The sequence below is a fragment of the Lygodium microphyllum genome, chromosome 19 (assembly GCF_053477565.2).
Source record: "Lygodium microphyllum isolate KBCC chromosome 19, Lygodium_microphyllum_v1.1.10, whole genome shotgun sequence".
In the NCBI taxonomy this organism is placed as follows: Eukaryota; Viridiplantae; Streptophyta; class Polypodiopsida; order Schizaeales; family Lygodiaceae; genus Lygodium; species Lygodium microphyllum.
In genome coordinates this window covers 80471052-80543140 of record NC_141153.1, presented here as the reverse complement: position 1 = coordinate 80543140, position 72089 = coordinate 80471052, and the positions used below count along the sequence as shown (strand labels likewise).

Sequence of the window (72089 nt, the reverse complement as noted above, 5' to 3'; positions counted from 1 at the left end):
TCACTGAAGCATCCAATTCAACTTCAACATTGCTCAAATTTTTCTTTTCCACTCCCTACAATGGCTAAAATCTTGCCAATAGCATTTGATAATCAACCTGAAGTTGAACATGTTTACCCATAAAAGACTGTATCTCCTCCAAGCATTGAGTCCTAAGTTCACTAGTCCATTTTTCAAAAAGTGTAGTAGACATTTTATTTTTATCCAATATTTGCTGCGTATCTACAATTTTAACCCCAATATCCAATTCTAATGCATCATACTCTAGCTGCTTTTGCTGCAGCTTCTGAATCAAGTCCTCAATTGCCTTCTGCCTAGCAGCCAATTGATCCAGAAATTCAGCAACCCGTGAGCATTCCGCTTATCATAATCCTGGAAGTATGCCATGAGTTTTTGCATAACTCCAATAGCAACAGAAAGAGTGTCAAACTAATCGTCATACATTCGAAAACCGGTTGAACCCAAAGGTATTTCTGCTAGACCTTCAACCACATGATGATCATTAAAGTCAAACACATGCCCTTTTCCATTTGCATGCCAAAGTCCAAGTCTTCTCTCAGTCCACCCTATTTTGTGCTAGATGTCACGTCAACATCATAGGATTTAGACCATTCACACATGTAACTACCAATAACTGATTGCTTTGTCCCATTTTGAATGATAACATGAACATTTGAATAACAGGGTTGTACTAACCTTCTAAGCCTAAACCCATTCACTGCAAGGTATAAAACCTTTCCTTGCAAGTCCTGCACCAAAAAAGTACCCTGACCCATATCCTTGAAAATGATAAAGGGACATGCATACATGAGTTTCAACTTACCGGGAAACTTGCCAAGGTGAGAGTTATATACTAAAACCCAGTCTCCCTCCTGAAAAATTTTCTTCTTGACATGTCAATAAACCCATGCATGTCTCCTCTATTGTGTGACACCCGTAATATAAGCTACTAATATCCAGTCCTCTTCCAATTTCAAAAGTTGTTCTAGTCTATGCTACACTAATTCTTCAGGATCCATCTTGTACATAACAACAACTCTTAGACTTGGAACTACAAATTCCATAGGAACCACCGCTTCCAAACCATAAACCATCCTAAAAGGTGTAAGCCCTATTGCAACTTTAAATGATGTCCTAAAGGCCCATAATGCTGAATCAAGTTTAATATCTGAATCCTCCCTATTATCCTTGATAATTTTCTTCAAGATGCGGAGTAAAATCTTGTTGGAACTTTCAGCTTGACCATTAGCTTAAGGGTGATACACGGAGTAGATTTCTTGTGCAGAATCATATGTCTGATAGTCAGTTCTCTAATCACTTGATTCAAGAAATGTTTTCCCCAATCACTAATTAGCTCAATAGGACAACCAAATCTAGTCATAATGTTAGAGTATAAAAACTTGGCCACACTTGCTACTTTATTATCCTTTAATGCCTAAGCTTCTACCCACTTTGTAGCATAGTCAGTGCAAACCAAAATGTATCTATTACCTATCCGTTTAGCTACTGGTTTGATGGACCCGACAAAGTCAATTCCCCATTTCTGAAATGGTTCAAGTGGTAATACATGATGATCTTGCATCCTATCCTATCAAGTGGCTGATCGTCCTTCAGACACTGCAAACACTCTTTGGCATATTGATGAGCATCTTTCAACACAATAGGCCACCAAAGACCTACATGCAAAATTTTCCTGCATGTAATCTCTCCTAAAAAATGACCTCCAGATAATTTGGAATGAGCTTCATGCAATACTGCTAGTTGCTCAAACTTAGGAACACATCTTCTCAATACATTATCAACTCCCCTTCTATAGAGTGTGTTCAAAAGGACCTGAAATAATCTACTCTTTAATGTCAACCTTCTTCTCTAATCTGTTGAAAGGTGTGCATGCATAATTCTTGACTTCAGGAAATGCAGCATCTGGTCATAATATGAATCAGGGTCAAGCACCTGAACCTCAAAAAGTTCAGCATCAGGTAATTGATCATGAATTCCTACTTCAGGCTCATCAATTTGCAATCTACTTAGATAATCAGCAATGGCATGCTCTTTTCCAGGGGTATGAATAACCTTAAAATCAAACTCTTGCAGCAATAGCATCCATATAGCCAATCTACCTGCTTATTAATCAAAAACAGCAATGCTTGATGATGCACATGGAAAACAACATGATTTCCCAATAAATAATGTCTGAATTTTTGCACCGAGAAGACCATTCCAAGTGCTTCCCTTTCATTACTGAATAGTTCTTCTCCGCAACACTCAATCTCTTGCTTGCATAATAAATTGGTCTATACTACTGGTCACTTTATCCTGCATAAGAAGAGCTCCCACAACCAAATTAGATGCATCAATAAAAATATGGAAATGTAATCCCATATTGGAGGTTGTAAAATTGGGGCCACCACCAACATCTTTTTCAAAACACTAAAAGCTCTTTCCTGATCTTCCCTCAAAAAATTTTGCATCCCTTTCTTTGTGAGAGTTGTAAGAGGAGAACATATATATGACAGGTACCTTAAGTATCTGCGATGCCACTTAACCTGCCCCACAAACCTCATGATTTCTTGCACATTACTTGGAGCCTTAGCCTTTTGCACAACTGCAATCTTCCTGGGACCTATACTCATACCCTCTTCAAACAACATATGACCCAACAACACACCTCTTTTGGCTGCAAACATTGACTTGAAAGGATTTAATGACATACCAAACATTTTGCATCTCTAAAAGCATAGTCTAAGGTGTTTTAAGTGTTCCTCTTTGCTGCCAAAAACACAAAAATCATCAATGAATACTCTCCTAAAAGTTGTTAAATATGGTTCAAATGTTTTGTGAGCAGCTCCTTGAAATTCAGGCGGTCCATTTTTCAGCCCAAAGTTCATAACTGTGCTGACATAGCTCCCCACTCTGTAATGAAAGCTATCTTATCCATATCTTCTGGATGCATCCTAATCTAATTATATCCTGAAAAACCATCCAGGAAACTATACATCTCATGACCTGCTACATCATCCAGTAGAGAATTGGTAAAAGGAATGGGAAAGGGATTAGTAATGGTAGCTGCATTTAATTTCCTGTAATCCACACAAACTTTGATCTTCCCATTCTTCTTTGGAACTACAAAAATAGGAGATAACTAAGTAACCTCATTAATTGGTTTGATAAACCCAACTCTCAAAAGCTTGTCAATTTCTTCCTTGACTTGTTTGGCATAATTAGGATTCATTCTATACCTCTTTTGAACAACAGTCTTAGCATCCTTTTTCAAGTTTATCATGTGCTGACACACAACTTGATCAAATCCCTTCATGTCTGTATAATCCCAAGCAAAAATATCTTGAAACTCTGCACAACTAAATTAGATCCTGCTTGAAATTATCTTCCACAAAAATACTGACCTTGATGGCTTTAAGCTCGTGGGTTTAAGCTCGTATTCTACATTCAGGTTAACCTTCTAAACCTCATCTTCAACCACTCTTGCTGATCTTCTCATTGTATGCTCATATCTTAATTCGGCCTGAACAATAGCTTTCTACCCTTCCTCATCCAATGTACCAAAACTGTCCATGAAACTGTCCATACCAGATTGTTATTTATAAGGTATTTCTTGTTGCAAAACTTCAGTATGAGTAGTACCTTAGTCCTGAATTAATTTATTCCTTGCATGCCCTAACCTGTCCTAAAATTCAGGATGCTCCTGACCTTTAGGAAAAGCTTATGATTGCTGTGCAAGCTAATTTTGACATGCAGTTTCCACAGGTCGTTGCTCTAGAAATGCATCTCCAGCCATATTGGGTTGCTCTTGATACCCTTGTATAATACCATCAACATCTATCTCAAAAACTGGAACTACCGAAGGGTTTTCTTGAAGATATAATTCCTCCTCATCATCTTCTACTTCATCTTTAGGTTAATAGTTTAGGCCATGACAAGTCTAGATGAACTCTTCAAAATAACCTTATTCACTGTAGATAACCTCATTTCCTTGAGTCCTCTTGAAATACACACATAATCATTTCCCCAATCCTACTTGAGTTTAGCCAATCTAAACCACGGCCTCCCCAAAAGCATTGTATAAGAATCCCCAATTTTTGACATTCTCAAGACCACAAAACTGACCCTAAACTTCAAGCTAGCTACTCGAATTTGTTGATTTCTAAGAATACCCAAAGACTGTAACCTCCTTTGGTCTACCATCCAAACCTGAAATGGGGATGTCAATAACTCTTCTTGCTTATTTGCCAAATATGTATGTTCAAGAAGTATATTAACTCCTAAACCTCCATCCAATAGAACATCATCATGCTTACTACCTGCATACTCAACCTGAATGGTATGTACTTGATAATCCACCACTTCATGTTGGGTTGGTATCACTGCTTGACAGTCAAGAACTATTTGATCCTGAACTGCTGTACTTTCAAGGACTTCTTGTTGCTTCTGCCTGAACTTCGGAAGTAACTTCTCCTTAAATCCCGGTATTAGATCCAAGATTTTCTCCAAAGTTAAATGCAGAGAACACTTTGCTAAATCTTGGAATAGCTCTTCTGAGCCTCCTTGCTGTAATTTTTGAGCAACAATACTATCATGAAACTGCTCCTGATCTTTAGGAGACTGGTTCTATTGTTCAGGAGCATACTTTCGAAATTCAAAAAACTGCTCCTACAATTCAGGTCTCTGTAGACCTAAATTCCCTACATCATCAAGTTGATTAGCTTCACATTTTTAAGCAAGTTTTTGCACCTTTCTCACCTACTTTGTTGCCTTTTTCCTTATCTTCTCATGTTCTTGCCAATCAAGCTTCATACCACCTTGACTTCTAGTTACTGCTAAGACCATTGGTTTCTCTTGATATACCTCTATTTCAATGCAATTAGAACAATCACAATGAACATGCATACTTATAGCATTAATGTTATCTAATACCTCCTTTGCCTCTTCTTGAACCTTCTCTTGCTGAATTTTCTTACAGCTAGTAGTTCCTATACCATCAGGAGATTGCATTTTCTCATCTTGATCATGTAACTCTATAAGGACTACTACAAATGGGGCAGGTGGATGCTGTTGATGAGACGCTTTTGCAGGTCTTCCGTCATTGCGGGACCTTGCTACTGGCATTCCTCTCTCAATCCTATACCTGCCCAAAGTTCACAGTTTGGTTCAACAAAGTGTCCTTGACCTTCACAATAGTGGCATGCTCCTGTTTGGGTAATTTGTTGCTATGCCTGAAATTTTTCCCAAGGCTATCTAGCTTGCATTCTTCTAGGTCCTCTGAAGGGTCTCTATGACATGGTGCCAAGAATAATCTGATTTACTACAGTTGGTTGAATAGGTATTGGCCTAGCCTTACTTACATCTGCTATGCCATCCTAACATTAGGATTATACCAGCAAGTCCTAGTCTCGTGGCCCTTTCTCTGGCATATCTCACCATGCTTTTCCTTCTTCTTACTTTCAGAAATACCCAAATCTTTTAGCTTCTGTTTTATCATTTTATCTAACTTGATGTCCTCTAGCTTCCTCTTATCTTTATCCTTTGCTTTCTTCTTTTTAGTATGGGTTGATCCTGATTTCTTCTTTTTCTTCTTATGCCTCCTCCTGTTAGAGTTATCCTCATCAAAGTCGCTTGAATCATCATTTGAATCTGAGCTATAATCACTATCTTCATCATCATTATCTGTGTCTAAATCTGACCCTGAATCTGCATCAGGATCTGAGTCCAAAGAGTCCTCATCTTTACTGCTCTTAGATCTAGAGGTACTAAGTCTTTTTTCCACTCTCATAGCTGCCCTTATCAATGTGTCCAATGTATCATTTTGACCCATCTCTACATTGGCAATAGGATTCCGAATCTTACCTCTCAGGCCCTTCATTTGGTTGAAGCCACTAGTTGTCCACTGGGCCACATGACAATAAGGGTCTTCTTTTTTCTTTCCTGAAAACTTAGAGGCTTTAACTTTTGGGTTAACAATCTAATTTGGATTCATTATGTTCGACTTATGAGGCCTCCGCAATGGCAGTAGAGGATTAAATTTTAAAGACTTCTTAAATTGAAGAGTTGTACCTCTCAGTAAAAATGATCTCCCAAACACTATATGTTGCAGTCTTTCAGGTGCTTGCTTAAGAGGAGTTTCTTGATCTTTAAGTGGTAATGATAGTTCTTCATCTTCCAAAAGATTAGGTGAACCTTCAGGAGTCAGAGGGGTTGGAAAAGATTCTTCAGAACTAGCAGGAGAATTATAAATGGTTGTTGCACCCCCAAAGGGACCCACATCATGATCACCCTGACTATCAGGTACAGCCTGTTCTTCATCCAGCCTGCCTAATGCTACAACAACCTCTGCATCATCAAGAAAAACTTACTGTTGTTGCTACGTTACCAATGCCTCCCTTAATTCCCGTGATGTGCTCCTAGTAAGAATGGGGTTTGAATGATAAGGGTAATTGCTTAACATAAATGCTGCCCATAAAGGATGCTTGGTACATGATCAATGCCATCAACATTCCTGTCGCATAAATCTCTCAAGAATTGGTTCCAGATCTGCTCCTAAATCGAGAAATCATTTTTCTAAAACTGGCAAGGATCGCCAAAGTGTTCTAGCCTCTTTGAATCCCATAACAATTCAAACATGGTGTTCTACCTGAGAAAAAACACCACCATATTGCAGAGAACTTCTTGAATAGATTTACAACTATCAGCATTACATAACGTTCAAGAAATACATTTAAACACAAAGCGCACATCATACTCAGCAACATAGAATTGTTGATCATCAAATACTACAATGTTTCTTATCACCATAGCCATCATTGATTGGACAACTTGAAAGAGAATAACACTAACATTCAAAAGACAATAAAAAATAATAGGATCAAACATCAGCCGCCATTTATGGGCGCTGTACTCAGTCGTATTCTATCCATGATCAAAAAGCAATTGCTCGAATACAACTACCTGACGTTTCTTACCTGCACTCACTAGGGAAGTGCGTGACAATGTGGTGCGTATACTTGAGAATGTAGGGTGCTAATATTTACGAAGTGCCCTTTGAGGACAACACTTGTGGCTCTTCTTCAAGCTCGTTTGTCCTAAGCACCCCTACCAAGTGCCTAAACCAGGCGGAAAATTAGCCTAGGAGAGGTGCCGATGGGTGTCATGCATGCGCTTGCTAGGGTGTGTACTCTAGGGTGTCATGTGCTCTTTGTTATGCGCTAAAGTGTAGTCCTGAAGTGTATGTGCTTTATTGATGACCGCGCCTTATCAACTATTGTGCCTTGTTCGTGCTTGTGATCATGCCTCATGTGCTCGACCTGGTCGTGGGTAGACTACATGCATGTGCTCGATCGATGGGTGTGAGCTATTGTGGCTCTATTGTGTTGTGTGTGGGGACTGATTGTGTGCTCTATTGTGTTAAGGGTGATTGGTACTCGTGAGGACTGCCGTGTGCTTGCGATTAACAAGCTAGCCGTGTGCCTGAGCAAAAAACTCACCGCGTGCCGTGTGCTCGACGGATGGAGTGTGCCGATGATGGTCGTGTAGGCAACTATGGTCTCGGCGCCCTCAGGCTGACTGGCGTTTTAGCCATGACAGTGGTCCCGTGGACGTGTGGACAAGTGGTTTTACGCCTGTGCGGTGACTGCCTACAGGGTGATATAGTAACGCCATTTATAGCAAGTAGGGTACGGGAGCGGCCCCCAAAAGAAGATGAGAAATAGGTAGCATCCCGGCACACACGGAATATCTTTTGGGAGAAATAGGTAGCATCCAAGCGCACGTAAAATAAAAGAAATCTCCTTTCACACGAGTATGCCCTCCTTACAATACTCTCCCTCCATGGACTAGTTACACACCAAACAAGGGACGCCCATTTTGTAAGCTTTAACCAATCAAAACACTTATTAAGGGTTCGGCGTCCACAGTCCTTTACACACTGGACAGGACTTGTTTATCTGCTAAATAGGTGAACTCCCCACCCAATTTTGGACGAGGAGTCTTCCTTGCGCACTTTGTAAAGTGGTAGACAAGGATGCATTTTTTGCATTTGCAATCAATCAAAAGATTTATAAGTTTATTCTTTTTTATTTTTTTACAAGCGTGTCCATTTGGCGTGTAAAGGTATGACGCCCATGTCCATGCCCAGTTTCAAAAAGTGCATGCCCATGCTCTGGGTGAGGTTGGCCGTCCATTACTTGGTGTGTAACCAGCCTTAGTATGTCCCCTACTTTTGTCCATAAAGCAGAGCTATAAAAAGTGCTCCTCTTTTCATCCTCCAACTACTCTCCTCTAGCGGACTAGTGCTCTTTTTTACATCCCTCTAGTACACGAACATCATCAAGATCCTCCCACTTATCCAACCATAACCTGTACAAAAATCACAAGATCCAATCTTTATTGTAGCTAATCATAACTTTGCACATACAAATTTGAATTCTAATGTTCAACTTCTAATGCATCAACAATTGAGCTACCCAATCCCCCTTCCTTCCCCCTATATATCTCATCCATCCACATCATTCCCTACTTTTGTTCTGCAAGTACATGCTGCTTCTATTCTGCAAACAAGCACTTATACTATATACCAACTTGGTACTTTTCTTTCTTCCATGATGTGCTTACAAACAAACCTACAAACTTGCTAATGCAACTCAACTTCCTTTCTTGCATGTGTATCATAGGCAAGGTACTTGTGTGTTTATCTACTTCTTCCCTACTATTGCAAATTAATTGTATGCTACTAGCCAAAGGCTTCCTATGTGTTGTGGGCAAGCAACTTGTGTGTTTGCCTACTTCTTCCTTACTACTACAAATAAATTGTATGCAACTATCCAAAGATTTGTCATCCTTCATGTGTTGATGCTACTTGCAAAGCTTGCTTTCAATAAATATTGCCTTGTCATGTCTATTATATGTGAGTGTAAGGTATGTGTTACTACTAGACATCTATTTGTCTCCCATATTTTGTGCTCGAATCTATTGTTGAACAAGCAAGCGAGTAGAATTTGTCAATGTGGAGGAATCTATGTAGCATCTCCTACCTTTTTTCTTGTTAAGAAGCAATTGAAACCAACAATTCAACCCCCCAAAACACACTCAAAACACATCAATTCCCAAATTGCATGTTGCCCTTCCATCACCCAAAACTAGGCCACCCAAGTTGCTAGAAGCTGAAAGCGTTGAAGTTCCCAAACATCTGCCCCTTGAACAACAATCAAATAAGAAAGTTTGATGCTATTATTATGCATTTTTACTTGATTGAGGTGTTCGGCACATGATCCTGACTTGAGAAATTTTCTTTGCAACATTGATTTAGCTTCTAATGTTGTGTTGTTGCATGGTTATTACAATTTGCAGCCACTCTCCTTTGACTACTTTTCACAAAGAGCTTTAGGCAATTCAACACTTTCCAACTGTGTTTGTTAACACTTCTTACCAATTGTGTTTGTTAACACATTCCACACTGCCCACAACAAGAGCACAAACTTATAAAGGCAGTCAAGGAAGGTTGTAAGCATGCCTCAAAATCGGTGAACTATTCCTTCTTCCAAAACTACTCATTTGCACTAAAGAAGTGTATGTCATACTAAAGCCACTAAATATGCTCATATTCAATCTCAATCTAGTAAATGACATTCTTGGTCTCAACCTGCCCAATCAAGTGAGGGGCCTACTTTGTCTCTATCCAACCCTTTGCCTCTTCCATCAAAACAAACTACCAAGAAGGGACATGAACCAAAATGGACCAAATAATATTTGATGAAGGAAATTGTAGCTCATAAAGAAGATATGCCAATAATTAGAGAATTAGTAGGCACTTTGGAATGAGCTAAATATCATTGGCAAACTAGATTGATGGTAGAACAAAGAAAATGATAAAGGGCCCACCTACCAAATGCTACATGTTGAAGAAGAGAAGGGCCTTATTAATTAGGCATTTAGCTTGCAAACTATATGTCATGGGTTATCTATAAATTTCTTAAAGTTCAAGTCAATAGAGATAGTTCAATCCTGCACCAACCCTTTCACTAATGGGATCCCAGGAAAACTTATTAGCATGGATTTCATCGCCAATGCCAAGAGCTCATAATTCATGTGTGAGAGAGTTTTGATGGGTCTTGAGCTATTAGTGTACATCCAAAAGTGGTGAAAACCTTCCTTGATAACTTGGCCATATTGTATAATCAGCATAACTAGCCTCCTTAATATATTTGGAATGTAGATGAGACTAGAGTGCAAGGAAGCAAGGATAGAGGTATGCACGTCTTGGCTAGGAAAGGGTCCAAGAATGTATATGGCATGATGCTTGATAGTACGGAGTGATTGACTATCCTATGTTGTGTAAATGCTATTGGATATGCTTTGCTAGGATACTACATCTTCAAAGGCAAGAAAGCCATGCAAAATTATGTATTGGGGTGTGAAGAAGGGGATGTAATGTCTATACAAAACAAAGCATGGATGATAAGGCAGTTGTTTTGAGGTGTGCTTGGAGCATTTCCAATAATCTATCCCAACCTCGCTCCCTCCTTCATCTAGCATTTGCTCATTGTGGATGGAGATGGCAACCATACAAGGCTTGAAGTTGTGCAGAAGGCAAAAGATGTTGGCATAGATATTATCACTCTTCCAACTCACACCTCTCACAAGCTTCAACCTTTAGATATTTCAGTTTTCAAACCCTTCAAATCCTATTTTGCAAAAGAGAGAAAGTTTTGGAAACTATGAACATACTCCACTTAGGCATCAAAGGGAGAGCTTGCTAGTGTTGCCTCAAGGGCATTAGCAATTGCATGCACCGATTCCAACATAAATGTGGGATTTTGTGCTACTAGAATATGGCCTTTAGATCATTACATATTATAGTATGAGAAAATGTCATGCACCAACATGGACATGCATAAAGTGGTTGTAGATTTGGAGATATAAAATGTGAGGGAGAATACAACAATCCAAGATCCTCTTGATTGTAATTAAATGTCAGGCATGCCTACACTTAAGGATTTGGAGTGAGGTGCTATTTAGCTACTTTCAAGCATGATTGCAACTAACCATGAACCAAAAAATTTTCCTCCATTGAAATCAAATGCAATGCAAAATCCTAACACAACTATAATATCCAATTTACTTAAGTTTTTACGAGTGCCAGGGGAGGATGTCGCTACCAATTCGGTCAATGGGCATGCTTTTATAGACTATCTCATGCAATTATACTCATATCCAACCAATATATCAAATCTATGAAGGCCAAAAATGCCAAAAAGTTAGAATTGGAGAGGCAAAAGAAGGAAAGACAAATTGAGTGGAAACAAAACAAGCAAGCAAAGATGGCTACTACTAAAGCTAGGAGGCAACAAGAAAATAAAAGGCAAGCAAGGGAAGAAAGGAAGTGATGGGCAAGGAGCAACAAGGTATAGAATGCCTACCAATCTATTTTGTAAAATGGTTAGTCTACTCCCTAGATAGCATGGGTTTGCAAATTGGTTTTTGCTTTATTGTAGTTTTATGGGTAGCAGTGCTAAATAGTGTTTATGAGTAGTTTCTTTGAGTACAGATGACTTGTTCAAGTACTTTATTACCTACTATTTGTGGATACTTATTTTGTCTTTTGTTCCCCACCTCATGCCTCAGTTTTGGGGCTTTTTTTTTATAATTATAGCATCCCATACTCTTGTACTTTGTAATCATTTATAGAAATAATGTTAGGTACTTTCAATGCATCAAATGGTAGTGCTATTTCTAACATTGAAAAGCTAGATGGCAACAACTTCGAAAATTGAAAGATGCAAATATGGTAGGCATTGGTGCAGAAGAAGTAGATTAGGCCATTGAAAATCAAGAGGATCAAGCAAAAATTTTGGGATATAGATGATTGGGATGGACTTGATGAGTTATACAAGTCGACTATCATACTCTCTTTGTCTAACTAAGAATATCTTGGTATTATTTCGACTTATGGTGATGCATATGATTTATGGAAGAAGATATGCGATCTTTATGATAAAAAAAAGTCCTACATCTTAGTTGTATTGGTTGAAGAAGCTTATGGACCTTCGGACAAAGGAGGGTATCCCTATGTCTACTCATTTGAATGAGCTCCATTCTATTTTTAGCTAGATTATCTCGCAAGACATCACATTTGAGGATACCATAAAGTATTTGTTCTTGCTTCTTGTCAGATTACTAGAGACTTGGGATACATTTTGTACTACTACGAGTGCTAATCCTCTTGAAGATGATTTTAAATGGGGTAATGTAGAGAGTTCTTTACTTGCAGAAGAAGCAAATAGGAAGAATATTGATGCAACATGCACTTACAATGAGAGGCAGAAATGGTGGACATGGGAACAATAGCTGTGGTAGTGATTCACAGCCGAACAGGGGCAAGCCTCAAATCTCAAGGGCAATCCCATAGTAAGTCATGTAATCATAACTCCTCTTTGACATGTCATTATTGTGAAAAGTAGGGTCACATTAGGGCACAGTGCCATAAAATTTGCAATGATAAGCACAATGAGAAAGGTAAGGGAAAAATGCATGAAAATGCAAAGTCCATTAAGATTGGGCATAAGCTAGTGTGAAGATAGATGAGATAAATGACTTAGAGTATAGGTTCAATAATTAGATTCTTACTACTTCATCAATTGATACTACTTTGTTGACCGATGCTCCATCTTCTTACTCTTAGTGTTGGCTTCTTTATTCAGAGGCTTCATTCCATATTACACAGCATCATCATTGGTTTCATAGCTATCATATTGTTATAAGTTCTGCTAGATTGGAAGATGAAAATGTATTGGATGTCATTGGTATACGTAATGTTAAGTACTGGTGCTCCTTTTGTGCTTCATGATGTACGTCATGTCCTAGCCTTGACTAAAAGTCTTATTTCAATTGGACAATTTGATGATGACAAGTACCATGTATTCTTTTGGTGATTCCTCATGGAAGATTACCTATGGCGGTCTTGTTTTTGCTAGATATACCCATCTTCCACATGTCCACGTGTCTTTGAAAGGAATGAAAGTACTTACCTAATTGTAGTATCTTCTACCTCTTGATTATTCTTCTTTTGATTTATGTGATCATTTCTTGTATGGTAGGCAGACTCATAACTTGTATAAGAAGTTTGATTCTGTACTTGTGGGTAAGTCTTTAGCGCTTATGCATTCAGATGTTTGTGGCCCCATGCCTGGTCAATCCTTGGGTGGCAAAAGTACTTTGTTACATTCATAGATAATTATTTGCATAAGGTTTGGACCTATTCTATTAATCAAAAATTGGATGTTTTGCATATGTTTTAGTGCTTTCTTGCCATGGTTGAGAACTAGTTTGGGTATAGGCTGAAATGCGTATGATTTGACAATGGGGGTGAATATATCTCTAAGGCTTTTGAATAGCTTTTGATAAGAGGGGTGTTAAGTGTCAATTGACCACCCCATATATCCACCTTGGAATGGCATTGTAGAGCACATGAACATGACTATTTAGGAAATAGCCTGTAGTATGCTCAGTCAGGAAAAATTACCACAATATTTTTGGACTGAGGCAATTTACTATTGCTATGCATCTCATTAATAAATCTCCATGCGTTGCTCTTGGTGGTGGCAAAGTTTTAGAGGAGGTATGGTTTGGTAAACACCCCTCATATGCACACTTGTGAGTCTTTGAATACGAGTCTTTCTACCATATTTGAAAAGACAATTGCAATAAGCTAGATCTGAAGTCCATCACATGCATCTTTCTTGGATATAGTAATGTAGTGAGATGGGATATCATCTTTGGGATTTGCAAGCTCAAAAGGTTATCCACGGCCATAATGTTATATTTCATGAGGAAAAGATGCATATACAACTAGATCATATGATTGAGGTACATAGGATGATCTTTCAAAAGGAGCCTCTTGTTATAGTACAACTGGTCCCAATGAGACAGCCTGTTGGAGCTGTTGATGATGTAGTGGCCTAGGATCTTTCTGTTGTGTAGGATGAGAGGACAAGTTGTACATGCCCCACATCCAATTTTGAGATGCTCCACTAGAGCTTCACATCCTCCTAGTTACTATGAACCCTCTATGGATTATGCCATAGTGACAAACTCTACCAAACCATTTTACCTATGAGGAGGCTATGTGCAAAGGTGATTCTCATTCATGGGAGAGGGCTATGCAATCTAAGTTTGATTCGCTGTAGAAAAAATATACATGGGACTTAGTTTCCGTTCCTGATGGAGAGCATTGCCATACAATGGGTGTACAAGTTGAAAAGTACCCCTGGTCACCCTAAGTTAGCATATAAGGCATGATTGGTTACTAAGGCTCTTAAGGAGGAAAACTGAGTTCATTTTGACAAGATCTTCTCTCCTATGGTTAAGAATATGACCCTACACTTGGCATTGGTCTTAGTTGCTCAATTGGATTTGGAGCTTTATTACATGGATGTTAAGACATTTTTTATGTGGGGATCTACATGAGGACATTTATATGCAAGAGCCTAAGCGCTTTGTGGAGAAAAAGGCAAGGAACACCTAGTGTGCAAATTAAAGAAGAGTATTTATGGGCTTAAGCATGAACCTAGGGAATGGATAAATAAGTTTGATTCTTTCATGCATTCACAAGGATATTCTTGCAATGATATGGATATGTATCTATATACAAAGAAGGCCTGTGATGGTGGCCTTATTATTCTTGGTGCTTTATGTTGATAACATGCTTATTATTGAGAGTGCTTATGTTGAGCTAGATGCTTTAAAGACTCAGTTCAAGAAGAGATTTAAGATGAAAGACATGGGGCAAGCCTCACACATATCTGGTATATGTATTATGTGCGATCACTTTAAGAGACTTCTCTACTTGTCCCAAAAGGAGTACATTCACATAGTACTTGGGGCAATTTCCTATGTCGGATGGTAAACATATTGGCTATCCATGACCTTCTCATGTGAAGGTTAGTCAAGTAAATTATCCCAAGTTAGATTATGAGAGGACTGAGATGGCCAAGATTCCATATGCATCCACAATGGGTAGTTTGATGTATGCCATGATAGCCACTCACCCTAACATAGCATTTGCAGTGGGAGTTGTAACATGTTATATGGCTGCACTTGGTAGGAAATATTAGGATGTCGTGAATGGTATTATGAGATACCTTAAATACACTGCATATATGTACATTTTCTATGGTAGCTAGGACACAAAAGTCACGAGTTACACTAATTTAGATTGTGCAAGATATGCTAATAGTAAGAAGTTCATCTCTAGGTATGTCTTAACCTTTATTAGAGATGCTATCTCTTGCATCTCTAGGGTGCAAAAATGCACAACCTTATCTACTACCGAGGTTGAGTATGTTGCAGCCACTAAGGCTTGCAAGGAGGCCCTATTCTTAGGCCTAGATCTTGGTATGACTATGACTCCTACACTTTATTCGGATTCTATGAGTACCATTTAATTGGCTTGTAATTAGGCCTTCCATATGAAGACAAAGCATATTGTAGTGTGTTATCACTTCATTAGAGAGGTGATAGAGGATGATTCCATTGAGCTTGTCAAGCTCCCTATGGATACAAATCTAGTAGATCTGCTCATCAAAAGTCTCCCACTAGAACGTTATGCCTTCCTTAGAAAGATGATGGGTGTAGGATGAGATGACGTCTATTCCTCATCTTGTTGTATGTCTATATACTCTTTGTTACTTTTTTCTTATTTTATCCATACTCTGGCCCATTCACCTTTAAGTGGGAGATTGGGGGTTAAAGGTTACCTATGCCTTGTTGAGAATAGCAAATGATGCTTGCATGTATGCCCATAGAGGTTGGATGTGTGCCTAAAAGAGGCTGCCCATAAGAGGCTTTGTATGAGAGGTATGACAAAGATGTATGCTCTAGAAGCTCTAGGAAGAGATGTCCGAAATCCCATAAGCATAGAGAAAAGCAGTACTATCCATAAAGTTGTAAAGGCATGTACTTGACACTCATTTCAATATATGATACTTTCACTTTGAGTCACTCAAGTTTGTGTTTATGAGTCCACGCTAATCTATATTGGAGCCTAATTCACTTGAGTTACAATCTCGTCTCTCTATCATGTATAGATTCTATGATTTGCATCCATCATAGCCAACTAGATTTAGATCCATATTCTTTAACATGGTATCAGAGCCATGGCAAGCTAGTTCTAGTGTCATTAATGAGTCGCATTCTAATGTAAATGGATAGTAGGAGTTCAACCTACCTTAAGGCCCTCTGCTATATCCATACCTTAGGCTTATTCTTCATCTTTCTCATCGTCCTCTTCACATAAAATACACCATAGGCCATTGAAGTGAGAGAGCTGAGCAGTTGAAGGGCATGCTATGGAGGAAAGAAACCATAGAATAATGTATTGAAGCATTTTTTTAAAGCAAGAAGCTTCATTTCTGCAAGCTTGTATTATTGAAGCCTCTCTTGAAGGCTAATAAGTGTTGCATCCAAAAACAGAGATAAATAGGTCTACAAGAAGCTGCCAGGATTGTAGTTATTAAGAAGAAGAAAAGTGTCTACAATTGCAAGAAGTGTACGAGCAACTGTGCAAAGGATTCGAAGGTTGAAAATGCAATCTATTGTAGTTTATCAGCCCATCTTCGATACGATAGCTTGAAGAGAAGAATCAAAGAGCAGAAGAAGGAGAGCAAGGCAACAAGGAGCACATTGACTTGAACACTAGGCCAAAATAGCAATTGAGCTCTCAAGGTCTATGTGAAGGTTGAGATGACGCCTGAAGGCAAAAACATTGCAGCTCAGAGAGGCATCATCAAATTTTGGCTACATCCTCACGGCTCCAACTCAGCTCCAGCGTGGCATTCGACACAGACAGACGGCCAGAAGCCGGTTCATGACGACCATCATTGAAGTCAACATTGCAATCATCGTCCTCTCCAACTGGCACAATCATCGGCGTAATCAACTCCAACCTGGAATCTTGATTTATTTAAAAGTTCTTATTGTGAGCTTAATTATTAAGGCTTTAACTCCTTTGTAATAAAGCCATGTTCACACTACCAATTCAACCTACTCATTCACATTATCATCTTCCTTATAAGTTGAGGTAATTGATTTTGAGCTTAATAGTGATTCATATCCTTGTAACATGCTAGTATTTGTATACCCAATTGATTAAATCCTTGAAAATTTTCAATCTCATTGTAAGGAGTTAGACACTACCCGAGCAATTGCAAGCTCACTGTAAGACCTCTCCATGAAATCCATGTTGAAACTCTTAAAAAATATTAAAGGAAATCATGAAATTCAACCCAAGCTGCAAACCCTATGTATCCAAGGAAAATGTAATGAGCTATCAAGTCATGCTAGTCAAGAGTTATCCAAAGAGAATCTATCAAGTCAAGGCACGTACCATACATCAACAAAAGGAATAAAGAGCACAACAAAGGAAAAGAGCATGAAGACAAAGAAGACCAAGAAGATCAAGTAAAGGACCGAAGGATGCCAAAGAAGCATAAAGAAAATGAAGAAGATTTTTTCCGCTACCACAAACAAAGAAAAATGTATTCCCATAGTGGATCTCTTGTTTCCTATAGTGGATGTATTACCAAGAATGTAAAGTTTCAAGCCTTAACTTGACTAGGTTGTTAAAAAGCTAGTCTCTCGGACCATGTTTACATGCAAGGGGGGCAAAAGCTAGCAAGGTTAGAAACTCATCATTTGAGGGGGGTGTTGAGAATAGCAAATGATGCTTGCATGTACACCCATAGAGGCTGGATGTATGCCTAAAAGAGGCTGCCCATAAGAGGCTTTGTATGAGAGATATGACAAAGACGTATGCTCTAGAAGCTCTAGGAAGAGATGTCCAAAATCCCATAAGCACAAAGAAAAGTGGTACTATCCATAAACCTATAAAGGCATGTACTTGACACTCATTTCGATATATGATACTTTCACTTTGAGTCACTCAAGATTGTGTTTATGAGTCCAAGCTAATCTATCTTGGAACCTAATTCACTTGAGTTACAATCTCATCTCTCTATCATGTATCGATTCTATGATTTGCATCCACCATAGCCAACTATCTTTAGATCCGTATTCTTTAACATGCCTAGCCACCTACATTTACTTGTCTATTATACCCACACAATTGCACACTACAGCGAGTGTCCATCACTATTACTTTATTCTTTATTCTTTTAGTTAGTTGTTATAATGCACAATCATATTTTTGTAGAGTTATGTCATGGACAAATTTTAAAAAAAAACAAGAAACCAAATGGAATAATGAGGAAAAGAGTATTCATCAAAGAGTGTTGGATAGTTATCAAGAGTTGAAGAGATTGTTGCCCTCTATTGCTACAACAACAACTTCTTCTTCTTCCTCCTCCTCCTCCTCTTCTACCTATTCTCCTTCATCATTGGCTTCCTTCTAGAGGGACTTCTTTGGAAGGAAGGGGTAAAGAGGTTGCCTTGCTCCATCTTCTCTTTCTTGCCATCATGCTATGAAATGAACTTATGTGTTCCTACACAACCTTAGTCTTGCTTGTCACACAAGTAGGAGTCATCATGCTTCTCAACTACAACTTGTTTGCACACAGAGAGAGAGAGAGAGAGAGAGAGAGAGAGAGAGAGAGAGAGAGAGAGAGAGAGAGAGAGAGAGAGAGAGAGAGAGAGAGAGAGAGAGAGAGAGAGAGAGTTTAGAAATCATTTGAAAATAAGTAAATATTACACTCATAAATTCAATGATTCAAAATTCTATTTTGGTGACACTTGTTGTAATACTAGAGGTGTCTTTTATAGATGTGAAATGATTTTGTATTACTTGAATATCAGGGCTTATATCGGTCCTTGTAACCAAGGGGTGCCCAAACCTTTGAGCATGGAATTTACAAATGGTCCTATTACAATGTCCATCTTGGTGACCAACTAAGTGGAACCATAATCAACTACTTACACTATACATCATATGTGGTGCCACACCATTATCCACAAGAATGGAACATTGACCTTGGGATTATTGCACCATTTCGTTACCACTTGAGCTAGGGGTTCTTGGTAGAGGTGTCTTTTATAAAAGTATACATAAAGTATAAATGTTTGATAAAATGACTCGGCCTTATTACAAGCATAACTTGAGTGGGGTGTGGTGCATGTCATCGTGCATGAAGTGCTCCATGGACCCTTCCTTGTGTGAATGACGCAATGCCCCGGAAGTGTTTGTTGCTAATGATCTACTAGTGCTTGCCAAGCCACCTAGTGGATGGAAAAGCTAAGTCAATTTACACTCGGTTTCTATAGCATTTACACACGACATCATGAGTTTTCAAGGTTCTATGGCATCTATTTACACAGACAACATGAGTTTTGGAGCTTCTATTATCGGTAGACACCAAGCCATCGTTGCGGCATAGTTACGATTAGATACCAAACTATATATAGATGAAATCACATGCTTATGGAACTTCAAAGTGTGGAAAACATAATAATGGCTGAGTCAAAATCAGGATTCAGTGCACTTTCGGCCTGTGTAATCAAAAGGCAGACGTCACCTTTGGTTGATGTGATCACACTCTTTGCGACTCTGCAGACACAGAGAGAGAGAGAGAGAGAGAGAGAGAGAGAGAGAGAGAGAGAGAGAAGACCGACCCCTCGTGAGCTAACACACAGTGTCTCAGCCGATCTTCGTGTGATCTTTCCTCTATCAGGCAATGTCCTTCTTCATTGGCTTGGTTCTGGTAGAGGGCACCATTGCCCTCTTGTTGATGTGGGGCCTGCGTCCTGTGATCAAGGGCTTGGACTTCCTCACAGCGAACAGGGGACCCGCAGTCACAAAGACCGCCGCCGCCATGATCGCGGTCATTCTCGCATCCACCATCTCCAGCATCTACAAGATCGAGAAGCGGATATCAAGGCTTGGGTCACCCACATCTGCTGATCACTTCATGCTCAGAACCTACTTGCTGGATGCTTTTCTCATGGGTATGTCCTATAATGTAGTCAAAACCTGCTTATCTTATGGTTTGGTCTAGAATGGAATCAATCAGAACTGCTTGGTCATGTTTTATGATTACTCAAGTGGTCCAAGGCGTTCTTTTATTTTGATCATTCAAATTTGAACTCGATGCATGTTTTCTATAAATAAAATTACTGACACTTTTCTGGATGCTTTTCATTCAACTTGAAATGGTCTCAATGAGCATAACATGGTTCTTCATAAGAAATGCATTTGCCAAGGTTAGAGAGTCATATGTGTCGAGAGAAAAATCGTATGCTGTCTCTCTTTCTGGCGATATGAATATCTAGGCCATTGCCCTTCAGGCAGACAACAGGTGTCGGAGATAATGCAGCAGCAGAGGACTCTGTTGTACTCTAGTGTGGTTTTCATTTCATAGGCAGTTAGTTTCCATATGTCCCTTCGCTTGCATTCATGATGAAATGGATGTGCTAAGGCAGCTGAGTAGATACTTCCATGTAACATTTGGGGTTTTGAGATAGGGGGTATGGAAAGGTTCCGTCTAGTGCCAGGAACTTCAAATTTCCAACCTGTGAGCCAATTTTAGCTTTTATGCGGCTATAGTTTAGAGTTTTTCAGGTGCTTAGTTGGGTGGTCTTTGGTGACAGGAGGATCTACCTGTATTTGCTACTTGTGCAACTGTGAAGATTCAGGTCTTTGAGAGTAATTGGGGTCTGCTTTCATCCTGATGGTTTTCTATAAGAGAGAGAGTTTTTGCATAATTGAGAAGGGCCAATATTACTTGAGCTTCTGAGGCTAGGATGGATGCAGCTGTTGTGGCTTTTATTGTTTACATTGTCAACAGGCCGTAGGAGTTGTCTGCTAATTAGCAGATTAGAAAATTGTACATCTCATGGGCGAGGCTTTGTATTTTACTAGGCATTTCGCATTGGATTTAGGCTGGCTGACCTAATTTCAGGTTCCCACTTTTGGGCTGGCCGACTGGTAGTCACATTTGGTATTCTTTTTGCCGATTTATAGGCAGACTCCCTCCTCCACTTTTAGTCATCATCATATGCTTGTATATAGTCATCTGATGGAGAGAGTCGAATCGGCACGCATGCTAGAAATGAAAGAAATAAGAGGGAAAAGAGGCCAATTAGGCCAACTGGATGTTTAAGAAAACCGTAAGTCACCTTCAAGATTTACTAAGGTACATAATCACATTAGTCACATAAGTCCTATAAGTCAATATTGGTCATGAAACATGTAAGTTGACTAAACCATAAAAGATTTTTGACAATAGTAATCAAAATAATCAGAAATGACTTGTCTTATGACATTTGATTTGTGAAGTGAATTTCAAAAGAGGCAAGTAGAAAAACCATAAGCCTTTGCGTTTTAAAAAAAGGAATCTAATGTGTGTGTTGTGCTGATTGCTTGCAGTCAATGGCAATGTTCAACATTATGTTTGATTTTGCCGCTTGTCGTCAAATCCATGTTCATGTTGTGAGCCCCTTCTTACTGGTTTGCCACTTGTCACTTCCATTTCCATGGTTGCTTGTGTATATCCATTGTTGTGTGGGATGTGATGCATCACGTGTCGTGGTGTTTTGACTCTGGGTATAGTTTGTGGCCTATTTAGATATGATTTAGTATGAGTTTGTTTGTGAAACCAGCCTTCTTTTTGGGGAAAGGATGGTAATAACTTGATTTATTAGTTGCTGCACTTAGTTCATATGAGTGAGAGATGAGGGGGAGCTAGACTTGACCCCTTTGCCCATAAGGCATAATCTTGACTCTTGTTCCATTAAAACGGTGCTTGGTTAGGCTCTATGATTGGACCCTAGGAGGGTCATTGATAAGCTCTTTCCTAAAACAACCTTGAGACTACCAAGCCATAGGATGGATTTGAATCTGCCCTCTCACTTTTCTCAAAAGTGTGTTCTTAACTATTTGATTTCTACCACACTGTGAAACATATAAAATCGTCTTCATTAATTATTTTGTTTATAGAGTTTGTTGAACACCTACACAAAGACAATGAAAACAATCTTTTCAAAACAGTTTTTATTTCTTTTATTTAATCATTGTCTCTAGCTATAGTTTTTATCATATTTGTATGATTGTTGATGTAGACGTATGAAAAACGTATGAAATCTGGAGTATGATATCCTGTTTCAGACTTGACTGCTTTTGGGGGGCGAAAATGACTAAAAATGCATAGAATCCTAACAATTTTATTAAAAAAAGGTGTCATGTGCCTATAGACAGCATTGCATGGCAATTGCCTACCGTCGGTGCTTTAATTGTACCTTGACTCAAATGACTAGAAATCAAAGTCTGAATTTTATTTGGCAAATCAATGTTGTGTCTTGATCATTGAATGCCTTATTGGTAGTGACTATTTCGTAGAATCTAAAGCTATTGAAATAATGAGATTCTAATTTTTTATTTAGCTTATTATCTTAGTTACTCTAAATACATTTTTATTAGTTTTTAAAATTGAAATTAGAGCAGCATATGATTCAGCCCCAGGGCTTGAATCATACTCCAATCTTATTGGTTTAAAATCAGGACAATGTATGATTCAACCCTAGGGCTTGAATCATACTCTCATACTTTCATACCAGTTTGTGTATGACATATGATTGTCGTATGGAAAAACTATGTCTCAAGCCTTGCATCCAAGACTTAACTGTAACGTGCCCACTCCTCAAATCGCGGGACACGTCTTAGCAGTCCATTGAGAGATATATCTAGAAGACGCCGCCCGACACTTCCAAGGAATGACACGGGGTTTGCCAACTAGGGTCTCTCGAGTCTGCCCCGCAACGGAACTTATCCGACCGTTCCCACTAGGATCAACCTGAAGTTTGGGTTCCTTGTAATCGGGTCTTCCTAACAGCCTTCTAACGTTGGCCTACAACTGCTTCACTTTGCGCAGACGTAACTGGGCCAAAGCAGACTCATACTGCACTTGGTTCAAAGAGAATGGGAAACGAGAGGGATGCATCGCTTGACCTCTCTGTCCGTAGGGCATAGTCCCATTCCGGTCCCCTAAAACGGTATGAATTAGGGTTCTAACCAACATTGTCTAGGGTCATCGTTTGACTTTTCCTAATATTCCTTGTTAACATTTCCTTTGAGGAAAGCTCTCGGCTAACCGAGACCACCCTTCCGTAGGATAGACCCATTGGTCACATCCACCACGCTTCCCTCGGGGGTTGTTTTAATTATCTAATTACCTACCACATTATGTTTGACACGTAAAAGCAACTTCCTTAATTAACCCGTTAATCACAGGTTCCTTTACGTAATTTAGGGCATTGATACGAAGACAAGATAAAGCAAGATCAAACACTTAACTTATCTTCAGATTAATGTTTGTCTCCTGCCCATACATAAGAATTAAGTGTTTCTTTCTGCCTCCACAGAAATAATCCTTCGGTATCCCGGAAATAAAAACCCGAAGGTTTATCCTACCAAGATTCCACCTTGTAACTAGTATCAAGGCCTCGAGATCCCATCTCGAGTCACGTAGAACACTTGTGTAGGGTCTGGAGGCATCGGGATTTACGGCCAGAGCCCCCATTGGCACCCAAGCGTCCTTCTACGCCAAGTAATTTCCACGGAGAGACCTCTCGTGGCGGGTTCGGTCCACATTCCCGGTGCGGATTCATAACCCCCTTGGTTAGGGTTTGGCGGTTTGCGGGGGGTAGCTAGCGCCATCCTTCCTTAATTAACCCTTTAGGAAATCAACCACAGTTGAAGCAACCAACCTAATAACATTTACTAGGAAAACATTCCTTTTGTTCCCATAGTAATTTATCCTTACAGTTCCTGCCATGAAAATATAATCATTTGGATATTCATCCAAAACCACAACCAATCCTTAAATATCCTTTCGGGAACAATCGAGCTGAAACAACCAGCCAAACATCCTTTAACTAGGAAAACATTCTTTTGTTCCCATGGCAATCAATCATCATAGACCCGGCCATGAAATCATCAACCACATCCCACTTGGGTTAACATCCAAAACCACATTAACAAATAGTTGAATGCACAACCTCTTACTTCAAGGCATCGCAATCCCATTGCATGCACAACCAGAATTTAACTTGGATGTATCACAACACTTGCTCAAGGGATTTACAACCTTTTCAAACAACCAAGCATAACTTGGGTCAACAATCCATTTAGGGTTAGGTCACCAGCTTCAATTAAGCTAGGAGCGTATCCATTTGCGATAGTCCACAGCAAGATCGATAAAACAATTTACAGGCAATTATACTTATTTCTAATGCACCGGATCTCATGAAGGTCTAGGTTTCTATTCATCGGTGCAATTGCATCCTATGAACGGAAACTAACATTCCGTGTGTTTAATTTTTATGCAGATGCAAATCGTGATTTTTATTGGTTAATTTAGGCATTGCTCTACGCGAAGGTCTATCATTTTATGTAAAAATTTATGAAAACCTTATCATTTCATGTGCGTCAATCCATGCAGATTTCATTCTATTTGTCCCCTTGACTCCCATGCAATCATCCCTTATTTGCAAGATTTCGTGTAATAATATTTCATGTACTAGGCTAGTCAATATTTCATACAACTCACGCTCTTGAGTTTTTAAATCATGCACGTTAAGTATAGAAGAGAAACCATGAACAATAAGCAACAAGAATAGCGGGAGGGTTAGAGGACACCATTTTTGAGGGGGGGGTGGTCAATGTTGTCTTCTGATTTCCCTTCAAGTTCTCTTCTTCCTCACCTTCTTCTTCTTCTCCTCTCTCTCCCTCTTCTTCTCCTTCTTCTTCTCCGATGAGAATTTCAGTGTTGTACCCATATTTTCAAACAAGCCCTTCCAAAATAAACTGGTCATCCAGGGGTCTCGATTACTAATGATCGACTCTGGCATACCATGATACTTAAAGATGTGTTGCAAAAACAATCGTGCCATATGATCAACCTTTATTTTCTTCCTCACCAGAATGAAATGGGCTTGTTTGCTAAACCTGCAAATGATAGTCCATATCCCATCATTCCATGTAGGTGTCTTAGGAAGCTAAAAAATAAAGTCCATTGCAATGCTTTGCCAAGGCCTATTTGGAATAGGCAAGGGCTGTAATAAACCTGACATCTTTTGTCTATCATGCTTTATCTTCTGGCATATGATGCATGTCTTAACAAATTGTTCTACATCATGCCTTAAAGCTTGCCAATAAAAGAAATGCTCCACTGCCTTGACCGTGGCATTAATACCTCTGTGTCTTGCATACAGAGGAACATGACTTTCAGTGATAACTCTAGGCCTTAACTGCTTTGTGACACAGTCGTCCATGTATCATCAGAAATCCATCTCTTAGCACAAAGTGTTCATGCCTTTGGCCATTGCAAAGCTGATCATAAACATTAGCAAAGTCCAAATCAGCAACATATTGCTCTTTCATGGCATCCAACTCAGTGTGATAAACCATGCTGACGGCTGAAATTTGCGGCTTACGTGACAGTGCATCAGCCACAACATTCTTTTTACCATCAATATGTATAATCTGAAAATGAAACATAGAGAGAAAATTTGCCCATCTCATATGCTTCTCTGACAACTTTGTCTGTGTGAGAAAGTACCTCAAAGTTTGATGGTTTGTCTGCACTGTAAAATTAGCCCCCAACAAATAATGTTTCCACATAGACAGTGCATGAATTACAGCCAAGAGCTCTTTCTCATAGACCTGCAAATTCTTTTTTGCACCGTGGAGTATTCGGCTCTCATAAGCCACAACTCGGCTGTCCTGCATAAGAACAGCCCCAATGCTGTTACCACATGCATTACATTGAACTATGAATGACTTCCTTAGATTAGGCAATATAAGCACAGGATCTGAAGTCATCTTTTTCTTCAACTTTTCAAATGCTGAAATTTCCATTGCTGTCCATCTAAATGGCACATTCTACTTCTGCAAGGCATGCAATGGAGATGCAATTTCAGCAAACCCGCATACATACTTCCTGTAGTAAGAACATAAACCCAAGAAGCTGCTGATCTCATGCACATTTCTCAAAGGTGGCCATGATCGTATTGCTTCAACCTTTGCAGGGTCCATGCGAATACCATCAGCCGATACAATATACCCCAAAAAGTGGATTTCATGCAAGAAGAATTCGCTTTTCTTGTCATTGATAACCAGCCTATGGTCCACAGTTCATTGAACACAATATCCAAGTGTTTTCTATGCTCTGCCTTATTCTTTGAATAAACAATCATGTCATTAAAGAAAGTGTCCACAAATCCTCTATGCGGCTTGAAGATACGATCCATCATCCGATAAAAGTGGCAGGAGCATTTGTAAGTCCAAAAGGCATAACAAGAAACTCATACAATCCAAAAGATGTCCTAAAAGCTATCTTAGGCACATCTGCTGGACTAATGCGTATCTGATGATACCCACTTTTCAAATCTATATGACTGAATATGGCTGCCCCTTGCAATCTATCCATAACATCATCGATCCGAGGAATCGAAAAGCGATTCTTTATTGTGATATTGTTCAGAGCACGATAATCAATGCACATACGCCATGAACCATCCTTTTTTTGCACCAAAAGCATTGGAGAACAAAAAGGAGATGAGCTGGGTTGAATCAACCCTTTTTCTAACAGCTCATTTACTTGACTCATAATCTCCTCCTGTTGGGCTGCACTAACTCTGTAGGGTGGTTTATTAGGCGGGCTACTTCCAAGGATAAGATCTATCCCATGATCTTTTGGCCTTTCAGGCGGTAGCTGCCCTGGAAGTGAATGAGAGAAGCAATCAGCATACATTTTCAGAAATGACATGTGATTCTTCTCTAACTTAGACATGTTCCCAACATTCTCACTATGATCTTTATCCTTAGTAAAAACCAAGTACACTGAAAGATGATTTTTCATTACTTTAGAAATGGCAGTTGCCGATACAACAGGGACAGATTCACCTTTCAACTTTACATCAAGTGTGAGTACCTTTCCCTTATGTTGAATAGTGATCTTTTTTGCACGAGAATCAATCACTGCATGCATACAATGATACCATGGCATACCAAGCAATACATCACAACTCTCAAGTGGAGCAATGAAGAACTCTTCGCTGTCCACATATCTTTGTATGTGCAACCGAAGCTTTCCAATGAGCAGTGTGATAGGCTTTGCATGGCCTTTACATGCCATTCCAACTTCCCCCATGGGTCCCATCTCATTCTCTTTGATACCTAGACGGGCGGCGTCGGAGGGGTTTTTGTCGAAAGGTCGAATCCACTGGGGATCAGAAGTAGAAGGAAGTAGAGATAGGAGATGGAAGAGAAGATAGAGAATATCCAAGTGGTAAACACTACAAAGACAAATTACAATGAATTGAATCAATATGTATTGAAAGAACTTGGAATCTTCGCACTACTCAGAAGCAATCTCTAGGCATTAGATTTCCTGGAGCTTCTTTGTAGAACAAAACGTGCATAAAAATTACAGCTCCTTCTCTGCTGCTCAGAATCCAAATCTGATGGCTCCGTTGGCTCCGAAAGGGGGGGTAAAATACCAAGACGCCTGGTCACGGATCTCCCAGATCACTCATTCTTCTTTCAGTTCAGTCTGTAGTTTTCAGCGATCGCGATGCGCGCGATTTCGTCAATCTGTCTCTCTTGTGAAAATCCCCTAATTGGCTGAAAAAGCAACTAGCTTTTTGCATGCCATCCTAATCTAGTTTTTTTTTCTAACTTTTTTGGATTTTTACAATAAATAAATATAAAAAATAGGCTAAAATTATCCAAAAATCTAGTATTTTCGGATAATCCATGTAACTCACACTAGTACTAATGGCTCAGATCACATTGACTCTCTAGATCAATAAAGAAGTCGGATGATGATGCATTCCATACTTTTTCACACTGTGTCCTCATAACATCACGACAACCACCCCCTCTGAACCTGCACATCCTCCGGTATGTGCCAAAATCCTAGTTGTCACCGGATTCTGAGTCCTCATCCTCTGCAACCATATCCTTTTAATTCTGCATCTTCCATATCTTCCTGGCTAGCCCCTGTATCATGACCACTATTTTCTTTCAATTCTGGCAACTCATAGGTAGTAGATTTCCGCGTTTTGAATAATTTGATTCTTTTCCCTGCTACCGGAAGTTTGATGGCTGTCCCATCCAGCTCACTTAATGCATAAGTAGCATTATCAAACATGTGTCTTACCACATAGGGTCCAAACCATCTTTTGGAAACTTTACACATGGCACTATGCTGGTTATCTAAACTGCTATCATAAACCATTACCCAATCCCCATCTTGTATGGTTCTTGGTCTCAGTCTATGTCTTTTGTCAAACCGTTTCTTGTTCTATATCCTTGCTGCCCTTAACTTTGCAGTTGCTGCCTCTATGTCTTCTGACTTTCTTTCCAACTGTCTAATGCGTAACGCCAACAACTCCTCTCGATTCAACTCCTCCTCCCAAGGTAACGCACCCCATGTGACCGTCATCTCTTCTATCGGCATGATAGGTTTTTGACCATACATCAATTCTGCAGGCATATATCCTGTAACAGTACTATGAGTTGTTCTGTCGGCCCACAAAGCATAAGGGAGCAATCGTGGCCATTCTTTTACCTTCTCTCCACATGCTTTTGCCAATGCCTTCACAATAGGTGGGTGACCGCTTTCACTTTTTCCATTTCCTTTTTTTTTGCAAGTAAAATGTGGCTGATTATATTACTCAAAAAGCTGATTACAACAGAGTGCTCATGCTCAACAGACTAGCTGGAGCTGAAGCAGAGTCACCAGTACATCATGTATACAAGCCTCTCAAGGCGGTCTAGGGGGGATGGGGGCAAGAAGCCATGGGGGGGGGGGTATATCGCCAAATGGGGCTGCCTGCTTGCATCACAAAGAACAGACCCTGACCGCCCCAGGTACGCATGAAGTGACCACGGAGCTCTTGACTCGCTCTGGACTCGCCCTGCACCTGATCCCATCGGCCGCGGAGGGAATAGATGATGGAGGTCCATAGCTCTGCTAAGGTCGCAAGTGCTGAAAGTCTCTCTCCGCCGAAAGCCACTTGGCATTGCGCCTTCCAAATATGCATCCAGTAAGACTCCCTATGATCTCCCATACCTTCGAGCGGTCTGCTGTGGGCTCCAGTACCTGGCGAATGGGTAGAGCCTCCAGACCGACCACTGCGTATAACCCTGTCTCGATCATGAATATCGTGTCCTGCATCCCGGCCTTATACAAAAGGTGACGGCCCTGGCTGACTGCCTGCCAATAAAAAGCTCCCCATGAGATACACCCAAGGCTGGGCGCTATAGGTCGAAGGATACGGCATGCTCCTCTCCACACGAGCTGCGCCTCCTCACAAGACCAAAGGCAGTGCTTTGGGGTTTCCAGCGGCTGTTGTGTGCAGCGCTTACAACCTTCCTTCTCCTCATAGAGACAGAGAACGCCCGTTCCGACGCATAGGAACGGATTAACGCGTTCTGGGAGGTACGAGCCCAGGAAATGCTGGCGAAACGTTTCCTCCCGTTCCCTGGCCGTTCCCTGTTTGGAACGGCCATTCCAGCCAATGTAATTTTTTAATTAAAAAAAAAAAGTCGGCAGCCCGCTACTCCCGCCTGTTGTCGCCCGCTACTCTCCCGCCTGCGCGTGTCGCCTGCCTGCGTCTCGACGTTCCGCCTGTCGCCCGCTCCCGCTAGTCACCCGCCTGTCGCCTGCGTGGAGTCGCCCCTGTCGCCTGCGTGGAGAGTCGCCCGCTTGTCGTCTGCTGCTCCACGCGCCCGCCCGCTCCTACTCCCGCTCCCGCTCCCGCCCCCGCTCCCGCCCCGCCTGCTCCGCCTGCTCCTGCTCCTCCGCTTGCTCTCGCTTCACTCACCTACAGGCTGCTCCGCCTGCCACACCTACCTTGCCAAGGCCGTGGGCGTGCTTACTTCTGCCCAGGTGACTCTCCCACCTGCCTCTGAGTCTCCCGCCTACGTCGCGTGCGGCCCACGGTACACTTTGGTTGAAATTTTTGCAATTTCATTGAACTTTGACGCATGGATGTTGAAATGTTGGCTGCAAATTTCTGTAATTTCATTGAAGTTTACTGATTATTTGTCACTTCTATATAGATGGCAGCATTGACATCTATGGGATCTTCATCATCCTCAGCAGGTACTGTGTCAACAACTGGACGAAGTCGAAGCACTACTTGGTCATGGTGGGATGAGGTAGATGCAGGGGTGCCATTGAGAGGTGGAGGGGCTCGCCCTTGGAAATGCAAACTTTGCCCTTATGCTCGCACTAGTGGGGCTGATAAAGTGAGAGCCCATCTTCTATATGAGGAGGGGAAAGAGGTGCGTTTTTGCACCAATGTATCAATTGAGAAAAGGCAGGAGTTACTTGACCGCATAGCCACTTCTATGGGGAATTCACATGCCAGGAGGACGCCAAATATAGCAGTGGATCCAACAACATGGACTCCAAGGCCAGCAGGGCATGGTGCTTCATGCAGAAGACCACCAGGATTAGTGGCTACGCAGTCTTCTCATGGGCCATCAATGGCAACAGGTCGTGGTGTTAAACAGAGTTCATTGCACACTTCATGGGAACCAAAGAAAAAAGAGGAAGCAGATGCAGCAGTGGCACACTTTTTTTACCATGACCATATTGCATTCAAATCAGCCAGGTCACCTTATTTTTTAAATATGGTGACAAAGATTGCAGAGTATGGACCCACATATAAGCCCCCTTCATTAAAAACTATCAGGACTACATTGCTTCAAAAGGAGAAAGTAGCCATAGAGATTGCAACAGCAAATATTCGCAATCAATGGGCAAGAAATGGAGTGACATTGATAGCAGATGGATGGAGTGACACACGCCATAGGTCTATACATGGTGTTGTTGCATATTCTCGTGGAGATGTATACTTCATTGGTAGTCATGATGCTTCAGAGACTGGAAAGAGTGCAGATGTATTGGCATCCGAGTGGTGCGAGGCAGTGCAAGCTGTTGGGGCAGAAAATGTAGTGCAGTTTGTGGCAGATGGTGAACCTACAAACAGGGCAGCAGGAAACATTTTAATGGCAATGTATCCACATATCACCTTTAGTCCATGCATGGCGCATTGCTTGAATAACTTGTTGAAGGATATTGGGGACTTGCCATGGATTGCATCTCTTGTTGCGAAAGGCAACAAGATTATCACATTTATATGTAATCATAAGTACTTGCATGCTGAGTTTCGCAAGAGAAGTGACAAAGAACTTCTTAAATACTCGGATACACGATTTGCATATAACTTTCTTATGCTTAGTCGATTGCACTATTGCAAAGGTGCAATTAGGGAGCTATTTGCTAATGATGAGTATGAAAATTGGACTGGGGCTGCCACTTCTACTGCTGTGTTATGTAATGCATATGTTTCTGATAGAGATTTTTGGGATGAGGTTAATCGCACCAACCAAATGGTTGATCCTATTATGCACATGTTGAGGCTTGCAGATGGCATGGATCCATGCATTGGGAAGATCTATGAAGGTATGGATCGCATGATTGAGAGGTTGGAGAGTTTGGAACCAAATGCAGATAGGTATGAGCAGATCAAGGAGTTATGCATCAGCAGATGGAATGAGTATGACTCTCCTATGCATGCTGCAGCATATGTGCTTGATCCTGAGTTTCAAGGAAAGATGCAAGAAAGAGACCTTGAGGTGGTCAAGGCTTGGAACACATTGCTTGCAAGGCTTTATCCCAGCCGTGAAATGCAACGCAAAATTAAAAATCAGCTCTCTGTATATCGGCAAACATTAGGGATGTTTGGTACAGAGGATGCACTAGAGGACATGACAAATATTGGGGCTGCTTTATGGTGGGAGGACTACGGGGTAGAAGCTCTAGAGTTGCAGAGTTTGGCTATTCGTATTCTTAGCCAAACAATTAGCTCTTCTTGTTTAGAGCAACTATGGAGCTCATTCAATCACATTCACTCAAAGAAGAGAAATCGTCTTGGTACAATGAAGACGAATGACCTAGTTTATGTGAGCTCCAATCTTCGCTTGCTAGCTCGTACATCAGTTGCAAAGGCTGATTCTTTTATATGTTGGGAAAAAGATGACGATGATGATGATGGTGATGATGATGGGCAGGATGTTGTTCAGCAGGATGAGCATTCAGGCACAGTGGAGCCATCTTCCATGAATCAGAGCACTTAGTAGCTAGCCTTTTGGAACTTTAGAGTATTGACTTGGAAATTGAAGCTCTTGTAACTTGGATCTTTACTATTTAGGCTTTAAAGTTTAGTGCATATTTTGTGTTTTTGCAATGCACACTTGTTGCCAGTTGGACTTATGCAACATTGTTGATTAGAATGTTGAATTATGAATGCGACAATCCATTGCTAGTTACAATGTTTTGAATCTTTATTATTGTTGAAACTTGATTATTATGTCTCTAGAGTCTAATTTCATGAATTATGGTTGATATGATCTCTCTCTCTAGATTCTAAGACAAGTGTTGACTCTCTCTCACCGTTCCCTCCGTTCCCGTTCCCTCACTTTGGACGTTCCTACAGGGGGTCCTGTTCCCGTTCCCGTTCCCCGTTCCTGGTAACTATGCTTCTCCTGCATGTGGGCAAGCCAGCTTCCCACCGCCAAGCCTCCATGTGCCACTAGCCATAAAAAATACGACACCCTCCTCGGCCTCCAGCTATCCCATAGGCGGCGCCAGAAGGTCCGTCGGAAGGGCTCCGTGATGCTGTGCTCCGCCAAGTGCCTGCTGCGTGACGGTCCAGTCCATATCCTCGTGCATTAGTACATGTCTGCCAATCCTGGCAGTATACTCTAGGAACCTGGGTGGCTTTTTGGTGACCACAGAGGCCGGCCATAGCCACTCTCTTGGATTCCACTCCAGCTCATCAAGTGGTCTGCCCTCCCAGATCCAAAGGCGCCACTCCTTGAGCTCCTTCCAGAAAACATAGGGGTCCAGTCACCAAGTCTTCCCCTAAAGACCCACCACCCGAATCCTCCTCCACGAAAGGGTGGCAATCCCCTCATCTTGATGCCCTCTGTCAAGGGCCAGACGTCCCCCCTCCTGAACAGCGAAGAAGGTCCCCTGGGGGGGCGCCACCCACTCTACCTGCCACCTGAAGGGGGATGCCTGCTGGAGAGAACCTAGCTGTCCATACCTCCCCGGGCTCTATCGGCTCTCGTATCGGGGGGGCAAGCCACTCCGGAGGTATTGCTGCATCTATCTCTCTTCTCCTCAACTCCACTCCTCTCGTGCAACCTGATACTCACTGCAGCACCTCCTCGTCCGCCATCCTGTACACCTCCCGCCATGTCCTGATGGTTAGAGCTGGGCCGGCCTCCCACCCAGCCCACTGGATGTGGGGGCGCTCACCTATCTGTGCCCCTTCCCGATCTTTGACCTGGATGTTCTAGATCACCGGCTGATGGTCTATTTCCTCTTGGCAACCTGGGGGGCTCTGGATTAGGGCCTTACGGAGGCCTTGCCACACGCAGAGTAGGCTTCAAAGGAAAGGTGATTTGGGGGGGTGATTTGGGCTGACGTGAAGATCCATCTCAAGGACGGCCTCCACTCACCGCCAAGCCTCAGTTTACAATACTGAAGGCCCTCCTGCAGTAAGGCCTTCCAGGTCTGCCCGCCTGGTGTGAGACCGCGGACAACTAGCTTGCCCAAGAGGGCCATACTCTGATACTTTGGGTCTATGATCCCAAGCCCTCCCTTTGATCGATGTCGTATGATGGTCGCCCACGCCACCTTGGCCCTGGAGTCCCTGGAGCCATCAGACCCAGACCAAAGGAAATTCCGCACTAGGCGGCGAAGCTGCTCTACACACGATAAGGAGAAGCACCAACACGAGGCGATGTACCAGGCCATCGCTAGGAGGACCTGGTTAACCACTAGGGCTCGACTGGCTAGTGAGAGGCGAACCATGCTCCAGTAGGTCAGTTTCCTCCGAATAGAATCAAGGACAGGAAGAAACTGCTGGGCAGGAGTGATATTGAGTCCCACCTGGAACCCTAGGTATCGGACGGTCTGCCCTCTGCTCACTCATCTAAATCCCAGGTGGACGCCCCACTGTGTGTTGGAGTCCGGGTCTGTGAGGAAACCAATCGACTTTCGCCAGTTGATTTTCGCTCCCGCTGCAACGCAGAACACGTCAAGAGCCAGCCTCATTCTCTCCAGCATCACCTCATCGTCCTCTATGTAGAGGCTTGTGTTGTCTGCGTACTCTAAGTCTAACAACTCAGTCTCCTCTCTCACTGGAAGTTGGAGGCCGCGTAATCCGCTCACACGTGACCTGAGGAAGTGAGACATCGCCTCTGCGAAGAGTAGGAACAAGTATGGGGCCAGGGGACAGCCCTGTCGAACCGATCTCTCCAGCCGAAACTTCTCCCCTCACCTTTCGTCTATGAGAACCTTGCTGGTGGCCGATCTGTACAGGCCGGAGACCCCGCGAATCCAAGCGTGGGGGAATCCCAACTTCACCATGGTGCCCTCTAGGAAATCCCAGTCCACCTTGTCATAAGCTTTCTCGAAATCCAAGAGTAATACTGCCAGTCTCTGCCCACTGTGCTGAGCCCACTCTGTCGCCTCAAAGAATGTAAATACATTGTCTAGGATGCTCCTATCCTGGACAAAGCTTGTCTGTGTGTCATGAATGATATTTGGAAGTATGGGGCGTAATCGCCTACCAATCATCTTTGCCAGTGCCTTATAGGCCATTGACAATAAAGTGATCGGTCTCCACTGGGAGAGCTCCAACCGGTCTCCCCCTTTGGGGAGAAGACTGATAAGGCTGTTAGAGATCAGAGCCTGTCCAGGACTGCACAGTCCAGTCAGACTGTACAGTCGGACTGCCACGTGGCAGTCTGACTGACTGCAGTCCAGTCGGCTGCATTTAATGCAGCCGACCTGCCTGATTTTTCGCCCAGATTCTGGCTATTTATAGCCGAGTTCTTCAGCAGTCTCCCGCACTTCTCTGCTCGCAGATTACAGACTGGTGGCACACGCAGATTCCGTCTTTGTTCGCAGATTTCAGACAGGAGACAGTGCAGACTGCAGCGGACTTCGAGGTGAACAGCAGGTTGCATCATCGAGGTGGAGACACGCAGTCCAGCGCACTGTGCCCGTGTACATATCTGCATATCTTTGTATACAGCACACTTTATACAGTAGATCTTCATCTTCCACTCTCTTTCTCTCTCTTCTCTCTCTGCGTTCTCTCTCTCTCTCAGTCCTACGCTTCCGCACCGCTGCACTCTGACATGGTATCAGAGCAGTGTTGAAGGGCTGACTGTGCGCAGAACCAACCTGAAGAGGAGTTTCTATCGCGACACAAGGTTGCGTTTTTCAGTGTTTGAGGGCAGGCAGGAGGGCTGCGCCTTGGAACAAGGCTGAAGCGAGCGTGGGCGCGCAGGAAAGGAGTCCAGGTGGTGGATTTGCTGCTGTTTACTGCTGTTTGATGAGGAGGAAGTTTGAGTTTTCAGCTTTCAAGTGCAGGTTTTGCTTTTTCATCGCCTCCGGTGGGTGAAGAAGTTTCAGGACGTGGAAGAGCCCTAGCAGGCTGAGTTTTCACAGTTAGAGGGGGCTGCTTTTGCGTTTTTGAAGGCATTACAGGTGAAGATGTCTACAGAGATTGACTTGGAGTTCCAAACGATTATGGACCGGAAGGTGCCTGTCTTACCGGCTCTTCCCGCCGATCAGAAGCTTGATGGCGACAACTATCGCATCTGGCGCGTCATGATGTTGGCCATCCTTGAGTCCTATGATTTGGCGGAGCTTGTACAGGAGGAGATCGACCGGCCCTCGGTAAGAGATGAGTCCAAACTCTCTTCCGATGCTCGTGCGGAATTGGCCAAGGCTCAGTCTCACTAGGACAAACTGAATGCCAGGATTCGTTCCTTTCTTTTTCTATCTTGTACTACAGCCGTGATAGCTCACATCGAGCACTTGACGGTGGCTCGGGAGATTTGGCTGGAGCTTGATCAGATGTACAACCGGATGACCCTTATGAAGTGGGTTTCTTTGGAGGTTCAGATGCGGACCTTGTCCGTAAACAAGTCTTCTTCGCTGCGGGAGCACATCAACAAGCTAAGACAGCTTCAAATGCAGGTTCAGAATGCGGGGAAGCCGATTTCCTCCGAAGACATGGCGATCACACTCTTGTCCCAGTTGCCGCCACGATTCGGTACATTCTGCTCCGCCCTTATTGCTTCGGGGCGGGAGTCTACTCTTCGGTGGGAAGAGTTGGTTCCTATGGTCTTGGACCAAGAGGAACAACTAAAGGGACAGAATGCTTCCAAGTCGGAGGCACTGACAGGTCAAGCCTCTCAGAAGAAGGGGAAGGACCAAAAGAAGAAGAAGGGGGATAACAAGTCAAAGAAGGACAAGGACAAGGACAAAGAATCCACATGCCATATTTGTGGAAAGACTGGCCATTGGAAGAAGGATTGCCCTGACAAAGACAAGAAGGACACCAACAAGAAGGACACGAAGGATTCTGGAGCGGTGGCTGCACCCTCATCAGCTGCATTTCTTCATCTAGCTGTCATTGAGGACTCTTCACCGAATGCTTCTGATGTTGCGATGACGGCTCCCTAGGCTCGAGAGTGGATCGTTGACAGTGGTGCCTCCCGGCACATGACTCCTTCATCAGATGGTGTTGCTCAGTTGCGACCCTCGCATGGGCAGATTCTCATTGGAGATAGCTCTTCCGTGTCTATTGCAGGACAGGGTAAGATGCAGCTTATTCCCGATGGACGTGGTGGTACCCATACCTCAGAGGTCTTGCATGTACCAGGTTTAGGGTATCATCTCCTGTCAGTTCATAAGATTTTCTCCCTTGGACTTTTGGTGGAGTTTGACAGTAATTCGGTGCGAGTCCTTGATCGTGGGTCAAGGAAGGTTCTATCATCCGGATATGAGGAGAACGACATCTATAAATTGAAGTCTTCCACCGCCCTCTCTACTCTTCTTCTTACCTCTCAGACACAGTCAGAGTTATGGTATGCTCGGTTTGGTCACCTCAAGTATGATTATCTTCGGAGGGCGTCACGTGGATAGCTTGTTCGAGGGTTGCCGGATATAGTGGTGAGCCAGCAGCCATGTGTCTCCTGCATTCGTGGGAAGCAGCATAGGGATGCCATTCCCCACACAGCTTCGCGGCAGTCTACTACACCGATGGAGCTTGTATCTACGGATCTGTGGCCCTATGAGGAACGAGTCCTTGCATGGGAGCTCGTACTTCATGTTGATCGTAGATGACTACAGCAGGATGACATGGGCCTATTTCTTGGCATTGAAGTCAGAAGCTTTCTCCCACTTCAAGGATTGGCTTCTCTTTGAGGAGAACCGATCAGGCCGGAAATTGAAGACCTTGCGATCCGACAAGGGTGGTGAATTTGTTTCTAATGAGTTTGCTCGTTTTTGTGCAGATAAAGGTATTCACCAGGAGTTTGCTAATACCAACACTCCTCAAGAAAATGGCATTCTTGAACGGAAAAACCGCAGTGTGATCGAGATGGCGCGCACCATGATGGAGCACCGATAGACCCCTCAAGTTCTGTGGGCCGAGGCTGTGGCTACTGCAGTCCATATCCTTAATCGCTCCCCCACTTCGGCCGTTGATGGGATGACACCTTTTGAGGCTTACTTTGGGACTAAGCCCGATGTTTCTTACTTTAGGGTCTTTGGGTGTGATGCCTATGTTCACATTCCCAAGACTCACCGTGATAAATTTGAAGCAGCTTCCCGAACACAGGTATTTGTTGGCTATAGCTCCAGTCCCAAGGTTATCGATTGTATGATATCGTCAAGCGGGATGTGTACACTAGTCGAGATGTGCGGTTTGTGGAGGTTCCGGCCATATCAACGGGTGAGGAGCATCCCGTTCTTGGAGATCCAGGGGAGAGTTGGGCTCCTGCTACAGTTCCATTGGAGCCCGTGCCTTTTGATTATGATTCTGTTTCTGACACAGAGTCTACTGTTCCACCGGTCACCCTTGAGGAGTTACCACCAGTGAATCTTCCAGAGTCTTCAGCTGATGGAGTGAGACGAGGGGAGGTTCGGCCTCCTCCTCGATGGGCCCGTGACACACTCCGTGATTCAGGGATCGAGGGGGTTCCTGAGGAGTGGGGACCGCAGGATGGTCCGCGGCGGTCACGGAGGCACCAGGCACATTCTACGGAGCTTGTTTGCTCTAACTATTGTTTGATGACCCGTGTTATGCAGGATCGAGAGCCCACCTCCGTGAAGTAGGCTTTACAGTCCGCACCATGGAAGAAAGCTATGGAAGCCGAGTTGGAGGCTATTGAGAGGAATGGCACTTGGTTACTCGTGCCCCGCCCCCCGAATAAGAAGGTGATTGGCGTCAAATGGGTCTTCAAGACCAAATACCTTAGCGATGGTTCTTTGGATAAGCACAAGGCTCGCCTTGTTGCTAAAGGTTTTGCACAGCGCCCAGGGATTGATTGTCATGATACTTTTGCCCCCATTGCTCGTATGGCGACCATTAGAGCTGTTCTTGCCTTGGCTGGCCATAGGAGATGGCCTGTTTACCAGTTGGATGTGAAGTCGGCCTTCCTCAATGGTGATTTGAAGGAGGAGATCTATGTTGAGCAGCCTCCTGGCTTTGGATCTTCAGATGGGAAAGTCTACAGGTTGAAGAAGGCCTTGTATGGCCTCAAGCAGGCTCCGCGTGCATGGAACGAGAAGATTGATTCGTTTCTTCAGTCTCAGTTGGGATATCGGCGTTCTAAGGCCGATCCGCAGCTTTATGTTCACACTTCCGAGGATGGTTGTGTGCTTTTTGTGTTGTATGTTGATGATTTGATTGTCACAAGTGATCATGCACAGCAGGTCCAAGAGACGAAGTCAGCTTTACATCGGACGTTCGAGATGACGGACTTGGGTCTACTCCATTTCTTTTTGGGCCATGAGATTTATCAGTCTCAGAGGGGGATCTTCATCTCTCAGCAGAGATATGTACAAGAGCTCTTTGTTTCTTTTGCGATGGAGGATTGTCGGCCCCTTTCTACTCCTATGGATCCGAACTGGAAGGCCACTTCCCATTCAGCTTCTCCTATGGCAGATGCTTCCCGCTATCGTCAATTGATTGGATCATTGATTTGGCTCCTCAATACTCGTGTTGATCTTTGTTTTGCTGTTGGGCTCTTGGCAGGGTTTATGAGTGAACCTCAGACGGTGCATTGGCAGGCTGCTCAGAGGATACTTCGGTATTTGAGGGGGACGTCTGATTTAGGGATTCATTATCCCGCAGGGACAGATGGTTCAGATCTTGTACTTGCAGGTTGGAGCGACTCGGATTGGGCCGGTGATGTGGACCACAGGCGGTCTACTACAGGTTACTGTTTTACCTTGGGTGCAGGTGTTATCTCATGGAGTAGCAAGAAGCAGCCCACGGTAGCCCTTTCGTCTACTGAGGCGGAGTATCGGGTCGCGTCTTCCACCACATGTGAGGCTGTGTGGCTTCGGAGATTGTTGGAGGAGCTTGGCTGCCCCCAGACTCGTCCTACTTTGCTGCAATGTGACAATGAGAGTTGCATTGCCTTGGCACGGAATCCTGTTTTTCATGCTTGGACGAAGCACATAGAGATCCAATATCACTTCATCAGAGAGAAGCTTCTGGATGAGACCATCACTGTGGAGTACTGCAAGACGGAGGACAATCTTGCAGATTTGTTTACGAAGGCACTTCCCCAGGCTCTACTTCAGAGACATTCCAGATCCCTCAGGCTTCTGCCCCGCCCAGGCTTTGAAAGGGGGTGTTAGAGATCAGAGCCTGTCCAGGACTGCACAGTCCAGTCGGACTGTACAATCGGACTGCCACGTGGCAGTCCGACTGACTGCAGTCCAGTCGGCAGCCGACCTGCCTGATTTTTCGCCCAGATTCTGGCTATTTATAGCCGAGTTCTTTAGCAGTCTCCTTCACTTCTCTGCTCGCAGATTACAGACTGGTGGCACGCGCAAATTCTGTCTCTGTTCGCAGATTTCAGACAGGAGACAGTGCAGACTGCAGCGGACTTCGAGGTGAACAGCAGGTTGCATCGTCGAGGTGGAGACACGCAGTCCAGCGCACTGTGCCCGTGTACATATCTGCATATCTTTGTATACAGCACACTTTATACAGCAGATCTTCATCTTCCACTGTCTCTTTCTCTCTCTTCTCTCTCTGCGTTCTCTCTCTCTCAGTCCTACGCTTCCGCACCGCTGCACTCTGACAAAGGCCTGCTGAGAGGCTCCTTGGCATCTGTCCTGAGGTGAAGATCTCTTGGAAAGCCCTCAGTAGGGGGTCCTTCACCACTTCCCAGTAGGTAGTGAAGAAAGCCTTAGAGAGGCCATCCTCCCCCGGACAGTTCTGCCCATCCTGTGTATGGAAAGTCTCCTCTAGTTCCTTCTCTGTGAAGGGGGCTAGGAGGGAGTGTCCTGTCTCCTTTGTGACGAGGGACGGGATGTGATCCCATACCTGTTGTCTGCATCTTTGTCCTCTAGTTGAAGCTGTCTCCTGTTGGAAAAGGCATGTGCAATAGTCGGTGGCAATCTCCATCACCTCATCAGGGCTAGAACGGGTCCTCCCATACTGATCCCGAAGGTTGTGTATCTGCTCTCCCGCGGTGCGGGGCTGGTGCACCTGGAAGAACTCCTTGCACATCGTGTCCCCCTTCTGCACCCAAAAGGCTGTTGAGGTGCGGAAAGAGAACTCCGAGCGCCTATCCTCTAGGCCAGCAATGGCTGCACGCGCGCGCACCTCCTGTGCATGGAGGGTGGGGTCCCTTGGTGCCTCCTGCAATAATCTCTGTGTGGCTGCAAGGTCCCGTCGGAGTGCTCTCTCCTCCTCCCAACACTGCTGCCTGGCCTGTATGGCTGCCTCTTGGCATATTCTGCTTGACTTGGCTAGGACCTCTGCAACCTCCTCTGCTATCCGGTCCCTCCTGTCCCACTCTCTGGTCCAAATTTTCTCTATCTGTCTCGATATCTCCTCCCTTCTATAGATCGAGTCAGGAATCCGACAGGATCGTGTGTCTAGGGTGGATGTTGGGGGGTCAAGTGTCAGGAGAACCGGGCAGTGATCGGATAACGTGGTGCCTACCAACTGCTCAATCTGGCCTCCACGAGAGCCTCTCCACTCTCCCACATAAAACCTGTCCAACTGCTCCAGCAGGGCTCTACCTAGCCGCCTGTATTCCCAGGAGAAGTCCAACAACCTCTCCCTCCTGTGGAAGGCAGGGCCTTTCCAGGCATCACGTGCTTCGACTGCAAGCAAAAAGACCTCCCATGCCTCCTGCTTCTTCCCAGCCATGCCCTGGTAGTTTCTTCCTCTGCCTTGCCGGTCCTCCAAAGCCTTGAGGTTGTTGAAGTCTCCTCCAACAATCTAGGAGTCCACCTCTGGGAGTCTAGCTGCAATCTCCACCCAGAATCTGCTGCGTGCCCTAACCTCCGTAGGGGCATAGACATTGAGAACTCCAATACACGAGTCCCCAATATCCAGTTTGATCCATAGAACCCTTCCTGCCACTATCGTCCCGTGGTCTCGTACACAAGTGGTGAGACTCGGACCAATAGAGGTGCATACACCTCCACTCCTGCCGTGGGCACCTATGGCGTGCTCCCAGTAAGCATGCGAGCTGCCCAGAAGTACCTTCCCAACCCGCTGAGCCTGGGCGAGGGTGAGCTTGTGCTCCTGCAGATGCAAGATGTCGATCCGTCTGGCAAGGGCAAGCTGCAACTCCTGTCGAACAATCAACTTCCTGGAGCCACGTGCCCCACTGTAGTGGAGACTGTTCACATTCCAGGATGCAAGATGTAAGCTCATGGGGAAACCTGTGACTGACCGAATAGGCATCTGTTCGGTGTGGATGTTGTAGATGAGGAGGAGAGACTGTGAGGCATGCAAGTGCGCTTTGCCGCCGGTCTGGATGGTGAACTCCAGTCCTCCATGGTGGCCCTCGGCCGAACCATAGGGGTGATAGATGCTCCAGGCGGTACTATCAAAGCATCTATCAGCCATGCTGAAAATCGCGACTCTGTACACTGGTAGAAGCGGATCGCCTGTGCAGGGGGCCACTCGATCACGTCCCTTGGCGCTCTCCACTGTGAAGGGGCTCAAAAGATAATGCTCAAGTGTGGGACGTCGGCGCCAGCCCACCAGTTAATCACCATGCAACCTGGCCACTGTTGTGCAAACAGTGCTAATCCTTCATCTCCCATCCACTGGGAGATGTGATCTGCCACCTGACTCTTCAACTCCTCCTCAATCTGTGTAGTCGTCCACTCCTCTGAGTAAGATGACTGAAGAAAAAAGGCGTAGTTTGGTTCATCTGGTGGTGCTAGTAGGTGGACCTTGCCCCTCCACTTACGAACCACGAAGATTCCCACCTCTAGAGGTAGTGGGAACTCTTCGCGCTCCGCAACTCGTAGGTAGGACCATGGGCCACTGCAGAAGAACTCTTGTGGCTATAGCTGTGCTTGTCTCGGGAAAGTGTGGCGGGTGGCAGGGGCGGATGAGCTGCCGTCTCCCTTTCTATCGTCTCTGGACCCGTGTGAAACCGTCAGCGTCCACTTGCGGACCTGTGGGCAGAGCCGCCTTGGTTCCAAAACGCGTACAAAATCCTGCTTGATCCCTTGGCCCAATAGGACCGCCTCCATGATTTGCACTGTGCCAATGTGCAGCGTGGAGTGAAGCCAGTCCCGAAGCTGGGCCCTGGCTGGGGAATGTCCTACTACCTGACCATAAATTGTTGTTTCCATTAGCTCCAGCTCTTTAGCTCGGACGGCTAAGAGCTGCTCCTCAGAGAGGACTACGCGCAAGGTGTTTGACTGGGGGGTACTCACTGAGTGTGCCGGCGTTTGACCATAGGTTTCCATTGCGCGTCCCTTCTGAGGGAACCTACCTATCACGCTGCTGTGCTACTGGATGGGGAGTTGCTGCAGGGGGAGGGAGCAACTGGAGGGGGGAGGGGGGGTGTTGATGGCGAAGGGGGAGATTTCTGTTTTCGATGGCGGTGGTGTGGCAGCCTGACAAAGGGCCAGGCCTCTCGGCAAGACATCACGTGGGGGGCGGGGGGTGGAGGGGAGGAAAAAGATAGGCGCGCGGGGGGGGGGGGGGGCTGGGATAGGCGGGACAGGTGCAGGGGGGGGGGGCCGGAGGGGGCAGGCGGAGGGGGCAAGGCGAGGGCAGGGCGGGTGTAGGCAGCGCGTAGGGAGCTGGCGATGGGGGCCCTGGCGAAGGCGAGAGGGATGGGGTGCAAGTCAGACGGGGCGACGTGACGGGCGCAGGTCAGACAGGGCTACGACGATCAGATGGGACGCAGGTGATGGGTAGGAGAGCCGTTTTTTTTTTGTACACAAAAAGGTTTTTGCTTTTTCCATTTCCTTTAGGGTTAAAGGCTGAAGTTAAAGCAAGCTTTATCCCCAACCGTGCAAAGAAATCATGAGCTTCATCTGCATCTAACTCACCCCTATCTGCTGTAATTTTTCCCACACAGCCATACCGACAAAAGATCTCTTCTAAGAGAAAAGTACACACAACATTTGTTGTCTTAGTACGTAAAGCTTTCCCTTCCACTTGATTAGTCAAGTCTTCACGAGCAAGCACAAGATACCTCATTTGCCAAAGATCTGTAGGCATTGTGACCAAATCCACTACCTACTTAAAATGAAGAGACAATGGATATATGGGTTGCAATCCATCCCGATGTCTCACAGATGAATACATTTGACATGTCGTACATGTTTCCACAAAGCAAGCAACATCCTTATACATACTCTGCCACCAATATCTTTCTTTGATCTTTGTAAAAGTACCCCAAACACCTCTATGACCAGCCCACAAGCTTTCATGAAATTCTTGCATTACTTTTACTTGTGAAGCTCTATCACCCAAAACTCGCAATGGCATACCCTGTTTCTTTTTAGCATGTTTCCATAAGTATCCATCTTTTAAAAAAAACCCATACGCTTTCCTCTTGATTTTCTTAAACTCCTCATCCGACCATTCATCTCTCTTTGTTAATGTACTGAGGTATTGACCAATTCTCAGCCAGTCTCCTGTATATTTGTCTTCCAGAAACACTTCTACACAAGATACAAAACATCTAAAGTGTCTTCTCTTTGTTGTTCAAGCTTTTGTTAATGCTGTAGCAACACCTTGCATTGCTAAATTCACTCTTGCAACATCATTTTCAGCCATAAGAAAGTCATCTTCTTCCTCCTCATCCATCATCCCATCTTCATTCTCATAACGTGCTCGAGATAACATGTCTGCCACTGGGTTATCTCTTCCTGCAATATGCTGAAATTCAGGGTTCAAAGATTTGATGTATGCAATCCACCAGAGCATAGCAATGTCCGGAGCAGCACAACTAGTAATCATACCCAATATTGGCAAACAGTCGATCTCAATGACTACATGAGCACCCATAAAATACTTCTTATCACATTTAAGGGCTGTCACAATTCCCTATAATTCTCTTTTAACTTGTGGATATCTTCTCTGTCGTTCAGTCAATACTTTAGCACCAAAGCGAATTGCATATCTTTGTCCTTCCTCATCATCTTGCCCAATTGCCTATCCAATCCCGATTGGGCTTGTATCAACAGTAATAATGATAGGCTTTCCATGTGAATAGTCAGCCTTTCTCAATGTAGGAGCAGATTTTAAGAGTTGCTTCAATTTCTTCATTGCTTTCTGATGCTTCTTTTCCCAATGAAATTTCTGACCTTTCCTTAGAAGCTGATAAAGAGCATCGGCTACATGTGCAAAGTGAGGAATCCATATCAAATAGAACACACATGCACCCAAGAATCTACACACCTCTGATACATTCGTGCATACATCTTGCATTCTATCAATCCATCTATTTTTGCTGGTGATGGCCTTCGCCCATAAGGCCCATACGCCCACACATATGCCCAACAATCAAAACTTCTTCAACTCCAAAGACAGACTTTTGTCCAGAAAGAGTTAAATGCACCTCTTCTAGACGTGTCAAAATCCTCTCACAATCCACAATATGGTCTGCAACAAACTGTCTGCATCCATGAGCATCCATCTCTTTATTCTTTTCATCCACTGCACACCCTTTGATTGGAACATCATCCACGAAGGGCATAGTCAATTGTGGTATTAAATCCCCGAGTACCCTATTCATAGCATTTGTCATGTGTGCCACTGAGTTTGTTGCACCCTGTGGGAGAGTACACATCCGTACTAACCCCAAAGGAGTCTTCATGGTTGTGATATCCCTGCTTTCAATTGCAAGCTGAAACTGATCATAACCCGAGTAAAGATCACCCAAAGAATAGATCGCTCTGCTTGCAAAAGCCTCTGCAAATTGATCAACCATAGGACCTGCACCCACATTTCTTATGGTCACTTTATTGACCGGCTGCATGTCTTGAATAAATCTCAAAGCCCCATTCTTTTTGGGCACAGTAAACCAACAATTTGAGTACGGGGCTGAAGAAGGCTCCAAGATCTTCATGCGAATCTTTTCATTTAGCAAATCCATCAGCTTTGGCAAGTAAGCTTTAGTCATTGGAATAGGCCTCAAGTTCCATGGTACATGTGGCACAGTAAATATGACCATAGGAGAGAACATTTGGATCCACACAACCTATTTCACTTGGCTGAAATGCAAATGCCTTCCCATGTCTAGTCAACATCCGCATAAAACAGTCTCTCTCAGCAGGCAAAAGAAACCCTTCTGCACCAACTTTCAATTCCTGTAATGTTTCATATGTAAACTGATGACCTATATCTTTAGAATCCCGTAAGCTTGGCTGCCTTGACGCTTTTTCATACATACCCTCACTCTCTGGTGGAAGTGGCAAAGCAATTGGTTTCACCTTTTTGTCAACTGTCTTATACTTTGTCTCCACAAGTGCTTCAACCCATTGTAATCCTTCCTGCTGAGCAAACAATGCTATAATATCATACATATCCAAAGAACATACTGACAACACTTTGTTTTCAGCCTCATTTTTTGCATGTATAGTTGCTGAAATTTCAGCCATAGTGTCAATAATATTTAGCCCATAAAAGATGCCTGAAATGCCATCATTGTCAGCTAATAACCCCAATATTCTCAGTTTCTTAGTAGCCCATTTCATAGATATGCGTTCAGCCCTATACATAGCTTCCATAGGCTTAAACCAACATGAACTGTTTGCTGTAAACTGAGAATTATCAATAGTAAATACATGCTTCATATTATCAAGAGGCGAGTACACCCACTGAGCAGCACTACTGTAGCCCCGCATTACAACAGTGCTTAATGAAAATCCAAGTCTTTGAATTTCCTTGCATTTGGAACCAAAGGAGAATCTCGAAGTGTATCCCGATTTCTACGATGATTAACACAAACAGTAAGAAATTGGACTGCTTTTCTCCCATCCTTTCTTTTGACTCTTGCATAAGTAGAACCATCATCAAGCACCTTTGTTTCCATACGCACATTTGTAATATAGGGTTGTCCCAAAATCACTGCATATGAGGAATTATCTTGCACAAAGAAGTGTTGCTCTTCCTGTACATCACCGATCCTCACTTTTACATTAGGACATGCAGCATAGAGCTCCCCTGAAGAATTATTTGCAGCCCTCATTCACCAACCATGATCAGTGTCTACAGGCCATGCACCATTTTCATACAATCCACGCTCAGTGACATTTATCTCAGACCCATGGTCAAGTAAAGCAACACAAGGAGTTTCACGCTCCCCTATTTTCACTACCGTTTCAGTGGTAGCTCTAGCCCAATGATTTCTTGTGTAGTGACTTCGAGGAATAAATCCTAGAGTCTCTTCTTCATATTGTTGCATTTGCCTTACTTCACCATGCATATTGCTACAAGACAATGCATTTTCCACATGCTTTCCATTGATTAGTAGCATCCTGCATAGACAATCCTGTACTTACTTCATGCTCATATTCAGCCCGAATACTCAACAAACCAGTTTCCTCTTCAAATTGCAGCAATGCACTAGTGGTATCACCAAGAAACTGACGCTTCCCTTAATTATGTCAATGATCTCATCATGAAATTCTCGCTTGGCAATGCCAAGCACCTCTCCCAAGGTAAATTCCACCCGACTGTTTAAGATCCGCTCTTCAAAAACCTTCTTAAGATCTGTGGCTGTCTCAATGTCAGATTGCAACTTATATCTTGGCTGCTTGTCTTTCTTTTTGCCCTCTTGTTTATTGTCCTGTTTTTGCTCCTGACTGACCTCTTCCATAACATGCTTGGGAGGTGGCTGATTTGCAGCTTTAGGCTGATCCACACTTCTTCTTGTCATTCTTTTAGATGTCTCTACAATATCTTCATCTCTTTTTCGTTTTTCTTCCACAAGTACATTCATGTTTTGTACCTTTGCTAAATATGCATCTACTGGTGATTCCCAACGAGTTATGCCACGAATGTCTTGCCTTACATGAGACATTTCACTATGAGTGACCTTTCTATTTTCAGCTGCATGTAAAGCATGTGTCCATATTTCAGCCTTTGGACCAACTATCACTTGGCCATGCATTCTATCCAACTGTAGACCAAAAGTAGAAACATGTATCGCCGCATAAGCATTTCGGACAGCCAAGTCTTCGAACAACTTCTGCATACCCCCCTTTTCAAAATTCAAAGCAAGAGGCAATCCCGTTCCTTGTGCATGGATCTTGCCATCTTTCCAAAAGATAAGTTGTCGTGCGAAGGGCTCCTGATAGGCAGCACAATCCTTTCTCTCGTGCTGCAAACTGTCACACCACATACATCTTTTTCTAGGCTTAGGGGCTGCTGCTCGTCCCCTTTCCTCTTGTCCTTTTTCGTCCAATTTTGCAACCTTCAATTGAAGATCCCGTATAACTTTGACCAATTCATCTAAGACATCTTCCCTAACAAAGGGAACAATAGCAGGTACAACCATAGGGTTAGCCACAGAAGTAGGTGGCTTACTGGATACATCAACTGTCTTGCCCGTAACAGTGGGCAAGCTAGAGACATGCAATCTTTCTCTTCTTCTATGCTTCTTCACAAGTGCAGTAAACAACTTCCTTGACATGTCTCCACTCTGTTTTCAAACCTGTCTCTGTAGTCAGATCCTCCAGCAAATCATCAAGCTTCTCTTGAAGCTCAGGATCAGCTGCCTGTAGAAACAATTCAATTTTCTGACTTGCAAGAGCTTGCTGTTCTGCAAGATCCAATTGCTCAAATCGACTTTCAAATTCTCTTAACAATTCCGTTGCCGCAAGACCCTTATTGGGTTGTAAAACCCACTCTTGAAAAGTCTTGTGCGTAATCAAACTGGTGTCCTCAATGTAAAATTCTTCCCTAAGTGTCTTTTTGAAGGCTACCCAGTCTGCATCCTGCAAGTATAATTCAGTAATCCGTGCTTTCAGTTCATGAACAGTAACACGTACAAAATACCGGCTCCATGCAGATTGAGCCACCCAGAATTCCATCTTCTAAGTATAGGTATATATATATGCAGATACATTCCTGCCATTGAATAACTTCACCTCACGCTCAACTGCTTGCAAAGCATTCATTACAACACTTTTTGTTTGAGCTGAAGCTTGCATCACCTGTTTTTGTTGTTGTACCTGCATAAGCATATTCATATTTTGCACCAACTGTTGCAAAACATCACTGGAGAATGTATTCGAAGATTCTCCCATCTTGTCTTTCCTTCTTCTGACGACCTTTCACATCGGGTTCGCCAATGTCGAAGGGGTTTTTGTCGAAAGGTCGAATCCACCGGAGATCAGAAGTAGAAGGAAGTAGAGATAGGAGATGGAAGAGAAGACAGAGAATACCCAAGTGGTAAACACTACAAAGACAAATCACAATGAATTGAATCAATATGTATTGAAAGAACCTGGAATCTTCACACTACTCAGAAGCAGTTTCCAGGCATTAGATTTCCTGGAGTTTCTTTGTAGAACAAAACATGTATAAAAATTACAGCTCTTTCTCTGCTGCTCGGAACCCAAATCTGATGGCTCCGAGGGGGGGGGGGGGGTAAAATACCAGGACACCTGGGCACGAATCTCCCAGATCACTCCTTTTTCTTTCAGTTCAATCTGCAGTTTTCAGCCTGTTTTCAGCGATCGCGATGCGCGCGATTTGATCAATCTGTCCCTCTTGTGAAAATCCCCTAATTGGCTAAAAAAGCAACTAGCTTTTTGCATGCCATCCTAATCTAGAAGTTTTTTTCTAACCTTTTCGAATTTTTATAATAAATAATATAAAAAATAGGCTAAAATTATCCAAAAATCTAGTATTTTCAGATAATCCATGCAACTCACACTAGTACTAATGGCTCAGATCACATTGACTCTCTAGATCAATAAAGAAGTCGGATGATGATGCGTTCCATACTTTTTAACACTGTGTCCTAATAACATCACGAGAGCGGCCATGTCAACAAAGATGAAGTTGGCTCATGCATCATTATCAAAGAAAATCAATGCATGTTGATCCCTAATTTTGCCCCATGCTTTGCACAACTCAGTAGCATCATCATTGGACTGATCACTAATAACATTGGGCACTAATTCCACTGATGTTTTAGGCCATATGGCCTTTAGAATCTCCCTGATTTTCTGATTTTCCAGCTTGCTACCTATTGGGATAGTCCCTTGCAATGTGACCCTCTTGTTCATAAATAAAACATTTATTTGCAGCCATCAATTCCCTACGTTGTGCCAATGTTTTCGAGCCCTTTCTTTGTTGTTTGGGCTCTTTTCAGATCTGCCCCTTTTCTCAGCCTTAAACACCTTTTTATTCGGCTTCTCCCCACACTCTAGGAAGCTTGAATCCTTCCCACGCAGCAAAGCATCGGCTGTAGCAGCAATCTCTATAAGCTGAGACATGCTAGACACGGTGAATTGAATGCAAAAATCCCTGATTCCTTTGGGCAGCCCCCACAAACGTATTTTTCCACTTGCTCATGAAGGGGTACGGGGTGATAAGAAGTAACAGGCAACAATGCATCCCAAACCTTCTTATTATATTGCTCCAAATTCTTACATTCCTTCGCATCGAGCTTATTCCAAGCTGTCATGATGTCCACCTCGAAGGTACTTGTCAACCAATTCAATGCAAACATTTGTTTGAATTGTACCCATGTTGACGGTGCTCTAGCTTGCATCAAAAGAGTGGACCACCACTGTAATGCATTCCCTTTCAAGAAAGTGGCTGCCTTTCGAATCTTTGAGGACTCGGTGAAGTTCCCCCTTGAATAGGCTGTATCAAACTGCTGAATGAAAGTCAAAACTTTCAGCCTATCTTGTACACCGCTGAAGGACTCAAACTTCACTCCTTTTCCACCCTCATCATAGTCTTTTGTTGCCCCTTTGGGTGTCAAGTTGTCAATACACTGGCTGTTGCAAAAAGGGTCCATTTGCTGAATTTACATCAAAACCAATGCCAAACGGAGCCTTTGCATGACCAACATTCATTCCTTGAGCCCCATAAGCATTCGGGGGTGCAGATGCAGTACCAAACATGCTACTTTGTGCCCCAGGCATCAAGCCAATGTTACCATACATAGGGTTTTGCATATTTCCAGCCATACCCGAATACATTGGGCCTTGCACTCCATGCATTGGTTGCTGCATACCATAGGGATTTGTGCCATACATTCCCATATGCGGTCCTTGTCCAACCATAGCATGAAAAATCGTGCTTCCACCAAAATATCCTGGCTGCCCCATTATAGCATGCACACTTGCTGTCCAAAATCCATTGGATTGGCACTTTTGTGATGGCCTTGCATTTGCATTCTTTGCCCCATAGGTATCAAGTGTTTTATTTTATTAGCATCTTTGGGAGCTTCAAATGAAGGGTTTGGCATTATCTTCGGTGCATCTTGCTGTCTCAAAGGTGTAGAAGACGTCTTCTTCTTCTTTCCTTTGCTGTCCTTCTTTGGAGCATTCAAAAATTGGGTAAATTGAGGATCCTTTACCAATTCAATAAAGAGATTTGCTGCTGTCCTCATCCGATTCTTGAACTGGTCATCAAATTCCTCTTCACTTTGCTGGTCATCAGCCTCCTTATGCCCTGAAGGCCGTGCATTTTGCCCAATAGCAACATTTTCAGCTTGCTGTCCATGGAGGAGAGAGAGAGAGACTGTTTCGGAATGGAGAAAGGGGGCATATGCCAATTTGTTGTTGTTTGGTAGGATGAGATAGGGCAGCCGTGAATTTGATGATGGCTGTGATTGTGGATCTAGAGGGTAGTTAAGACTGTCATGGAGGGTTTTGGACCAAATCGATGCATGGATTGTTGTGGAGGTGGTAATTGGCTACACAATGGGGTGAGTGGATCCCTCACTGCCACATCACCAACCCATGAACGAGATTGATTGTATTGTGATGTGGAAGGCAAGCCGGATAGCATTCGATTAGTGGCTAAATCCCTTCAATGCTACAATTAAGTTTATTTTTGGAAAAGAGAGAAGGAAGCCTTGTTATCATTTTTTTAACCTTCTTCTCCTTTTCTTTTTAAAAATTCTTTTCTTCTAACCTTCCAACTTTAATAAAGCTGCCCCCCTTGCTTGCTCTCACAAAAAGAAAAAGAAAAAGATTGAAGAGATTTGCATTAGATACACTCTGTTTATAGTTTTATTTTTCATTGTGCCTTGTCTCTCTCTCAATTCTGATTAGCACATATTCTCATATGCTCTCTCAATCTTCTTATTTTCTCTCGGTTTATACATTCTCTCACCATCATGGCTTTCCTTGGTGTATCTCCTTTTGATACACCCATTCCTACCGAACCTCAGCACATGGAGGATGTCCTTTCAGCTTCTCTCGAATGTAAACACAAATATGGGTAGCGTTCTAAAGCGTATTTTTTCATTAAATCTAATGGAGATTTGTCACTAATGGTGATTCTCCAAGCTCAAATTAAAGGATGTGCAATGGCAATTGACTGATATGTGCACTCTTGATTTTCTGTTTGTGCCCGCAGCCATGTGGGGGTTGCCTCTTCGGTTTCAACTTGATCCCTTTAAAGGAGAGAAGAAAAAATGTGATGAGCCGAACATCAATTCATGATTGGCCAAATGGACGGTGTACTTTGACTTGTGTCAGTTCGATGATGTTGAATGTATAGGGTAGGATCAAATCATGTTATAGGGGAAGGCGTATGCTGGGTGGGTGGGCCTATACTCCAAGTTGGAGACATGGGCTAATTTTCAATCCGCTTTTTCAAAAGCGTTTCATAATTGATGATTAGATTGAAAATTTTTGTAAGTTATTTAAGCTAGATATGGGGGGGGAAAAGAGCTTGGATGCATATTCATAGGACTTTGAAGATTTGTTACATAAAACAAAGGCCTTGGAGAATCCTCAAGCATTGCTCTGTATGCAATACCTTTTCGAATTGCTATTAGACTATCAGATAAAGATGTTTCATTAGATAACACTTTGGCTTTGGATAGGGGCAACCAGTCAACGGGGGGTTCCCATTGACCTACCTCTATCTTTAAGTCAAAGAAGTCATCTAGCCCGTTGTCAGTTATCAACTCTACTCACAATTTTCTTTTTTCTTGAATGATTTAGAAGCTGCAGCTGCACACGGTGCTTGTTGATTGAGGTTATCGTTTTTGCTATGTGAAGGGCCCTAGTGTGGATTGTTGGGATTATGTGGTATTAAGTTTGGATGTTTTGACTCAATAGTACCATAAGCGTATGGGCTTTTGACTCATACGCCTTGACCATATAGATGTTATTCTTGGCATGCTAGGATTCTTTGTTAAATATTTCTCTTTATACATTGACTACAAAACTCGTGTACTTTCTTTTGAGCTTGATAGTCATTTCCATATGATCAAGGGTTGTTCACTCTTTGAGATCATAGAAAATCACACACACACACACACACACACACACACACACACACACACACACATGATTTCAACATTGGAATTTAGTGAATACTTTTGTGATCCAAATATTAGTACTTGTATTTATTTAATTGGAAGAGTTCAATCATTGGATTTGCAATGTAACTTAATTTTTAAAAATAATAATGTTAATATTAATTCAAATGTAAGTGAGTATTTGGATCTAATTTTACATGAATATGTTGATGTTTTCTGTCCAAACTACCTTACGGACTTCCACAATCTCATGTGAACTTAGACCATAGGATCAAGACGTTGCTTGGTAGCCATCTCTTAGCAAACTTATAGTTTAGTCCAAGAGAGGAGGATGAGATAGCTAGGCAACTTTAAGATTACCTAGCTAAGGGATTTATTGAGTCGAGTAATCTCTATGGGATGCGCTTGTTTTTCTTACTAAAAAGAAAAATGACACAATGCGCTTCTGTGTCAATTACAAAGGTCTCAATAAGGTAACCATCAAGAATAAAATAAAGGTTACCTAGTATAGATGACCTTATAGATCAAATTTGTAGTGTGCGATATTTCACCAAAATCGATTTTAGGTCCAATTACCATCAAATATAGATAGCTTTAGAGGACGTCTTGAAAATTGCGTCTAGGCAACTTTAAGATTACCTAGCTAAGGGATTTATTGAGTCCAGTAATTTTTATGGGACACGAGCTAAAAAGAAGGATAGCACGCTGCGCTTCTGTATTAATTACAAAGGTCTCATTAAGGTGACCATTAATAATAAGTATCTGCGACCAAGGATGGATGACCTTAGAGATCGACTTTGTGGTGCGTAATATTTCACCAAAAATGATCTAGGGTCTAGTTACCATCAGATACGGATAGCTTCAAAGGATGTCTCGAAAACTACGTTTCAAATGCGGTATGGACATTTATCTATTTTTGGTCCTACTTTTGAATTGACCAATGATGAATAATTCTTTTTTTCTGCATCTTAGAAAGTGAATAATTATTTTCCTCAATGACATTCTTATTTATAGTAAGTTGTTAGAGGAACATGCAGAACATTTGTGTATCATCTTACATCTCTTAAGATAAAAACAATTATTTGTAAAAGTATCCAAGTGCGAGTTTTTTCGAAACGGAGGTCATATATCTTGGTTATATTAATTTTTAGTTCTATCTTTTGAATTGACCAATGATGAATAATTTTTTTCTTTCGTATCTTGAAAAGTGGATGGTCGTTTTTCTCGATGACATTCTTACTTATAGTAAGTTGTTAGAGGAACATGCGAAACATTTCCGTATTGTTTTTCATCCCTTAAGATGAGAACAATTGTTTGTAAAACTATCCTAGTGCGATTGTTTTCACACGGAGCTCATATATCTTATTCATGTCATCTTGATTGATGGTATTCGGATTGATCTCGAAAATGTTTGAGTAGTACTTGATTGGTCTATTCTATGGACCATAAGACAAGTAAAATCTTTCTTAGGTTTTGTTGAATCTTTTTGGAAGCTCATAAACGACTATGCTCATATTGTTGAGCCAACATGTTTACCTAAGGGTGTTTGAAGCAAGAAAAAACACGCTAGTCTACCGGTTGTTTGGTCTAGTGAACTTGATCAATGTTTTTAAACATTGAAATGGTTGGCCACCATTGCATTGATGTTATAGATTATCAATTTGAATAAACCTTTTGAGGTTTATATGGATGTGAGTGATTGTGCTTTAGATGGTGATTTTTATTAGGATGATCGACCTATGAAATTTTAGAGTGAGAAGCTCACCAACGCCCAAACCTATTGCACCACCCAAGAGAAGGAACTATTGGTGTTTATCCATGCACTAAAGTATGTTGTCATTATTGTTGGGAATAAAGGCTTATTGTGCCTTTTATGGAGTTCGGGTGTGCACGGACCCTTACACATGTGCTTTATATATATTATCAAAAACCTAAAGTTGTACACTCTTCATTGTACTTACACATTGAGTGTCGTGCCCTCACTCTCTCTCGCTCTCTACTTTGCTCTTAGAGTGGGTAGGACACAGCTCAAGAGTGCATGCTCCTCGAGGTAGGTAGGCGACGCAGGTAGGAGAGGCCACGCCGGTTGCAAGCTGTACAGTCGCAGGGGGGCAGCATGTGAGCAGGCGACTGCTTGACGCAGGCAGTTGACAGGCAAGACCAGCGGGCGTGGTGAGCAAGCGATGTTAGTCAGATGACAGGCTTTGCATTTGTGCGTTTTGCGTATAGGGTTTGCAGCCCCAAAAAGGGGCGCCACCCTAGATTGACTGTGCCTATTTATAAGCCACTCTCTCATTCATTCCTTACGGCTGATCCTTCAGTTTGTCACTCCCACTCTCTCTTCGTTAGTCTTCTGACACTCGCTCTTCCATCATCTCTCTGGTGGCTCCACCTTCTTGGGTTTGATTGCGAGGGAGGTTCCTTACCATATTTGGCGTCTCTCTCCAGCAGGCGTCACCTTCATCAGAGGTAGTTGCACCCTTTTGACACCACTCCAAAGTTGGGTTCCTGGCTGCTTTCCACCCTTTTGACACCACTCCAAAGTTGGCGTTTCACTCCTAGAGGCTGTCTTCATCTGCATTTTCAGCATTTTGCTCATCCTCACCACCTGGTGTCACTCCTAGAAGAGCTGGCGTCACCTCATCAAGCTTGCGTTTGCAGATGGAGGCTTCATCAGTCGTCTCCCTGCTCGTAGGTACCACTCTTCATCCTTGCGTTTGCAGATTCGGAGGCTCCTCACCCTTCAATGGTAGTCTCCCTGCTCCAGGGGCTCTGCATTTGCAAACTCAGAGACTTCTTCAGCAGTCTTACTGCACTCTAGGGCTTCCTTTGTTCTATGGCACCCTTGTATCAGATTCATTTCATCAGTATGATTCATCTTTCATCGTCTTTTGTGTTTTTTTTCTCTCTTAGTGTTTATCGTACACACACCGTGTTTTCCTTCGCAAACCCTATTGTCTCTTTGGTCGCTTAGTCATTTTGACATGATACGAGGGCTGAAGGTGCTCAGAGAGCCACAAAGATCCTCCTCATCAGAGAAGACAAAGACCGGTGGTGGGTTTGGCATCAACATTTGATTTCTCTATTATTTACACTGCGTATTGGGAGATATCCTTTTTCTCCCTCCCATTCTCCTCCTCCAATTTGCTACACCGGTACCATGGTGTCTCCATCGATAGATTGCCCTTCTACTGGGTGCTACTATTGCAGCACGAATGGTCATCCCATTGAAGACTATCATCGACCTTTGCTCCCTATCCCTTCGGAGTATATGCATCCTCCACTAGGCACTCCTTGTGCCACCTCTCCTTTTTGGGCCACAGAGCTCGTTCTGCATCGGCTATCAGAGTATTATGCTCAAGCCAATAAGCCGCAACCGATGCGCACTAAGTTCTTTCGAGCACATGGAGACTCTAAGACCTTATGAGGCGATAAGCCCTCCTAGAGACCATTCCACTGCGCGGAGGTTTTTCCCACCCACTTCCAGGTACAGTGGCTTCCACGGCCCACATCTCCTCCACAGTCCACTCTCCTGAGAGCCCATGACTGTTCCCCATCCTTGGCTCATCTTGAGCCTCCTTCTTCCTCACCCTCTTTCACTTAGGTTCGAGAGGCCACTTCTGGGTGCTTTTCGGCTGCTTCTTTTGAGCCCTAGATACCTTCTTCAGCACAACCGGTGGCACTTCCTTGGTCATCAAATGCTTCGTAGTCTGTGAGCCATGAGTGGTTGGATTCTCTTTCTCTCTCAGACTGGGATTCAAAGGGGGATTTTCTTACTTCGCCCTCGGAGGGGAACTTCCAATTTTTCTTCAGCTTTAGAGGGGGTTCCTACTTCTTTTCCTTCCAATTCAGAGAGGGACCCTATGTGCCATGAAGTTCTTCACATACCACCACCTTTCACTTTGGAGGAGTGGCTCTCCTTTGAGCAGTCATTTCCTCTACTCATACCCAGGATCTAGAGGATCTACCTAGATCGAGGCCCTTGGGTCTTTAGCAGCGACTTGGTGGCTAGGCCTTTGTATTCCTTCCAGCATGAAGTCATGGAGCTAGTGGCTTCTCTCTCGAGGTTGAGTTTCGGGTTCTACAACTCATCTAGTCTCTTGACTATCTTCAAAGGTCTCCTTTCAAGTGGTATTCTCAAATTACAGGGTGGATCTTCTTCGTCCCTTGGTCAGCATGGAGTCAACTCCCGAGATCGAGTATGGGCATATCCTTATGGTTCTCGGCACCACTCAAAGACCGACATTCCCCCCTTTGCATTGCATGATTTCATAATCTTTGTACTAGGGTGCTTGGGCAAGTGAACAATTTTTCCACGAGGGACACTGTCCAAGTGGCACCTACTGCATGAGCATTCTTCAGCATGTAGCATTGCATCTCCACCTCACTCTTCTCGTTCCCCTTTTTGGGCGTGAGAGGGGATGTTGAGAAACCCTTCACCCTTCACCTGCAGTTTGCGTTTTTGCGTTTTGCATTTAGGGTTTGTGTTTAGGGTTTGCAACCCCAAAAAGGGGCGCCACCCTAGACTGATTGCCTATTTATAGGCCACTCTCTCATTCATTCCTTATGGCTGATCCTTTAGTCCGTCACTCCCACTCTCTCTTCATTAGTCTTTTGATACTCTCTCTCCTCTCCTACCACCATCTCCATACTCTCCTGGTGTCAGCATCCACCCTATCTGGCATCATCCTCCACCCTTTTGGCGGCTCCACCTTCTTGTGTTTGACTGCCAGGGAGGTTCCTCACCATCTGAGGTCTCTCTCCAGTAGGCGTCACCTTCATCAGAGGCAGTTGCACCTTGCATTTGATTCCTGGCTGCTTCCCATCCTTTTGACGTCACTCCACAGCTGGCATTTCACTCCTAGAGGCTGTCTTTATCTGCGTTTTTAGCATCTGGCTCATCCTCACCACGTGATGTCACTCCCAGTAGTTGGTGTCACCTCATCAGGCTTGTGTTTGCAGACGGAGGATTCATCGGCTATCTCCCTGCTTGTAGGTACCACTCTTCATCCCTGTGTTTGTAGATTCAGAGGCTCCTCACCCTTTGACGGTAGTCTCCTTGCTCCAAGCGATACCTCCTCATCCTACGTTTGCAGACTCAGAGGCTTCTCCAGTAGTCTTCTTGCACTCTAGGACTTCCTTTGTGCTACGGCACCCTTGTATCAGATTCACTTCATCAGCATGATTCATCTTTCATCATCTTCTGTGTTTCTTTTCTTTCTCTATGTTTGCCGTACACATTGTGTTTTCCCTTGCAAATCCTACTCTCTCTTTGGTCACTTGGTCATTTTGACAAGGGCTGCGACAAGCTTTGACGGGTCAACGTAGGTGACACATTGTGACGGGCTGCGATTGGCGCGACAAGTTAGCTTTGACCAAACAGGCCACAGGTCATGACTTTGCAGCCAATTCTTTGCCTTTTTTTTTTTCAATTTCTCAAATTCCTTCCTCTCCCACTGACGGGTGTTCTCATGCCTATGCATAGTGTGCAATCTTGACCCGAAAAATTGGGGCTTTTCTTAGATTTGGGGATTTCAATGTAGGACAAGGAAATCTGACTCAGAAATTGCAAATTTGGTGCACATTGGCTTGAGAAATTTGGGACTTTTCACATTTTAGTGAAAATTTTCAAATTCACTGAAATTTGTGCAGGATGGATCCAAGAAAATTGGGGCTTTTGCAGAATTTCATTAATTTGTGCAAGAATTGCATGGTATATGTACTTGGGTACATGTATTGATGCAATCAGGTGGATTTCCTTTTGAAAATTTGGGGCTTTTGATCGAAATTGTCAAATTTGTGCCCAAGAATGCTTTTGGAGCAGAAATTGCAGTCAAATTTTGGGGATTTCACATGTAATTGATGCATTGGCCTATAAATGCGGCTGTAATTGCTTGTGGAGTGCAGTAGCAGACACTCTCTAATTCTGAAAATCAATTTGCAGATCTGAAATTTCTGAAATTTCTTGATTTTCACTGCTGGTTGGTACTTGCAGTATACCATGGTCATTCGTGTGACATTTGGGCTTGCATTTGTTGACTTTTGAGTCAATTTAGTGCTGCAAATCATGGCTGGAAATAGTGATAGTAGCAATCTTTTGCATATCAAGAAGCTTGAGGGTGCACACAATTTTGCAATATGGCAAAAATAGTGCTACAATGTCTTGGTGTAGAAGAAACAGGTGAAGCCCATCAAAGCGAAGGGAATGAAACCAACAGGTATGGAACAAGAAGAGTGGGATGATTTGGATGAGATTGCACGCTCTACCATTGAGCTTTCAGTGTCAGACAACTTGCTCTTTAACATTGAGAAGCTGAAATCAACATATGTAATGTGGCAAAGACTTGAAGAATTGTATGCTCAGAAAAGTGCAGCCAGTAAGGTTTATTGGTTGAAATAGTTGATGGACTTTTGCATGAAGGAAGGTACAGCTATGTTTGTACATTTGAACGAGTACAATCCAATTTTCAGTCAGCTGATTGCTTTGGATTTTCATATTGACGATGAGTTCAAGGCTACTTTCTTGCTATGCTCTTTGCTTGAAAGTTGGGATATTTTCATGACAGTTTTGAGTAACTCAAATGCCCAACAATTATATTCTGATGTGGAGAGTTCTTTACTGATGAAAGAACTCAACATGCAAAATAATTCAACAAACAAGTCTTCTAATGCATTGCACACTAGGGGCATATTTAAGCAAAAGGGCAGTTTCGAAAATAGAGTGCGCAGCAAGTCTCGTGGAAAAAATGTGAAGTGTCATCATTGTGGTAAGAAAAGACACTACGAACGGGACTATTTGGAATTGAAGAAAGAGAGGCAAAAACAAAAACATTGAAGATAACAAGGCTGAGAAAAAGGATAGCCAGCCTGCAAAGAAGAGTAGTGTGAAGATAAAGGAAGTAAATGTAGTCACTCATGAGAATGATAGTGACGATGATGTACTTTTTGCTTCTTCTTTGAGTGCACATGCATTGATTGTAGATTCTGAGGATGACATTCATACTTGGATACTTGATTCAAGTGTGTCTTTTCATGTTATACCACATCATGAGTGGTTTTTGACTACAATGGTGGTGTACGTGGTGTTGTCTACTTGGGGGATAACTATGCATGTAAAATTGTAGGCATTGGCAGTGTGAAATTGGAATTTCGGCATGGGTCCATGTTTGTTTTGCATAATGTGAGGCATGTATCTCAGCTTAAGAAGAGCTTGATAAGCATATGGCAGCTAGATGATGATGAAGGCTATTACACCACCTTTAGGAATAGCAAATGGAAAATTTATAAGGGCTCTCTCATTATTGCCAAGGGCTCCAAAAGTGATACTTTGTATCCTTTGCATGTATCTAGCATGCGTGATCATGTAGTTGCCGTAATCGAGCAGCCAAGTGTTTCTTTGTGGCATAGCCGGTTGGGACACACGAGTCAAACTGGAATGAAAGTGCTTTCTCGTTTGGGTTATTTGCTGTCAATGAGGTATGCTGATTTTGAACAATGTGATCATTGTATTTATGGTAAGCATGCTCAAACGTCACATAAAAAATCTTTCTCTAAAGTCTTCACCCTTAGAGTTGGTATACTCCAATGTATGTTAGATGCTAGGGTTATCTCTAGGGGAAAGAAGTATTTCATTACTTTTGTTCATGATGCTACATGCAAAGTATGGGTTTATCTGATCTGTCATAAAGACAAGGCCTTGGATAAATTGAAAAAATTCTTGGCACTTATTGAAAATTAGACCAACAAGACATTAAAGTGTCTTCGCTTTGACAATGGTGGGGAATATGTGTCCAAAGCCTTTCAAGACTTTTGTGACATCAAAGGGATTAAAAGGCAACTCACTACCCCTCACAATCCACCCTAAAATGGTGTTACATAGCATATGAATAGGACCATTCAAGACAGGGTGTGTATCATGTTGTCACATGCGTCTTTACCTCATGGATTTTGGGCAGAGGTTGTTATGATAGTTGTACACTTGATTAAGTGGTTACCAAATAGGTCTTTTGGGGGGGCGGGGGATCCCTCAAGAAGTGTGGTTGGGCAAGCCACCTTCGTATGCTCACTTGAGAGTATTTGGTTTCGAGGCATTTGTGCACATTCGCAAGGAAAAATGCAGCAAACTTGAGCCAAAGTCTTGCAAATGTATTTTCTTAGGATATGGTGATGAAGGTGAAATGGGGTATAGGTTATGGGATCCCGAAAAAAGGAAAATTGTATACAACAATGATATTATTTTCCACGAAGATTGCATGCACAAACAACTTAGTAGCAAATACCTGCTGTAAATGCCCTAAAAATGCAGGGAATAATACTGAAAATGATCAACAAGATATTGCCCATGATGTACCACAAATTTAGCAAAAAAAAATGCCGTTGGAACAACTAGAACCAGCTGTACAGCATGCTAAACCTGCAGAACAGCAAGCTGTTAATGCATATTTGTAGGTTGAACAGCTAGCAAATCTTGATCATTGGATCCGTAGGTCGACCATAATGCCAAGACAGCCGTATAGGTTTGTTCCTGGTGTCAATTATGTGGCTGATTATGTTGTGTTGACAGATTGTGGTGAGCTATCATACTTCAAGGAAGCAATGGACAGAAAAGACAGCAAGAAATGGCATAAGGCTATGCTGTCAGAGTTGGAATCTCTTATGAAAAATGGCACCTGGGATTTGGTGCATTTTCCTAAAGGGCAAAAAGTGCTACCATGCAAATGGGTTTACAAAATGAAAGTCACTTTTGGCTCTTTGCCAAGATACAAGGCACAATTGGTTGCTAAAGGGTACAAGTAAGAACATGGAATTGATTTTGATGAATTTTTTTCTTCTGTAGTTAAAACGACTACTTTGCAAACCATTTTGGGCTTGGTTGCATCTGAAGATATGGAACTAACAACTTTCTTACCTGGTAATCTGCACGAGGAGATCTATATGCAGTAGCCTGAGGGTTTTGCTGCAAAGGGGAAAGAGCACATGGTATGTAAACTCAACAAGAGTTTGTATGGGTTGAAACAAGTACTACGAGAATGGTATCATAAATTTGATACATTTATGCAATCTCAAGGATTCCATAGATCTCAAGTGCATAAAGGATTTGTGTATTTGCTTTGGGAAGCAGAAGTCATTTGTTGTTGGCTTCACGGATGCAGACTATGTTGGTCATCTTGACTGCAGGAAGTCTACTTCAGGATACATGTTCACATTCACAGGGGGAGTAGTCTCTTGGATATCTAGGTTGCAAGAGTGTGTTCCGTTGTCTACTACAGAGGCAAAGTATGCAGCTTCCATTGAGGCATGGAAGGAGGCTTTATGGCTTTCACGTTTGGTGAGAGAGCTTGGTATTATAGAGGTTCCTATCCTCCAATGTGATAGTCAGAGTGCTATCATGCTAGCATAGAATCCTGTCTTTTATGCAAAGACAACGCACATATAGGTGAAGAATCATTTTATGAGGGATGTATTTGATAGCAAGAGCATTGAGCTTGTCAAGATACATACAAATGATAACCCTGTTGACCTTCTCATGAAGGGTCTTCCAGCAGAACGGTTTGCTCATTGCCACTAGATGATGGGGGTTGGATAGTATATGTGTATTTCAGCTTTGTACATACATAGACTTAGCTGATTCTTTCCTCTACCTTTAGGCACGTTGCCTTTAGGTGGGAGGTTGTTAGGAATAAGGGCTCATTGTGTCTTTTATGGTGTTCGGGTGTGTACGCACCCTTACACATGTACTTTAAATATATGATCAAAAACCTAAAGTGGTACACTTGTCATTGTATCCACACATTGAGTGTCGTGCTCTCACTCTCTTTTTTACTCTCTACTCTACTCTCACTCCCTCTCTCATTGTGCATATCTCAGCTGCACTTTGTCTTGATCATCGTGCACACTTGTCATCAATTATTTCTACAGCACTTGGTTTATTGTTTGGATTGACTACCATTTGTTAAAATACCATTGTGGTCACATCGATCTCCGTGGCTACAAGGCAAGATGGATGGAGCTTATGCAAGAATTTGACTTCGAGATTCAACATAGAAAGGGTGCAACTAATAATGTAGTTGCCAATGCTCTCAATCAAATACCCGAAGTTAATGTCTTGTCCTTTTCCGAAATCTTGATTGATTAATATCTTTCTCTCAAAAGGGTGTTGCCAAAATGATCTTCACTTTGGTAAGATTTGGTAACTAGTTCAAGAGGAATCTAGTAGCCTAGGAAGCTTTGGCGATTCCGACGTCCAAAAGCTGGCTATTGAGAGAAAGATGGTGGAAAAGTATTCCATTCGAAATGGATTACTTTTTAAACAAGGCAAAGTGTGTCTCCCTAATAATTGGGATATCCACAAGAAAATTTCATATGAGTGTCACGATGCATCGAGTATTGGATACCTTGGTATACACCGGCCTTTGGCCTTAGTTACTTGCTACTTTTATTGGTCGCATATTAAGATTATCAGTGAGTCTTATGTGTGTAAGTACCCACAGTGTTAGGTTAATAAAGCTGAACAACATAGATAGACAAAAATGTTATATTCTCTCTATAGATTATTGATAGAAAGCGGAGTAGCGTTTCTATGGATTTTGTAGTAGGATTGCCTCGTATGAATTAAGGTCATGATGCAATCTAGGTTGTAGTCGATTGATTGACGACGATCGTGAAAAGCTACGAGTTGGCTGGTCTCTTTGTGAAACATCTTTATAGACTTTATGGTTTGCTCGATGAAATATTAAGTGACTAGGGTCCTAAGTTCGCTAGCCATTTCTAACAAACCGTATTTCAAAAGATGTAAACTCAATTGTCCATGTTGTCCTTGGAGCATTGGAAATCGATGCACATACCGAAAGGACAAATCAAACCATGGAGGATACGTTGCATGCATATGTTTCCTGTAGCTTATAGGCAATTTGATTGGAAGCATTATCTTCCTTAGATTGAGTTTGCTTATAATAGTGCTAAGCATTCAACTACAGGTTACGGTCCATTTATGCTAATGTATGGCTATGAGCCGAAATTGATTGCCACAGAGCTTAGGAGGGAGGGGTAAAAATGTAATCCATAGTAAACTTTTTGCACAATATGCATGAGATGTTAATGATTGCTATTAAAGTATTAAAATGGCTCAAGATCGTGCCATGTTTTATACTAACCAACTATTAGCAGTCATGTTTGTCATGCATTGTCATCTCCTACCTGTGAGTCTCAATTTGAGTCAGAGGACTTTAGGAGCTTTGACTCGTCTATCACTTGTTTTGACGGAGGAGGTAGCTCATTCTAGAGCACTCAACTTATTGCATTTAGTGCATTTTCTCCTCTAGTCGGGATTTTATGTGCATTTCCCAAGGCAACTTTTGCATTCTTCAGTCTGCCTCACTTGCCGGACATTGTCCACCCTTCTCGGGATTTTTTTGAGCATTTTTGGCATTTTTACCAACATTAAATGCTAGTCAGACATATTTTTGGCCTCAAATTTCAGGTCGACCAGTTTTTGGGTTTTTGGCTATTTATAGCCATTTCCCACTTGGCAGTCAGTTGGATTATCATCTTCCCTCCTTCCTTGGCAGGTGCACACTTCGACTTTGTCATCTTCCTCCGTCTTGAGTGCTGCCGTCATCATCAGCCTGATTTGGTGCCCTCACTGACACTCCGAGCTGCGTGCAGGGACTGATCAGTCCACACCTTTGTATTTCACATTCATTTCAGTCAGTGCAGTATTTCTTCCTTCATTTTCTGCTTTCTTTGTGCACTCTCACACCAACATCATACTCCTCGAGAGCTCCAGGAGGGGATGTGGGTTCACCTTAAAGTCCCAAAGGACTTTGATTCAATGACTACCGGCAAGTGCTATAAATTGTCTTTGAGGTATTGTGGTTCTTTCTAGATTACAAAGAAGATAAATAGTGTTTCCTATGAGTTGGATTTATCTTCAGAAATCGAAGTTCACCTTGTGTTCCACATTACAAGGTGAACTGATTGTTCTGATTGAGGTGGTCTTGTGGCTCGAGGACACCGTTTAATATTTTCCACTTGAAACCGAATTGATTCTTGACCTTAGGACTAAAACGATCCTGTGAGATCATTTATCTTGAGTATATGGTCAAGTGGAAAAATTGCCCAAAGGTAGAGACTTTTTGGAAGTTGGTACGTTCGTTGAAGAGTCATTTTCCTCACTTCGTTCCTGAGGATAGCAATTATTCATAAGAGGGAAGTGTTATGTCCTTGGACATCCGGATGGGCGCTAGTAGCATTGGTCACACTGGTCATGAAGTGACTTAGTGCAAATGCACTGAGGACACTTTGGGGTTAGGGCAGCCGAGTTCTATTTACAGGACTCAAGGCCCTATATGTGCACATTCAGCCATGCGCACAGGTTCACCATCAGTTAGTGGCTGTTGTGCCATTATTGAGATAGGCACTGGTGTGCTTAGAGCATGATCAAATGAAATGTTTGTGGCCAGCGGGATTGGTGGGCAGGCATAACTGGCAGCTGATGAACAGCCCCTTCTCCCACAAAAGGGTTATGTACTTGATGAGACCTCTTGCAGCAATACTCCAATGAGGTTGTATGCAGACTTATTTAAAGGCCACATAACAGCTCATCAAGAACTTTGTTTCCATTGTGCTTCTCACAGTTTCTCAGGCACACAGTCCTTGTCTGTTACACATCCTCTTGCATTGAGCCTACGAGACAATTTTTGAGGTGAATTATAATCCCAGTTCACAAAAGGTTCCTCATCTTTCAATATGGACCCAAGATGTACCAATACCCAAGATGCTGGCTAGATATTTGTTGAAATCTGATGCTACAAGCTTGTAAATGTGCAAGTAACTGTCAAGTGCTGTATCTGCTTTTCATGTTGTTCAACCTCCTCGGGCTTTGCAGTGCTACATCCAATGTGGAAGGCAATGACAAACCGTTTTACATGCCAAAGCTGTTTTTCTCTTTACCTTTTTCTTAGTCTTTACATTGCAGTTTCAGTTTTTTGAAGTGATTACTGCAGTCTGCAAGAGAGTTTTGTATTGCAGATTCCAAGTAGATGCCTATTAACGTGGGAGGCCTTTCCCGATGAGACGGATGTTTACAAGGATTCCAGACATCTTTCTGACTTTTGCCTTGATTCAATTGGAGAGTTTGCAGACTATTTGACATATTTGAGAAGAACATAGTACTTGCATTGGAATGCATGTTGGATTTCAGGCAGCGCAGGCTGCATCATCTATGGTGTTTTTATACATGCATAAAATGGTCAGGTGTCTTTGGAACAAAATATCAAACAAGAAGCTCAACGTAAATGGGTAGCTACCCTTTACCAGTTTGCACATGCACCAGCCAGCTTGCCTTCTGGTGCTTATGTGACATGGGATGATAATGCATCTTATGTTTGCTGAATAAGTATCATGCCCAGGTATTGTTAAGAGTTGTGATTGTGTCATGCACCATAGAGGTTGATTGTATATCAGAATTGCTTACAATCTCAAGTAACTTGAGAAGTTTTCTTTTATGTGGGTCTTGACACTTTCCTTTGTTTTGAAAATTTGTTGATCAATTCTCACCATCAATACTCCATCCTTATTATAGAATGCTTGTTGTGTTTCAGGATTTTCTCTGTTTCTTGCACTAGTAATCAGCCGATTGCATTGTCAGCTACATCAGATATCTTCACTTAAACTGAGTATTGAGGCACTCAAAAAGCAATCGAAGGCCATGGAAAATGAATACCTGCGCCTCAAGACAGAACAAAGTCTACCGGTAGAGAAAGAAACATTAGCACAGAAGGAGATTGTCTCTCTTAAGGATCTTGTTGCAGATTTGCGTACAAAGATGGAAAAATTGCAGTTGGAGTCATTGGAAAAAGACAAGCAGGCAAAAACTGCAGAGGCAAGGGTAATAGCCCTTCAGAAACAATCAGAAGGTTTCCTTCTGGAATATGACCGCCTATTAGAGGACAATCAAAATCTCCGAAGCCAGCTGACTTCATTAGACCGCAGGCTATCTCGTTCAGACAGCAAAAAGCATGCATAATCATGTGTACAACCTTTGCTGGAAACCTTTCTGTGCAGTGATTTTGTGAAAATTTGCAGTATATGGTGTTTGTGAGCCAATAGTGCTGTTTGCACTTTTTCAATGAGGTTTCGGGCAGGAAAATGGAAGCTCTGGCATTGAAACTGATCACTCTCATGCACACCTTTAGCAATGCCTTTCCTGCTAAAGAGATGCAACAGTTTCGAAGGCTTATTTTATGTGGATTTTGTGTCCTTCAGAACATGGGTGTCTGTGGATGTGTGATCACTCTGGAGCGTTCCGGTTTGGATATGGCTGGACCATTGAATGCAAAATTTTCCTCTTATGTTAAGCTCAAAGAACTCCCTTACATCATATGCATTTATCTTGTGTCAGATAATGGATGAAAATAGAATATTGATCTTAGTAGTGAATATTTGGCAGTCTGTAGCAGTCAGAGTGCTGGTTGGAGAGAGCCTTGAAAGCTTGTGTCAGATAATGGGTGAAAATAGAATATTGATCTTAGTAGTGAATAGTTGGCTGTCTGTAGCAGTCATAGAGTGATGGTTGGAGAGATCCTCGAATGAGAGTATATGGCTCAAGAAAAGGATCAGTGCACTTAGTAGCCTATCCTCGTGTCCTTCAGAGAAGAGCTCAGTATCTCTTCCCTGCTAAAATACCTCAACATTAATATAAGCTTTGCAAATATTTGAAATTGAGAATTGGTTGCACATACATGGTTTCAAACATAGGTGGAGAGTATTACATCATTGGCTCACTTTGTTATGGCTGGGAAAGACGGCACTTGGGATACTTGGGAATATTTCCCTTAAGCAAATATCTGGTAGGGTTTTGCAAAAGTTGCACACACTGTGACCCTTTGTTTGATGGTAATCACGGCCTACATTCGATCTTTTCTCCTGATTGTTATCCATTGTTGTGTATTTACAAGGTCTCCTACATATAGGCAGTCATATCTGCAAGCATATTTGCAAAAGCCATGGGCGTTGAGCAATTACTCATACATGTTTGACAGGCTATTGCAAGAGGTGCACACATACTGTGACTCTTTGTTTGATGGTAATCATGGCCTACATTCAATCTTCTCTCTCAATCTTTATTTATCATTGTGAATTTGCAAGGTCTCCTGCATCTAAGATGGAATACCTGCAAGCATATTCACAAAAGCTATGGGCATTGGGCAATTGCTCATACACGTTTGTTGTTTGGAAAATTCCCTAGGAAAAAATCAGTCATTTTCCACAAGGCTAATCATAAAACCAAAATGATTATGGATGCACTTCAAATGGACACGAGACAAGTGTAGGAAGGGAATTCAATGGTCTTGTGTTGTATACTTTGCAAACTCAATTCCCTTGTAGGCATATGCGATGTTGTCATAATTTTATTGCCTCAGTATACAATTGTACTTGCTTGTCATTTAAAAAACATGAAGTCTATTCACCAATTTTTTGTTGCAACCTTGAATAATAATGGCATTAGAATTATGGGGATTCAATAGAAAACCTTCACAGACATTTGCACTTTTAGAAGGTACTTTTGTAAATCGGCCCGAGATGTAAGGATGTACTATACGTATCCTTTTGTCATAATGTCCATTTGTGTTATAGGCATCCAATTAGGTCCAAATCAAGCACTTGTTTTTTGAAATAAATAATTTTGCTATACTTGACATCGGCATTTCACTTGAGCTATGCTTCATTAATCATAATGCCTTGCAATAGGTTCCAAAAACAAGTGAGTGCAAGCCCATTCGATTATGGTGAATTATGTTTTATTGTTGAATGCAATTGATTGTCAAGTATAGTCATTGGGAGGGACTTTGCCAAAGCTAGAAACTCGTTTGAGTACATTATCAAAACATAAGGTAACATGTCCTTTGCCATACGAATCATAGTGGAGCATGTGGCTTGCAAAATCATCACTAAAGAAAATAGCATTGTTAGAGGGGGGTTGTATTATTGGTCAGTTGTAGCTATGGGAAGGCAGCAATATCTTGCCATAGAGCTAAGGTGAATCCAAAACCTTAGAAATAGAAAATGTTCTAGCTTATGTTTCGTTTGTGTTCTCATTTCCTTGCTAATCTCATGACATTGCTATTGAACATTTTGGAGTGAACTTTGCATTAGATAAAGTTTCTTGCAATTTTGAAGCTATTTGAAATATTCTAAATATTGGAGTACATGTTTCTTGCAATTTTGAAGTTGTTTGCATTAGATAAAGTTTCTTGCAATTTTGAAGTTGTTTGAAATATTCTAAATATTGGAGTACATGTTTGCCTATTGTACTTACTATATCACGATTTGTATCTCTTCTACAAATTGAAGCTATCATCATATGTTTTGGTATGCAATGGTCAATAAGATACTGGCTTTGCATGATATACATATATAGGCTTATTTGGAAAAGTTAGCTTGTAAAGCAATGAGCCACTATTTCGTTAGGAGAATTTGGAACACATTTGGGGTTCTATAATAAATTGTTAATGTCGTAGGTTTCCTCATCTCTAAAATGCAAAAGAAAAGTGAAAAGATGTGTTGACTACAATAAACGATATGATAGAAGAATCAATAAATACTTGCATATTTCAAAGAGGGATTAGCCACCTCTAAATAAATTATACCTTTTTTGAGCATTTAATATACAAGGAAAAAAGGAAGGATTAGCTCGACTCCTTACACTAGGGTTGCATGCAACCATACCATCGAAGATATTGACAATGGATGATTCTAATCATCTCCACATAAATTTGAAGAGAATGATGTGCTTGTGTGAAAACAAAAAGGGGGTCCAAAAATAGGTGACATAAGAAAAGAAAAAATGATGATAAGTACACATTATATCGGCATATGGTGTGGTGGAAGGATATATAAAATAATTGGACACAAAATCCACTCAATTTATTAGTAGAATAACCATATTGAATTTTGTGGATGATGGTAACAAGGTAAGCTTGATTTTCTATTGCACAAATGTTCAAATGCCTTACTAGAGAGAGGTGGAAAATTGATTGCAATAGATTCTTGAATGCTATCCATTAGAAGAGTAACAACAAAGGAAAATAGAAGAGCAAAAAAGACCCAAGAAAAAGCTAAAGAGAGCAAGACAAAGCTAATGTATAAAAAAACAAAACAAGCATGTTGTCATAATGTCCTCTCAACTAAGCAAATGAAAAGTTAGTATCAAGTAACATTGTAAAATACAAGATTAATTAGAAGAGGACATTAATCCCCACTCGTTGTACATAAAAACGAAGTTGATGGAAATGGTGCTTTGGAAGATGAGAGTGCATCCAACCTTGAAGGAATAGAGGATTAAACATCTGCCATTGTCAATGCTGTCAGAAGTATGGAAGCTTAGAAGGCCAAATCAATCAACAAAAAGCCCATATTAGCTAGTGCTTTCATATTGAATGAGTTTTGGAAGTCAAAGGGTAAACCTGGTGTATGATTCTTGCAACAACATTTTTATTGCTTAACATCAAAGAAGAAAAGAAGAGTTTTATGACTTAACATTCAAGAAGCATTAAAGATGTCTCAAGTTTTCTATTAAGTTGGATTAATGTGAAATTGTCCTAGAAAAAATACAAAATGTGTCGCTATCACTTTTATGAATAGAGCATTTGATCCATCAAGTACAAATAAAAACTTGAAGTCTTATAGTATCCAATCACAAAATTGCATTTATTGGCTAGATTATCTTTATAAATTTATAAATATTTTATATTTATGTTTTATTGTTGATTGACCTTTATTACTAACAAAGTCTCGCATTGGTGCGCAAATCGGATGCTGGATGCATATGTAGCGAGTGTCGGAAGGTTCCCAAGAACAAAGAACTCTACTTTAAGCTCAAAAATCAAAAGAATAGACTTTCACGACATGAGGCAAAAATACCAATTGGGTACAATCTCCCCCCATGCCTTGTGTGAGTGCTCCACAAGGCATGTATTTATAAATTTAATCATCTCAAAGATAAAAAATAGCCCAATTTTACAAATAAGTATGCTTTAGCTTTTGTGTTTGCTTTTGTCCAAATAAAGAATAAAGCGGTTGGGTGGCCCAAGAGTCGAGCTGTGCCCAAATGCAATGTCCAATAATGAAATATTTAAACCAAGTGTCCATGCGCATAAAAAATAATAAATATTTATCAAGCACTTCAATAAATAAGCGTGCCTAAATAAATATTAGCGCCACGCCTTTAATGATAAAACACGCGTCCATCAAAAATGATAATTTCTTCTCGATAATTTGAACACACGCTATCGCCCAGTGCTTCCCAATGTCACCACCGCCTGCTCTACACATCAACTGAAGCATTCACAATTGTTAGAAAATAATAAAATTAAACTGACAAAAGTGAATACCTAGTAGCCTTCAGCTACAAAATAAATAAATAGGTTGGAACTCTGTCCTAACCTTAATTTAATACGAGTGCACTGTAAACTCATAAATGTCCATTAATTTAAATGTGTATTTTGTGGAATCACCCACTGTGGAGTCACCCACATGCACATTAAATTAACATGACCCCAAAAAAGGCAGGCGTCCCCGTCAACTTCTTGCACAAGGAATCCACCTTGTGTACGAGCCCCGGCGAATAAATATAGTTTTACGGAATCCATTGCAAAACCTCATGGAATCCACCGTGGTCTCACAGAATCCACCGTGAAATATGCCTCCTGGCATCATACCCCCGGGGTGTGATAGCAATTGTCCTCAATTGCTATTAGCTCAATGTGGAGCAAGCAGTGAAGGTTAAGCACTTAGATCACGGGCGTGCATCCATTGGGCCTCCTCAACAGGATGATTTTTAAACTCAACCAAATATCTAGAATATCTACAGCCAGTTCTAGTGGTCATATAGTCAGTGTCTACAATAGTTTTAGGTTCAAGGATTTCAGTTTCTTATTCTAATAAAGGAGGGTTTTCATAGACAGGGTGAACAGGTAATTGCTCTTTAAAAGGTCATAACAAGCTGATATGAAAAGTGTTGTGGATTTTTCAGTGTTGGGAAAGTTCTAATTTAAATGCATTGTCATTAATTTTGTGAACAATTTTGAAAGGTCCATAAAATCTAGGTGCTAACTTAACAATACAGTGTTTCTCAACACTTTGTAATCTTCTCTTTTCAATGCGTAATCAAACATAATCATCAATTTTAAAACTCATAGCTTTTCTTTTCTTGTTA

General features: G+C 42.4%; 1 protein-coding gene across 1 annotated transcript; it reads left to right on the top strand.

The window, feature by feature from the left end:
* The first annotated feature begins 19389 nt into the window (after positions 1-19389).
* On the top strand, positions 19390-67769 carry LOC148020084 (uncharacterized). The gene is made up of 2 exons (XM_087700372.1): positions 19390-19959; positions 66475-67769. The coding sequence occupies exons 1-2, from the start codon at positions 19689-19691 to the stop codon at positions 66897-66899; spliced, it is 696 nt and encodes a 231-aa protein (XP_087556498.1). The 5' UTR covers positions 19390-19688; the 3' UTR covers positions 66900-67769.
* The last annotated feature ends 4320 nt before the right edge of the window (positions 67770-72089 follow it).

Coding starts and splice junctions, on each gene's coding strand:
- LOC148020084 (XM_087700372.1), top strand. CDS start 19,689: ATGTCCTTCTTCATTGGCTTGGTTCTGGTAGAGGGCACCATTGCCCTC. Junction 19,960..66,474: donor GCTGGATGCTTTTCTCATGG/GTATGTCCTATA, acceptor GTTGTGTTTCAG/GATTTTCTCTGTTTCTTGCA.